At 41.4% G+C, this 71,643-nt stretch overlaps 4 protein-coding genes and 1 long non-coding RNA gene across 9 annotated transcripts in view; 2 read left to right on the top strand and 3 right to left on the bottom strand.

Moving 5' to 3' along the window:
* LOC118396151 (uncharacterized) overlaps nt 1-3,724 on the bottom strand; it is a 20,375-nt gene extending 16,651 nt beyond the window's left edge. Inside the window, exons 1-4 of one of the 2 annotated variants that reach the window (XR_004828143.2) lie at nt 3,381-3,724; nt 3,004-3,086; nt 2,370-2,408; nt 2,183-2,269 (exon numbers count right to left, since the gene is read on the bottom strand). This is a non-coding gene — a long non-coding RNA (uncharacterized LOC118396151). Of the gene's footprint in view, nt 1-2,094; nt 2,270-2,369; nt 2,409-3,003; nt 3,087-3,380 lie in introns of those variants that run through there. The other variant, XR_004828142.1, reaches the window with a different exon arrangement.
* Nucleotides 3,725-25,658: 21,934 nt separating this feature from the next.
* Nucleotides 25,659-31,756, top strand: LOC118396741 (zinc finger protein 710-like). 4 transcript variants are annotated; one of them, XM_035791137.2, is made up of 5 exons: nt 25,659-25,781; nt 27,718-29,121; nt 30,063-30,254; nt 30,343-30,517; nt 30,939-31,756. In XM_035791137.2, the coding sequence occupies exons 1-5, from the start codon at nt 25,737-25,739 to the stop codon at nt 31,103-31,105; spliced, it is 1,983 nt and encodes a 660-aa protein (XP_035647030.1). In that variant the 5' UTR covers nt 25,659-25,736; the 3' UTR covers nt 31,106-31,756. The 4 variants fall into 4 exon arrangements, with proteins under 4 accessions (XP_035647030.1, XP_035647029.1, XP_035647028.1 ...); XM_035791136.2 differs by having other exon boundaries at nt 27,718-29,202; XM_035791135.2 differs by having other exon boundaries at nt 27,718-29,232; nt 30,942-31,756.
* Nucleotides 31,757-32,339: 583 nt separating this feature from the next.
* LOC118396743 (isocitrate dehydrogenase [NADP], mitochondrial) lies at nt 32,340-42,180 on the bottom strand. Its single transcript, XM_035791138.1, has 11 exons — nt 41,997-42,180; nt 37,792-37,883; nt 36,479-36,644; nt 36,138-36,298; nt 35,913-36,056; nt 35,415-35,551; nt 34,181-34,332; nt 33,955-34,067; nt 33,538-33,635; nt 33,179-33,271; nt 32,340-32,986 (listed from the first exon to the last, which is right to left on the bottom strand). The coding sequence occupies exons 1-11, from the start codon at nt 42,109-42,111 to the stop codon at nt 32,902-32,904; spliced, it is 1,356 nt and encodes a 451-aa protein (XP_035647031.1). The 5' UTR covers nt 42,112-42,180; the 3' UTR covers nt 32,340-32,901.
* A 5,444-nt stretch (nt 42,181-47,624) lies between these two features.
* si:ch211-107o10.3 (uncharacterized protein LOC407663 homolog) lies at nt 47,625-60,636 on the top strand. Its single transcript, XM_035791133.2, has 7 exons — nt 47,625-47,867; nt 49,553-49,693; nt 49,791-49,982; nt 56,048-56,209; nt 57,671-57,787; nt 57,991-58,195; nt 58,353-60,636. Exons 1-7 carry the CDS (start codon nt 47,792-47,794, stop codon nt 58,447-58,449), a joined length of 990 nt encoding a protein of 329 aa, XP_035647026.1. The 5' UTR covers nt 47,625-47,791; the 3' UTR covers nt 58,450-60,636.
* Nucleotides 60,637-61,296: 660 nt separating this feature from the next.
* On the bottom strand, nt 61,297-64,478 carry ankrd34c (ankyrin repeat domain 34C). Its single transcript, XM_035791132.2, has 2 exons — nt 64,251-64,478; nt 61,297-62,924 (listed from the first exon to the last, which is right to left on the bottom strand). Exon 2 carries the CDS (start codon nt 62,860-62,862, stop codon nt 61,297-61,299), a length of 1,566 nt encoding a protein of 521 aa, XP_035647025.1. The 5' UTR covers nt 62,863-62,924; nt 64,251-64,478.
* Nucleotides 64,479-71,643: the final 7,165 nt, after the last annotated feature.

Genomic DNA, 71,643 nt, shown 5'->3' with positions numbered 1-71,643 from the left:
ATGCACCTGAGCTCAATTTCGAGTCTCATAGCAAAGTGTCTGAATACTTATGTAAATAAGTTATTTCAACAAAAAAATGTTTCTGCGAAAATGTCTAAAAACCTGTTTTCACTTTGTCATCATGAGATATTGTGTGTAGATTGAGGAGGAAAACATTTTAATTTAATCAATTTTAGAATAAGGCTGTAGACAAAATTAGAACTGATTTAGCATGTATTCATTTTGTCTGCTTTCCAACACTTTCCAATTCACTTTTCAGCAGGACAATACACAAGGCCAGATCTACACTAGAGTTGCTTACCAAGACAATATTGAATGTTCCTGAGTGGCCTACTTACAGTTTTGATTTAAATCTGCTTGAAAATATATGTCAAGACTTGGCTGTCTAGCAATGATCAACAACCAACTTGACAGAGCTTGAACAATGTTTTAAAGAATAATGGGCAAATATTGCACAATCCAGGTATGCAAAGCTCTTAGAGACTTACCCCAAAAAACTCACAGCTGTAATAGTTGCCAGGTGTTTATAACATGTTTTGACTGGGGAACTATCCATTTAATTTAATCTATGCGTCAAAGAATAAAAGGTGAGAGTCATACGAAGTGCTGTACAAAAAAAAGGAGCATACGTTTCAGCTTCTATACCTTCATCTGTGCTTTCGAATGATTTACAAGCATTTCGCTACACCCACAATAACATCTGCTAAACATGTGTATGTGACCAATAAAACGTGATTTGATGTCTAGATGCCCATTTTTAATGAGGACTCTGGATTGACTTACAAAACCCACAACTTCAAATGAGACCCAGGTTTTCCTATTGCTATGTCATTTTCCCCTTGTGGCAAATGTTTTCCACCTGATCAGTTCATTTTATACTCAACAACCTTCCTGTTTACTACCAGTCTATCTAGTCATAAAAACACCTGCAGCAGTGTCAGTGATCATAAATATTCCACTGGGTTTGGAACTTCAGCCTGAAGGAAGTGTAGTGTACAGCTGGCTCTCATCATGGCCAGGACACGTCTGCACCTGCACAGCTGGGAGCTACAGGTTATGACATCACAAAGAGCAGCAGTACAGCTCGGCAACTTTAACACAGCCAATCTCAGCCCAGATTTGGGGTTAATGATCAATTTAATATTTTGCGGCACATTGGGCCTAACATAAAATGGTAAGTATTTTGCATGTGTCCTGGTCCTGCACATTGCTATTGAGGTTAGTAGGGCTCACTTTATCAAGCAGTGCTGTATAATGTGAGCAGAGGGGGAGACCAATTCATTTTCAACCCTTGAACTTCCTCATCTGTTCCATTTCAGTCTCAGCTGTGTGTCATGTATACTAAAGCCTTCTCACACACATTCATCATTGAGCACAAAGATCTCTTTCTAACTGGGAAGCTTTGTAGATGAAGCCAAAGCAATTGTCCTTGCATAATGTTCCTCCCCATGGGTTCTGGATGAATTGATTAGGATGTTTCAGGTGTGAAGCTGCAACTTGACTTAACCATGCTTTTATCGGTTTATCCTCTAGTCTAAAACGATTTACTTCTTACTACGCTTTTGACCCAGGAAGTATTTTTTTTACAGTAAGCCTATTCCAACAAGTCTTCAAATGTGACTATGTGGTGTGTGTGCTTCCATACTACTGTTCAAAACAAGTTAACCACCTGTGGATAAGACCAACAGTTGTTGTTACTGTATATTGTCTTCTGATTTACAGTAGTAAGAATATGGTGGATAGAGATCCCCCTACTGGTCAACCACAACCACATCAGGGCACAACCTCAAAGTGGAATTAGCTCAACCCTCCAAAACTCTGCTATTTTGGCAAAATGGCCCAGTAGGAATGTATGCCTGCTTGAGGTAAAATGTAGAAACAGGTGGCTCTTATTTTCTTGTCGATTTCCATTCCCTTGTGGAAGTTAATTTGTATATCATTAAAACAATAATTGCTTCACAGTCATAAAGTTACACCACAAACAAATCATTTGTGGTGGTGATTACAATTTACAAGAAAAACATGTTCACTCCACTTTATGACCTCTGTGGGAACATTTAAAGGGATAACTAATTAGAGAGTCAGAGGGTAAGATAAGTGAAGGAGATGTTTATTTGGATATAGTCTTGTCATATCGTACAGTTCCGGAATACAATGAAATTAGGAAGAAATCAGATCTCACCTAAATGAGCTGGACTATAGAATATCAGCATCATCTCAATGCAATAACTGTCTACTATGTATCAAGTCCCCCCTCTCCGGAGCCCACCTACGGGGAGAGAATTTAGGAATCTTGTAAGAAGACTTGACCATTTTGGCAAATACACACACACTTCATCAGCCACTAAAATCCTTTCACTAAGATTCACCTTGGTGACGAGCTGTACTTGTGCTGGTTATGTTGAAATCTACAAAAAATGTACAAAGGTTACACTGTCACATATAAAAAAAAGGTTTTAGCAGCCTGAATGTGCCATCAATAAATATGTTATTTTGGTTATTCAGTCGATTCATAAGCGTGCACATGGCACTCGTTCTAAAATGTTAGGACTAAATTCAATGCACGGTTGCCTGGGCATGACTTTCTGGATCATTGACAGGCTCATTGAATGGTCTGAGCACATAGCCTACTCCTGTCAGCACAGCCTCCCGGTCCCGGCAGCATTCAAGGGAAACAACTTCATTTTCCCATAATACAAAAAACTAATTGATGAAAACCATAAAAACATTGCATGATTATTCTATTTCTACACATAGACTGATTTCAAGGTGCAATCTGCAATATGTAGGCTACTGCTGATATTGATTATTGAATAATTAATTGTATAAATGAATCATAAGCTTGAAATTAAGCTTACTTCATAATTTGTAAACAAATACTGTATTGCTTAAAAATATGCTTAAATATTAAATGTTGACAATCATTTGACATGTATATAATCTACTGACTTTACTGCACAAAATTCATATTCATATCATATCAAATCAATGCAAGCACCCAACCTGCATATCTTGAACGGAGTTCCTGCGCCATCTGCTGGATTTTCAATTTCACTTCAGATAATGACGTCCGGGAATATGTAATTCTACATCGAGAGAGGTTGAAGTCACAGAGGTCGTTATTAATGTTGGTGAATTCGATCAAAGTAACGTTGACTATCTGTCTAGAAACATTGTTACTTTATGCTGTAGTAGACCTACTCTTTAGAGTAGTGTAACTTCACTTTAATTATTAAAACGCTGTTCTCAGTCAGTGGCTTGGCACCGAATCAGCTGATGAGAACCTACTAGCTGAAGAGAGTGCTAGCATTTGACGTATCATTATCAATCACACGTGTTGTTCGAATCGCATTTAGGACTCTTTTTTTGCAATGATTTACCATATAAGTTGTTGCATTGTGCACCGACCCATACGCTCCTTCAAACCAAAAAGTGAGCCCAGTTCAGGCCCAGTAACGTTACCCCTCCAGAGTGGCGCAGCGGTCTAAGCCACTGCATCTCAGTGCCGAACCGGCCGTGTTTGGGAATCCCATAGGGGCGCGCACAATTGGCCCAGTGTCGCCCGGGGTAGGCAGTCATTGTAAAATAAGAATTTCTTTTTAACTGACTTGCCAAGTAAAATAAATTTAAAAAACGTTACGTCAAAGACAGTACAATTTGATGATTGGCTAAAACTGCTTCTCCAATCGAAATCCCAGATCAGACTTGTGGGCGATGTCATGGTGACGTTGGCAAGCTAAACTCATGCTTAGAAGCAATTCACCCCGTCTAACACGGAACCCAAACCGGCTGCACATGTGCGCCATCGTGCATAAATGTATTTTGTCCCCCTACACCAAACGCATCACGACACGCAGGTTAAAATATCAAAACAAGCTCTGAACCAATTACATTAATGTGGAGACAGGTCGAAAAGCATTAAACATGTATGGCAATTTAGCTAGTTAGCTTGCACTTGCAAGCTAATATGTCCTATTTAGCTAGCTTGCTGTTGCTAGCTAATTTGTCCTGGGATATAAACATTGAGTTGTTATTTTACCTGAAATGCACAAGGTTCTCTTCTCCGACAATTAATCCACACATAAAATGGCCAATCGAATCGTTTCTAGTCATCTCTCCTCCTTCCAGGCTTTTTCATCTTTGAATTCATATGGTGATTGGCATCTACACGTTCATGGTATTACCACCACAACCGGCAAAAGTTTCATCTTTCAAAGATGGCACATGGGTACCTGCTTCTATAAACCAATGAGGAGATGGGAGAGGCAGGACTTGCAGCAAGATCTGTGTCACAAATAGAAGCGACTTCAATTTTAGCCTTGGAATCGCAGACACTAGTTGGCACGCGCGAGCAGGGTGGGTGAAATAATTGCTAACATGGATTTCTACATTTATTTTGCAACGAGACGTGTCTGGTCTGGTCAGCATGTGCTCAACGGCACTACTTCCATATAAAGTTGTTTTTGACAAAAATTAAAACGTGTTAGTTTGTCACTTTCACGAAGTTGGAATAATAAGTTCAACTACTTAAGACATCGTCTCGAATCTAGGTTGTGCCGTTAGATTTTGAGAAAATTAACCACTAAGGAATCATTTTTCCCTTCTCTCATTGACTTCTCAAACATCCACTTGTCTGTTTCGCAAGCGTTCCCGGAAGGCTTGCGATGTTGCTCCTCTGGGTATAGAAACACTGCTAATACATTTTTCGAACACGTAAACTTGACAGCTTTTCTTTGTACGCATTCTGAACAAGGCGGCCGAATTAAGCAAACTTTTAGCACAGGCAAGGATACAACAAGTAATTTGTTGTCTTTGATAGTGTCTCCCTAGCTAACATCCTTAACAAAATTGACAATCACTTAATAGGCCAAACATTTCAACTCCCCTCAGAACCAAATCCACTAGCTGGTTTTGGGGTTTATATGTCATTTGGTTCTGGGTTTCCCAGATTATTATCGTTATGCGACTGCTAGCTAGCAAATGTTGCTACCAATTCATGTGAAAATACATACTTTAAACTCATATTTTTATTCCCAAGACTAAGTGTCAGATGTGTGAACTCTGAGAATAGCCGGTTGTAGGAAATCGTTTGGTGTCCTAACTTGTTGACCTAGCTATGCAGCCATCACATCATCATCAGTTGGCGGGAGACAGTTGTTTGTCAACACAAACTTTGGTAGGTGATAGATTAGACTAGGCTACCTCGGTTCAGCATCAGTAAACAACATCTTTAGTATAGGTGCTAAGATGGCAAGCTATCAGGTGCCTCTAAACACCAACAATCCTGATATTACTTGGGATTCAAAATCTGTTTTGTTTGTTTTGTTTTGTACCACACAGGTGAGACCCATTGAGCCTGCCAGTCTGGACCAGACTCTGCCCTTCTTGGACAAACCAATCCAAAGATGGGTGATATGTTGTTTAAAGGTAGGCCTATAAAACTAGCTATGTTAACTTGAAAGCCTAACATTTTGAATGTATTGCTTATAAAGCTAATGCATAACCTATCCATATCAATACATTTCATACCAGTCAGTAAACATGGTAATTGTATCAATGATTGTCAATAACAGTTTTCCACTCTGGTTATGGATGTCACTGCAACCTTAAAGGTTCCAAATGATTTTACCACAGCCCTTGACTCTAAGCAATGTTGTACTGCTATCTTTATTGATTTGGCCAAAGCTTTTGATACGGTAGTCCATTCCATGCATGTGCGTCGGCTAAGGAGTATTGGTGTCTCTGAGGGGTCTTTGGCCTGGTTTGCTAACTGCCTCTCTCAAAGAGTGCAATCTGTAAAATCAGAACATATGCCTGTCACCAAGGGACTACCCCAAGGCTCGATCCTAGGCCCCACCATCTTCTCAGTTTACATCAACAACATTGCTCAGGCAGTAGGAAGCTCTCTTGTCCACTTATATGCAGATGATACAGTCTTATACTCAGCTTGCCCCTCCCCAGATTTAGTGTTGAACACTACAACAAAGCTTTCTTAGTGTCCAGCAAGCTTTCTCTGCCCTTAACCATGTTCTGAACATCTCCAAAACAAAGGTCATGTGGTTCGAGAGGAAGAATGCCCCCCTCGGTCCCAGCTTTGATGCACCTGTCCTGACCTCGCCTTCTGGATGGTAGAGGGGTGAACAGGCAGTGGCTCAGGTGGCTGTTGTCCATGATCCTTTTTGGCCTTCCTGTGACATTGGGTGCTGTAGGTGTCCTGGAGGGCAGGTAGTTTGTCCCTGGTGATGCGTTGTGCAGAACGCACCACCCTCTGGAGAGCCCTGCGGTTATAGGCGGTGCAGTTGCCGTACCAGGCGATGATGCAGCCCGACAGGATGTTCTCTATTGTGCATCTGTAAGAGTTTGTGAGGGTTTTAAGTGATCAGTCATATTTCTTCAGCCTCCTGAGGTTGAAGAGATGCTGTTGCGCCTTCTTCTGTCCGTGATGTGTACGCCGAGGAACTCAAAACTTTTCACCTTCTCCACCTACTGTCCTGTCGATGTGGATAGGGATGTGCTCCATCTCTTGTTTCCTGAAGTCTATGATCATCTCCTTTGTTTTGTTGACGTTGAATGAGAGGTTGTTTTCCTGACACCACACCAAGTGCCCTCACCTCCTCTCTATAGACTGTCTTGTCGTTGTTGGTAATCAAGCCTACAACTGTTGTGTTGTCTGCAAACTTGATGATTGAGTTGGAGGCGTGCATGGCCACACAGGGAGGAGTACAGGAAGGAGCTGAGCACGCACCCTTGTGGGGCCCCAGTGTTGAGGATCAGTGAACTGGAGATGTTGTTTCCTTCCTTTACAAAACGGTGGGTGGCCTGTCAGGAAGTACAGGACCTAATTGCACAGGGCGGTGTTGAGACCCGGGGCCTCTAGCTTAATGATGAACTTGGATGGTACTATTCTGTTGAATGCTGAGCTGTAGTCAATGAGCAGCAATCTTGCATAGGTATTCCTCTTGTCCAGGTGGGATAGGGCAGTGTGATGGCGATTGCATGGTCTGTGGACCTATTGGGGCGGTACACAAATTGAAGTGGGTCTAGGGTGACAGGTAAGGTGGTGCTGATATGATCCTTGACTAGTCTCTCAAAGCAGTCAACTTTCTATGGTTAAATGCGGTGGTCCGCACTTCCAGCTTTGCACGAATGCTGCCATCTATCTACGTCTTCTGGTTAGGGTAGGTTTTAATAGTCACAGTGGGTACAACATCTCCTTTGCACTTCCTTATTAACTCTTTCACCGAATCAGCATATAAATCAATATTATTTTCTGAGGCTATGTCCCCTTCCGCATGATCGAAACAGTCTTGATGCATGGATTCCGATTGGTCAGACCAGCGTTGAATAATCCATCACGGGTACATCCTGTTTGAGTTTCTGCCTATAGGAAGGGATGAGCAAAAGTGAGTCGTATTCAGATTTGCCAAAGGGAGGGCGGGTGAGAGCATTGTATGCATCTCGGAAGTTAGAGTAGCAGTGATCCAGAGTTTTGCCACCGCAGGTACCACAATCGATATAATGATAGACTTTAGGTATCCTTGTTCTCAAATGTGCTTTGTTGAAATCCCCAGCTACAATAAATGCAGCCTTATATATGGTTTCCAATTTGCATAAAGTCCAGTGAAGTTCCTTGAGGGCCGTCATGGTTTCGGCTTGAGGGGGGATATACACGGCTGTGACTATAACCAACGAGGATTCTCTTGGGAGATAATACGGTTGCCATTTGTTTGTGGGGAATTCTAGATCAGGTGAACAAAAGGACTTTAGTTCCTGTATGTTGTTACAATTACACCATGAATCGTTAATCATGAAACATACACCCCCACCCTCCTTCTTCCCGAAGAGATGTTTATTTCTGTCGGGCATGACGCACAAAGAATCCCGGTGGCTGTACCGACTCTGGTAGCATATCCCAAGAGAGCCATGTTTCCGTGAAACAGAGTATGTTGCAATCCCTGATGTCTCTGGAAAGCAACTTTTGCTCAAATGTTTTCTATCTTGTTATCTAGAGACTGGACATTAGCGAGTAATATACTCAGAAGTGGTGGGTGGTGTGCGCACCTCTGACGTCTGACCAGAAAGCCGCTCCGTCTACCTGTTCTGCGGCGACGTTGTTTTGGGTCAGCCACTGGAATCAGTTCAGATGTGCTGGGTGGTTCGGACAAAGGATCCGCTTTGGGAAAGTCATATTCCTGGTGGTAGTGCTGGTAAGTTGATGTCGCTCTGATATCAATAGTTCTTCCCGGCTGTATGTAATAACACTGAAGATGTTCTGGGCTAACAATGTAAGAAATAATACATAACTAAATACTGTGAAGTTTCCTAAGGACAGAAAACAAGTTGGCCCTCTCTGTCGACTCCATTTGCATGGTGGTTGAAAAATTGTGTTTTGTAAAGGAAGTATGCATATTTTCCTCTTTTATTTCCTGCATTCTAGCCATTAAAACGAATTAAGGAGGAAATTGATGCCTTTGCAGCCTGGATGGAGAATGTTTTATGTACGAACCGGTCCATGTGGGATACGAGTGTATAGCCGGCAGCATTCTATGCCTTTGGACAGTAAGATGAAACAACTCAAAATCGCCATCTGATGACCTTTGGGCTGTTAAAAGCCTATGGAGTCAATTTCCCTTAAGTGTGATTACCTTGGAACTAGAATGACCTTGTTTTGAGTCCGACAGTCAAGCTACATGCTAACCCTTCAATTTGCAGCATTGGCGTCTGAAGTGGGATAGTTATGCCATTAATTTATTTATTTAGCCAGCAATAGTCCACTCAGTAACACGTGCTACTGTTTTCTAGGGAGTCCTGGAATCCATCAAATGAATAAATAAAACATACAACATTACATACAGTACCAGTCAAAAGTTTGGACACCTACTCATTCCAGTGTACTTCTTTATTTTTACTATTTTCTACATTGTAGAATAATAGTGAAGGCATCAAATTTATGAAATTAAACAAATATACACTTTTTCTATTTGAGATTTGAGATTCAACATATTTTTAATATTTGAGATTCTTCAAATTAGATGACTGCTTTGCACACTCTTGGCATTCTCTCAACCAGCCTCATGACGTAGACACCAGGAATGCATTTCAATTAGCATGTGTGCTTTGTCAAGTTAAATTGTGGAATTTCTTTTGTTCTTAATGCATTTGAGCCAATCAGTTGTGTTGTGACAAGGGTGGGGTGGTATACAGAAGATAGCCATATTTGGTAGAAGACCAAGTCCATATTGTGGCAAGAACAGCTCAAATAAGCAAAGAGAAATGTCAGTCTATCTGGAAAGTTTCAAGAACTTTGGAAGTGTCTTCAAGTTCAGTCGCAAAAACCATCAAGCGATATGATGAAACTGGCTCTCATGAGGACCGCCACAGGTAAGGAAGACCCAGAGTTACCTCTGCTGCAGAGGATAAGTTCATTGGAGTTACCAGCCTCAGAAAGTGCAGCTCAAATAAATACTTCACACAGTTCAAGTAACAGACATCTCAACATCAACTGTTCAGAGGAGACTGGGTGAATGGTCGAATTGCTGCAAAGAAATCACTAATAAAGGACCCCAATAATAAGAAGAGACTTGCTTGGGCCAAGAAACACAAGTAATGGACATTAGACCAGTGGAAATCTGTCCTTTATGTGTCCAAATTTTTGGTTCCACCGCCATGTCTTGTGAGACGCAGAGTAGGTGAACGGATGATCTCGGCATGTGTGGTTCCCACCGTGAAGCATGAACGAGGAGGTGTGATGGTGTGGGGGTGCTTTGCTGGTGACACTGTCAGTAATTTATTTAGAATTCAATGCACACGTAAACAGCATGGCTATCACAGCATTCTGCAGCGATACGCCATCCCAGCTGGTTTGCGCTGAGAGGGACTATCATTTATTTTTCCACAGGACAATGACCAAACTCACCTCCAGTATGTGTAAGGGCTATTTCACCAAGAAGGAGAGTGATGGATTGCTGCATCATATGACCTGGCCTGCACAGCCACCCAACCTCAACCCAATTTACATGGTTTGGGATTAATTGGACCACAGATTGAAATAAAAGCAGCCAACAAGTGCTCAGCATATGTGGGAGCTCCTTCAAGACTGTTGGAAAAGCTGGTTGAGATAATGCCAAGAGTGTGCAAAGCTGTCATCATGGTGAAGGGTGGCTACTTTGAATTATCTCAAATAAAAAAATATATTTAGATATTTTAACACTTCTTGTGTAGTAAAAATATAGAAAAACCCTCTTATTTATGTATTTAACCTTTATTTAACTAGCCAAGTCAGTTAAGAACAAATTCTTATTTACAATGACGGCCTAGTATCGGGGGTAATATATATATATACAGTGCCTTGCGAAAGTATTCGGCCCCCTTGAACTTTGTGACCGTTTGCCACATTTCAGGCTTCAAACATAAAGATATAAAACTGTCTTTTTTTGTGAAGAATCAACAACAAGTGGGACACAATCATGAAGTGGAACAACATTTATTGGATATTTCAAACTTTTTTAACAAAATAAAAAACTGAAAAATTGGGCGTGCAAAATTATTCAGCCCCTTTACTTTCAGTGCAGCAAACTCTCTCCAGAAGTTCAATGAGGATCTCTGAATGATCCAATGTTGACCTAAATGACTAATGATGATAAATACAATCCATCTGTGTGTAATCAAGTCTCCGTATAAATGCACCTGCACTGTGATAGTCTCAGAGGTCCGTTAAAAGCGCAGAGAGCATCATGAAGAACAAGGAACACACCAGGCAGGTCCGAGATACTGTTGTGAAGAAGTTTAAAGCCAGATTTGTATACAAAAAGATTTCCCAAGCTTTAAACATCCCAAGGAGCACTGCAAGCGATAATATTGAAATGGAAGGAGTATCAGACCGCTGCAAATCTACCAAGACCTGGCCGTCCCTCTAAACTTTCAGCTCATACAAGGAGAAGACTGATCAGAGATGCAGCCAAGAGGCCCATGATCACTCTGGATGAACTGCAGAGATCTACAGCTGAGGTGGGAGACTCTGTCCATAGGACAACAATCAGTCGTATATTGCACAAATCTGGCCTTTATGGAAGAGTGGCAAGAAGAAAGCCATATCTTAATAAAGATATCCATAAAAAGTGTCGTTTAAAGTTTGCCACAAGCCACCTGGGAGACACACCAAACATGTGGAAGAAGGTGCTCTGGTCAGATGAAACCAAAATTGAACTTTTTGGCAACAATGCAAAACGTTATGTTTGGCGTAAAAGCAACACAGCTCATCACCCTGAACACACCATCCCCACTGTCAAACATGGTGGTGGCAGCATCATGGTTTGGGCCTGCTTTTCTTCAGCAGGGACAGGGAAGATGGTTCAAATTGATGGGAAGATGGATGGAGCCAAATACAGGACCATTCTGGAAGAAAACCTGATGGAGTCTGCAAAAGACCTGAGACTGGGACGGAGATTTGTCTTCCAACAAGACAATGATCCAAAACATAAAGCAAAATCTACAATGGAATGGTTCAAAAATAAACATATCCAGGTGTTAGAATGGCCAAGTCAAAGTCCAGACCTGAATCCAATCGAGAATCTGTGGAAAGAACTGAAAACTGCTGTTCACAAATGCTCTCCATCCAACCACACTGAGCTCGAGCTGTTTTGCAAGGAGGAATGGGAAAAGATTTCAGACTCTCGATGTGCAAAACTGATAGAGACATACCCCAAGCGACTTACAGCAAGCAAAAGGTGGCGCTACAAAGTATTAACTTAAGGGGGCTGAAAAATTGTTTACGCCCAATTTTTCAGTTTTTGATTTGTTAAAAAAGTTTGAAATATCCAATAAATGTCGTTCCATTTCATGATTGTGTCCCACTTGTTGTTGATTCTTCACAAACAAATACAGTTTTATATCTTTATGTTTGAAGCCTGAAATGTGGCAAAAGGTCGCAAAGTTCAAGGGGGCCGAATACTTTCGCAAGGCACTGTGTATATATATATATATATATATAAAAAGTTGAAGTCGGAAGTTTACATACACTTAGGTTGGAGTCATTAAAACTCGTTTTTCACCCACAAATTTCGTGTTAACAAATTATAGTTTGGCAAGTCGGTTAGGACATCTACTTTGTGCATGACGCAAGTCATTTTCAGAGGTATGTATATCCACAGTACAACGAGTCCTATATAGACATCTCCTGAAAGGCCTTTCAGCAAGGAAGAAGCCATTGCTCCAAAACCGCCATTAAAAAAGCCAGACTACGGTTTGCAACTGCACAAAGATCATACTTTTTGGAGAAATGTCCTCTGGTCTAATGAAACAAAAATAGAACTGTTTGGCCATAATGACCATCGTTATGTTTGGAGGAAAAAAGGGAGAGGCTTGCAAGCCGAAAACACCATCCCAAATGTGAAGCATGGGGGTGGCAGCATTATGTTGTGAGCATGCTTTGCTGCAGGAGGGACTGGTGCACTTCACAAAACATATGACATCATGAGGAGGGACAATTATGTGGATATATAGAAGCCACATCTCAAGACATCAGTCAGGAAGTTAAAGCTTGGTCGCAAATGGGTCTTCCAAAGCATACTTCCAAAGTTGTGGCAAAATGGCTAAAGGACAACAAAGTCAAGGTATTGGAGTGGCCGTCACAAAGCCATGACCCCAATCCCATTGGAAATTTGTGGGCAGAAGTGAAAAGCGTGTTTCGAGCAAGGAGGCCTACAAACCTGACTCCGTAACACCAACTCTGTCAGGAGAAATGGGTCAAAATTCACCCAACTTATTGTGGGAAGCTTGTGGAAGGCTACCTGAAACATTTGGCCCAAGTTAAGCAATTTAAAGGCAATGCTACCAAATACTAATTGAGTGTATGTAAACTTCTGAACCACTGGGATTAAAAAAAAAAAAAAATGTACCTTTATTTTACTAGGCAAGTCAGTTAAGAACAAATTCTTATTTTCAATGACGGCCTAGGAACAGTGGGTTAACTGCCTGTTCAGGGGCAGAACGACAGATTTGTACCTAACCTTTCGGTTACTAGTCCAAAGCTCTAACCACTAGGCTACCCTGCCGCCCCAATGTGATGAAAGAAATAAAAGCTGAAATAAATAATTCTCCCTACTATTGTTCTGATGTTTCACATTCTCAAAATAAAGTGGTGATCCTAATTGACCTAAGACAGGGAATGTTTACTAGGGTTAAATGTCAGGAATTGTGAAAAACTGAGTTAAAATGTATTTGGCTAAGCTGTATGTTAACTTCCGAATTCAACTGTAGCTGTATTGGTTTGTGTTCTCCGAAAAGTAGTTATTCTACAGCAAATATTAAAAATCCTTTCTTTGAATCCAGGTTCATCTGGAGACATAATAGTAATTTATACATATCCTCAGAGGGTGGATGGGGACCTGTATCAGTGATTTTGACCAGATAGACAGATTACCTGCAGACATGGAGCACCTTATGTACCCACCTATGGTTAGAACTGTACAAAATCTTAATTACATTACGTACTGTATACGCTTAGTTGCAGTCAAAAATGCTCATACAAGTCTGTCAGGTGTATGAATACTTGGTAGAACTGTAATGCAGAAACCAGCGACCCTCTGCTACGTACTTCTCTATTGGTGTATATTCTCCCTAAAATACTTATTCTACAGGAAATGTTATATTAATACCAGAATTCATATAGTAAATCATGAATAAATAAATCATTCTCTCTACTATTATTCAGACATTTCACTTTCTTAAAATAAAGTGGTGATCCTAACTGACCTAAGAGAGGGAATATTTACTAGGATTAAACATCAGGAATATTGAAAAACTGAGTTTAAATGTACTTAGCTAAGGTGTATGTAAACTTCCGACTTCAACTGTGTGTGTATGTATATACGGTTGAAGGCGAAGGTTTACATACACTTAGTTTGGAGTCATTAAAACTCATTTTTCAACCACTCCACAAATTTCTAGTTAACAAACTATAGTTTTGGCAAATTGGTTAGGATATCTACTCCGTGCATGATACTAGTAATTTTCCCAACAATTGTTTACAGACAGATTATTTAAAAGATAATTCACTGTATCACAATTCCAGTGGGTCAGAGGTTTACATACACTAAGTTGACTGTGCCTTTAAACAGCTTGGATTTTTTTAAAATTATGTCATGGCTTTAGAAGCTTCTGATAGGCTAATTTACATAATTTGAGTAAATTGTGGATGTATTTCAAGGCCTACCTTCAAACTCAGTGCCTCTTTGCTTGACATCATGGGAAAATCAAAAGAAATCAGCCAAGACCTCAGAAAATAAATTGTAGGCCTCCACAAGTCTGGTTCATCCTTGGGAGCTATTTCCAAACACCTGAAGGTACCACATTCATCTGTGCAAACAATAGTACGCAAGTATATACACCATGGGGCCACGCAGCCGTCATATCGCTCAGGAAGGAGACTCGTTCTGTCTCCTAGAGATGAACGTACTTTGGTGCAAAAAGTACAAATGAATCCCAGAACAACAGCAAAGGACCTTGTGAAAATGATGGAGGAAGCAGGTACAAAAGTATCTATATCCACAGTAAAACGAGTCCGATAATCGACATAACCTGAAAGGCCGCTCAGCAAGGAATAAGCCACTGCTCCAAAACATGCCATAAAAAAGCTAGACTACGGTCTGCAACTGCACATGGGGACAAAGATCATACTTTTTGGAGAAGTATCCTCTGGTATGATTAAACAAAAATATAACTTTTAGACCATAATGACCATCATTATGTTTTGAGAAAAAAGGAGGAGGCTTGAAAGCCGAAGAACACCATCCCAACCATGAAGCACGGGGGTGTCAGCATCATGTTGTGAGAATGCTTTGCTGCAGGAGGGACTGGTGCACTTCACAAAATAGATGGCATCATGAGGGAGAAGAATTATGTGGATATATTGACGCAACATCTCAAGACATTAGTCAGGAAGTTAATACTTGGTCACAAATGGGTCTTCCAAATGGTCAATGACCCCAAGCATACTTCCAAAGTTGTGCCAAAATGGCTTAAGGACAACAAAGTCAAGGCATTGGAGTGGCCATCACAAAGCCCTGACCTCAATCGTATAGAACATTTGTGGGCAGAACTAAAAAAGCGTGTGCGAGCAAGGAGGCCTACAAACCTGACTCAGTTACACCAGCTCTGTCAGGAGGAATGGGCCAAAATTCACCCAACTTATTGTGGGAAGCTTTTGGAAGGCTACCTGAAACGTTTGACCCAAGTTAAACAATTTAAAGGCAATGCTACCAAATTCTAATTGAGTGTATGTAAACTTCTGACCCACTGGGAATGTGATGAAAGAAATAAAAGCTGAAATAAATAATTCTCTCTACTATTATTCTGATTTCACATTCTTAAAATAAAGTGGTGATCCTAACTGACCTAAAACAGGGAATTTTTACTGGGATTAAATGTCAGGAATTGTGAAAAACTGAGTTTAAATGGAGTTGGCTAAGGTGTATGTCAACTTCCGACTTCAACTATATATATATAGTCTGAGCAACACATGACAACACACAAACCCTTGAAAGAGTAGGTGTGTCCAAACCTTTGACTGGTACTGTTATATAGTGACCAACTAAGAGAAAATGCATGTGGTGAACATACAAAGGGTTTTGAAAGTAAGTCTAAGTGCAGGGAGGCACTTTCTGAAAGATGGGGATAGTGTGGTTGTTGAAAGATGTTCCCTTTTCTGTCCAATGATGTACAATTGTGGGTACCCTTTTTTACTCATGAGTGCCCCTAGAGCAAAATTATGCAAAGTGCACTTTTAAAAAGCCTCGTTATCTCAATTAACATAATTCATAATAAACTAGACCCTAAGATGTCCTGGGTTGTACCCTAGTCCAGAAATGTGTATTCCTGAGCATAGTAAATCATCTATCCCACTCAGACCTAAGGTAGACGGGATATTTCAGGATCTGTTTCGAGAGTATGAAAGGCATTTTGTAATATTAACAATAGATGTCAACCAGCATCACTAAGGTCTCAAAGCAAATGAAGGAAGAGATTACTTGCAGCTGCTTTTATTTTGATTTGTTATATATTTTTAGACTGTGCCCTCCAGTTTGATCTGCGTGGGGCTTTAGAGTATCTAAATACCTAAGTCAGGAACTGTAGCCCTCATGTTATCGTTCCCTTACGCATTCTCAGTCTCATGAAGCCCACTGTATGCCTGTAATGAAGGATAAGACATTTCAGATAGCATGTATCAGGAGGAGGCATCACACTAGGGCTTAGTACTGAACTAGCCTGTTTGGCTTGTGGACAACATGACCAACATCAAGAGGTGTCTGTGTAGTAGACCGACAACTCCAGACTATGATCTCTCTATCTCTGATTCAGTCCTAAGTGTGATATTTTTGGGACCGAATTGGTGATATTACAGGAGGAGTGGATGTGGATCGGCGTTTGGTTTAAATCACAAGTGTAGCTCAGCCCTCTCGTCAACACCATCCTTCATATTGGTCAACACTGTTATTATTGTTCATCACGTCCAACTTTGCCAGGGTAGAGCTAGAAGGTCAGTCTTTTCAATTACAGATTGCGTTGCTGATATCCGGTATCAGATTTTTGATCATGACATCATTTGGGTCTGTGGGTAGAGTTAACCTCATGAAGGCCACACACAGACATAAAAAATGAATAGTGTTACTATCACTGTCAGATGGAAAGAGGATGGATCGATGTGGTCACTCACATGATTATCCATCAGACATAGCCTAGTGTTCCCCTTTCAGTGGGTGATTGTATTTCAGGCACCATCTTTTCTAGATAAGTCATTTTGTGAATGTAATCTTTGGATTTGATTTTGTCAGTCACAGATGGTTGTAATTCTTAAAAATAGCATAATCTTCTCATGGGAAATGCACATCCTTCTTTCCCAACAGTTGTTTTTCAATATATTATTATATTTATAACTATGTTATCGTGTTAGGAGACCTTTTTTCATGTGAACATAGGCCTAGTTTTGATTATTCAAAGCAAGCTACATCATTTTTCTCACAGAGAAGTTGAGAGAATGTATAAGCCTATTAGGCTGATGGTGTTACAGTAAAATGTAGAAATACAGTATATTAGTTGAGTTTCCTTGTATTTAAAAAAAATATATATAAATGTGACTGCTGAAGTTATTTAGCCTAAACTAAAATGGTGATGTTCAAGTTTTCTAGAATTTGAACAAGTCAATGAAGACCCATCTTTACTAGCAACCTGCTACCCATAAACCTGTATTGCTCTCTGTTCAATATGATCTGCAGCATATCAGAAACGTTGATGTTGCACCTTACTTGTGTTCTTAGAATAGGCTAATACATACAATATGTTCTATCCAATGTAAAATGCCATTGGTGACTAGTGGTCTTATACCATAATGCTAAAAACACTCTATTGGCAGATGTAATGCTGAAAGCATTTCTATTGTGAATAAGCAGACTATTTTAGCATTGTATATAGTCTGTAAGAAAGCCTTTAATGTGTTCCTCCCTTGTTTTTCTCCTTCAAAATGCATTTCCACTGAAACGTCTTTCTACTCCAACATTCAATACTTTTTATTTTTCGCTATGCTTTTCTCTCTCTCTTTCTGTCTCCCCTCCTTCTCTCTGTCCTTCTTTTCTTTCTTTCTCTTTGGCTTCCTTTCATTCCTATTTTCTTTCATTGTTTTTCTTTTTTCCCTCGCCTTGGGACCCCATTTTTTTCTCTTCCTCTATTCAGGTTTTCTTTATTCTATTTTCTGAATAGTTGTGGTACTTTGAGGGGAAGGAGAGGGAGAGGGAGGGAGGTTAGTTTCAGTCAAAGCTGCAGCACAAAACTTCCTCCCACACCACATGCAGTGTCTCTTGGAATGAGTTTGTCACTGACTAGCAGGCAGCACACTCCCCCTCTTATGTATACCACCATGACTGACAGACCTCCAGTATGGTTCCATGGCACTTATCCCTACACAGTTTAAACTATTTTTATATACGAAAAAGTATTGGTGAGTGTTCTCTCCAGCATCAACATAGCATGTTGCAAAGAGCCATAGTGTTCCATTCCCTGGCCCTGGCTGAATGGTGTGTTGGGTTCAGTGTCACCTGGTGACCTTGATGGGGTGATGTGTTAAACTGACACAGTGTGAATGTTTTTATCTCACAACAGAGCAATGGACAGGGAGGGAGGCATTTGTGCTACACAAGAACATCTTCATCACTGCAGAGAGATGACAGGCTATATACAGGAGAGGCTGCCATGTAGAGTAGCATGACTTACTCTCAGGCCTCAGTCTCAATGGGGATATACTCAGATAAGCACATTGGGCTGCACTACTACATAAATGTGTTCCTTAAAGGAGGTCAGGTGGATCAAGCAACCTCAGTCAATGATTATTACTCAGAATAAATCATTTCAAAACAACCAGTTAATCACAGGATATCTGGATAGAAATCATTGTTTTTTTAATTATAATATAGTAGCCTACGCACCTGTGGTCACTATCTTAGTCACGCATTCTTTCTTGGACAATAATTGAAAGCATTAAAAAATCCTAATGGCAATGGAAAGTGGGTTGGATAAATTGGAAATGATTACAAATGCAGAATTGACAGGGAAACCGATAAAACTTTCTCTCCATAAGTAAGAACCAAAAGCATGGATGATGGAATGGCAGGCTTGAAGGGGAGAAAAAGGTGAAAGACAGATGAAAGTGAAAAGAGATAAAAGTCGGAGAGAGGAGGGTGTGGGATAAAGCAGGAGGAAGGGAGGCAGAGATGAAAGCAAAATGAGAAAGATAAGAACAGAGTGAGAGAGACAGAGAGGGAAACGGAGGAAGAGATAGATAGTGTACAGAGCAGAGAGAGGGGTAACCATGGAAACAGGAGGAAGGTACAAAGAAGAGATAGACAAAGGGTTTTGAATTAAAAGAATGAAACTTGGATGAAGGAAAAGTAATTCGGACTGAAATTTGTTTCCAGGAGGTGAAGGAATAATACAAAACAGTAAGTAAACAATAGAGGGACAACAACAGCTCTGTCCTGCTGTCTGTTTTTGAGTCCATGTGAATGAGGTGGGCTCTGCCCAAAACTAGGCACTCCAGAGACCTCTAGTGTTAATAGGTTTCACTGGCTCATTGTGGGCCTCACCTTGAGTAAATCTGGAAACATGGGAGTAGTGTAGGACACTGGCATCATGCTACCTCTCTGAACGGTGTGCAAAGTGTCAGGGCCTGTCCACACATAATGACTGGACGGAACTTGATGAGCCTTTACCTCGGCTGAGCGATACCTTTACATGTGCTGCATGGCGTAAAGCATCTTGGGGCTCAAAGTCCTTGGGATGAGATATCTGGGTAGATCTATCACAAAACTCATCTTAAAATGAAGAGGTAGGCTATATTTGATAGGAAAATATATGTCTCTTTCCTCCATGGTGCCACTTTGTGTTTAGTGACTGATTCAAATAATTTGAGGTCCATGCTGTAGTGTGTTCTTCTACTCTGTCATAGATACATACAGAGAATATCTATATATTCATATTTGTATATCTATATAGAGTTACAGGCAAACAAAGGCTTTTTATTCTGTGGTTTTTGAGTCTCTTGTGGCTCTCTTTCTTTCTCCCTTCCCCCTCTCTGTTTTTCTCTTCTCTCTGTCTTTCTCTCTCGTCCTCTGTCTCTGCTTCTCTCTCACTCACTCCCCCTCCCTCCCCCCTCTCTCTCTTGATCTCTCTCTCTCCTCACTCACTCTCCACTCCTGCTCTCTCTCGCTCTCCCATGCCCCCCTCTTTTCTCTCACTCTCTTATGCTCTCTTTCACTCTCCTTTTTCTCTCTTCCCTTCCATAGCTCTCTGTCTCACTCCCTCGCCCCCCTCTCTGCTCCTTTTATATCCTCCTTGCTGAATGCTCTTCTCCTCTCCTCCCTCAACTCTGTCTTTTCTCTTTTATATTCTGTCTTTTTTCCAGCTCTCCCACACTCCTTTCTCCAATGTTGTCTCCTAGCAGAGCTATTTCATTCCTAATATTCTGTCTTTCCATTCACTAGCCCTGTGCAGAATGAGGGGAGTAATCTTTTATCTAGGATTTTGTCTGCCCATCTCTGCATCCTGTCTCTGTGTCTGTGAAAATGATTTGTTAGAAGAATCTAACAGTAGCAACGGTTATCAAAATTAAGGCTTTAAAAACAATTCTAATAGATGCAACAGTTGGGCAACTCCAAACTTTTAGAATTTAAAAAATCAATCAGGAATTGACACATGAAACATTTTACTGGCACAGACAAATATGAATGGAATTCAGGGAAATTCAGGTATTCAATTTATTGTCATAGTTATTTTTTTATGCGCTCATCTATGCATTTTCTAATGGTATCAGGTATTTTTTATATTTTGTGTTCAACTAAAGGAAATGATACGTTCCTAATTTGTATAAAGACACTGGTGTATTTGTATATATGAACACAAATGGGTGGAACAGGGCTACAACCACCACACCGTCCTATCTACTCTACCTGCACTCACCTGAGTTGTCTAGACTGCCTCATTAATTACCTTCTCTTTCTTGTGATGTAAGTGTCGAGATGATATGTTAAATCCCAGACAAAGCTTTAGCGTTGAAGTGTCGAGATGATATGTTAAATCCTAGACAAAGCTTTAGCGTTGAAGTGTCGAGATGATATGTTAAATCCTAGACAAAGCTTTAGCGTTGAAGTGTCGAGATGATATGTTAAATCCTAGACAAAGCTTTAGCGTTGAAGTGTCGAGATGATATGTTAAATCCTAGACAAAGCTTTAGCGTTGAAGTGTCGAGATGATATGTTAAATCCCAGACAAAGCTTTAGCGTTGAAGTGTCGAGATGATATGTTAAATCCCAGACAAAGCTTTAGCGTTGAAGTGTCGAGATGATATGTTAAATCCTAGACAAAGCTTTAGCGTTGAAGTGTCGAGATGATATGTTAAATCCCAGACAAAGCTTTAGCTTTCTTATAGATGCAACGGAAAGACAATGTATTCCATTGAGCCCATTTCAGACATTACTGTGGTGTGTTTGACAGGTCATTACAAACATTTCCGCAGTCGTAAAGTTAACTGGAAAAAATGACCGGCACAAGCAAGAGTATGAAAGGGTCGCAGGAGTAAAATGAAAGCAATCAATCCAGCAAGAATTTGAGTGACAAGTGGATTTTGTGGCCCTCAAACACAGGAAATATATGACTGAAAAAGCCAGATCCTCAGGTGGGCGGGGCATGCTAGTTACTTAAAGTGGGTAAAAAAATACTTCAGAAACCTGTATTGTTCAATCAGTAATGCTGCAGATGTGTGTTTGTTTGCTTCAGTAAGTGGTGTCTGTAAAAGTCATTTACAAGCCAACTTAGCAGAGAGCTGGACAGATGCAGGCAGGGTGGGGAAGCTTTTATACCCATTGCAATATTCCATCTGCGATACTCACATTCAAATTGTGCAATTGTCTGTGCTTATGAAAAAGCCTGCTGTTTTTGGGGGGAGAAGCTTAATTACACTTGCTAATCATGCTTGAGGCACATCATTATATCAATGTGCCATGCAGAGGTGAAGTGAGGCTGGTGTGGCTTTGACTCTGGGCCTGGCTGCTTCCTGATACATGTCTGAGATGGGATGTCAGATAGGCTACTAGGCCACAAACAGCATTAACCCACAGGACTGATCACAAGCCCAGGTTCAAAACTAGAGAGGGAAGTGATTTCTTTGTAAGTTTCTTTTCACGTCGTTGTTTCCCAGGGTGTAGAGAATGTGAGGGGGTTAACTGGAAAGACACTGGTCAGAGACACTCTTTCTCTACCCCACTTGAAATGTGTATATACATTAAGTGTACAAAACATGCTGCTCGTTCCATGACAGACTGACCAGGTGAATCCAGAGGAAAGTTATGATCCCTTATTGGTGTCACTTAAATCCACTTCAATCAGTGTAGATGAAGGGGAGGAGACAGATTAAATAAGGATGTTTAAGCCTTGAGACAATTGAGACATGAATTGTGTATGTGTGCCGTTCCGAGGGTGAATGGGCAAGACAAGCGATTTAAGTGCCTTTGAACGGGGTATGGTACTAGATGCCAGGCGCACCGGTTTGAGTGTGTCAAGAACTGCAACACTGCTGGGTTTTTCACGCTCAACAGTTTCCCGTGTGCATCAATAATGGTTCACCACCCAAAGGACATCTGTGGGAAGCTAACCTTGTGGAGTCCATGCCCCGACAAATTGAGGCTGTTATGAGGGCAAAAGGGGGTGCAACTCAATATTAGGACGTTCCTAATATTGTGTATATCTTGAAGTCTTTAGCTGTTTTTTGCAGATAGTTACTTGTAGGTCTAATGGAGGTGCAGACTCAATGTCCAAAGCTTAGCGTTACCCTGAGCTACCATTAGATCTGATGCCATTCTCCCCACTCTGTCACTATGATGAATGAAGATGTCTCTGAAGCACTGGCTATGTGAGCTCAATACACAAGGGTGTCAGGGGAACATATGGAGAAGGAGGGTGGGGGTGTGTGTGTGTTTGTTTGTGTGTTTTAAAAAAGACACAGAGTAAGATATTTTGTATGTACAATCAATATGTGTCCCACAGCATAATTCCATGTCACTATTAGTAGAAGTCCCTCTTCACAGGATAAGGCTGACCTCTGTCAGCTGAGTCTCTCTCTCTCTCTCTCTCTGAGGAAATGTTATCAAATCTGACTCACTGATATATGATGCTGTTGGATATATTATGGTTCCTCTCTTCCAGATCATAGCATGTAAAGAACCAGTCTGTGAGGAAATGTAAAGAGAAACTTATTACAGTAACTCACACAGACACCCATTTCATAAGTGTGTTGTTTTAGAGCTCCAGGGCGGTGGAGGGAACTGAAAGTGTGTGTTGGTGTCAGTGTGTGCCTGTTCCACTTCCCAGGCGCACACACACACACACACAGTGGAAACACTATTAGTAGCTACACTAGTGATAGCTGGGCCATGGCTCACTTCCCTCTGTTTCTCTCAGTACGGATGCATGTGGAAACCTGTGGAAACACACAGAGCGGTGACATGAGTAGGCTCTCATTATTCATTGTATGTTTCTCTCTCTCTCTATCATATTAGTGCTGGTTTCCAGCAGCAGCCCCAGATGTATAGGCAGATGGGCAACTGGACAGGTTCTGTGTTGTGAAGATGTGGGCCTGGAACGGAGCCAGTGTGTTCCTTCCCCAAACTTTTGTTGTCTCAGTATTTTTCATTTTCCCCATAGGCTAGTTCTGTGTTGTTTAATGTACGTGGCCCTTGTTGTTTCCTCCATGTGGTTTCTTAGTCTTTCAGCCTCTTATCTCTTTGTTTCTTCCCTTGCTCTCCTTCTATTTTCTTTCCCATTCTCTCGACTTCCTGCTATCTCTCCCCCTCACGCACACCCTCACTCAATCTCTCTCTCCCTCGCTCTCACTCCCTATCTTCTTCTCCCCTCGTCTCTCTATCTCTCTCTCATTCTCACAGCATTCCCAACTGCTGATGATTGTTCAAGGTTTTCAAGGTTTGCCCTTTCCTGTTATTTAGGGGAGAATATTATGCTCTATACTATTAGGATTGGCATGTGTTCATATAGTGTGTGTGTGTGTGTGTGTGTGTGTGTGTGTGTGTGTGTGTGTGTGTGTGTGTGTGTGTGTGTGTGTGTGTGTGTGTGTGTGTGTGTGTGTGTGTGTGTGTGTGTGTGTGTGTGTGTGTGTGTGTGTGTGTGTGTGTGTGTGTGTGTGTGTGTGTGTGTGTGTAACAAAGACAAACAGTAAGATACAGTATGTTGTATGTACAGTCAGTACATGTCCCACAGCATAATTCCATGTCACTGCTAGTAGATGTCCCTCCTCACGAGGTAAAGTTGACCCCTGGTAGCTGAGTCTCTCACTGAGGGAATGTTATCAAATCAGACTATCACTGATATATCACTAGTGTGTGTTGTGACAGTAGTACTCTGTCAGGGATATTGATCTGTTGTTTCTGACTTAAAGAGAAGCATGGTCATATAAGCGTACCTGGCTCATTACTAAGATCATCCGGAGTCGGACCACTGACTACCTAAGCACTCAACTATGCACACACTGACTACCTAAGCTCAGCCCGCAGGTACTTTGCCGCACTGTTTCTGAATACAGCCTGAAATAAATCTGGAAGTTCAATAGTTAATGTCTTCCCTTGCTGTTTTTCCTTTTCCTCTCTCTCTCGCTCCCTCCCTCTCTCTCCCTATCTTCTTTCCTTTCTCTTCATTCCCCTCGCTCTCACCCCCCTCGCTCTCCTTCATTCTGCACTCCCCCTCTCTCTCTCTCTCTTGCTGATGGACTCTTCTTTTTATTTTCACACTCCACCATCCCCCTTTTTTCTTATTTTTCTCTTCTTCTTTCCTCTAGCCCTCCCTCCCCCTTCTCTTTCTTTCACTGCATTTTCTTTCAGCCCTCCCTCTCTCTATCTCTCTTCTCCATCCCCACCCCCTCTCGAACACTCCCCCTCCCTCCTCTATTTTCTTTTCTCTTTCATTCTTTCTTTCTCTTTCTTTTACCACATCCTTTCTTATGCTTTGCTCTCCCTCCCCCAGTCTCTCCTATCCCTTCTTCCTCCTTTTTTGCTGCATTCTGTTCTTCCCTCCCCCTCCCCCATCTCTCTTTCCTCTCTCTCTTTTTCTTTCTGTCTCTCTAACCCCCTTCCTCCCTCCTCTCTGTCTCACTCATTCTCCCTCTTTCTACCTTATTCTCTCTCCCCCATGTCTGTCTCACTCCCTCCCTCTCTTTCCTGACTGCTTTTCTCTCCTTTCTCCTCTTTCGTTTGTCACTCATTTTTCTACTGACTGTCAGACATGGTCCACTTAAAACTGTCTCACTTTTAATACATTTAATTTAAGAAATAAAGCCGACAAACTACATGTTCTCTAGAAAGTAAATATTTGTGCATATCTCAGTCACTATTTTTGTGACAGTTAGCCACTGACAGACACACCTACACCCATACTGTGTCTGTGTGTGTGTCTGTGCGCACGCACACACAGAGGAGCAACTGATTAGATGTTATAATTGTTTGTGTGTTGGAGTATGCTTGCAAAAGGAAATGCAAAGTATGAGTGTGATAAGAGAAGCTAGGGTTTCTGTGTGCCTTAAAGACAAATGTGTGTTGAAGGGTCATGCTGAATTGTGTGTGTTGAGAAAGAGAGAGAAAATGTGTGTGCTGTATGTGTGTGTGTGTGTGTGTGTGTGTGTGTGTGTGTGTGTGTGTGTGTGTGTGTGTGTGTGTGTGTGTGTGTGTGTGTGTGTGTGTGTGTGTGTGTGTGTGTGTGTGTGTGTGTGTGTGTGTGTGTGTGTGTGTGTGTGAGTGAGTGAGGGGGGAAAGAGAGAGAGAATGAAAAAGGAGAGGGGGAGAGAGAAAGAGAAGTGAGATGTAGGAAGGAAGGGGTAGGGAGGGAGAGCGAGAAAGAAAGAAATGGGGTGATTGTGTGTGTGTGTGTGTGTGTGTGTGTGTGTGTGTGTGTGTGTGTGTGTGTGTGTGTGTGTGTGTGTGTGTGTGTGTGTGTGTGTGTGTGTGTGTGTGTGTGTGTGTGTGTGTGTGTGTGTGTGTGTGTGTGGAGAGGGGAGGGGGCAGGGGAGGAGGGGCCGGCACAGTCAGTTCTGATAACAGCAACAGTAGGAGGAGGATGAGTCGTGGGACCGCCCCACTCTCCCACAGATATAAATAGGAGCTGGATTTTTTTACTCCACTCAGTTCTCCTGAAGGATGAGATCCCTGAAACACCTCAAACATCACACCAGGAACAATGTGGTGAGTTGTTAGCCTATCCTCTGAGACCGTGATTACAATACTAGTTCAGATAGTGGGGTTGTTTTAAAGGTGGTTACACTGTGTATGTCTAAGTCAAAGGAGATTACTTTTCTACATAGAGTACTGCAGCAATAACATATTTTACAGATAAGACTAGACTACTAACTATTCTCTGTCTCTCACACATTTGCTAGGCTATTGTTAATAATTTGGTTCTCATTGTTTGACATTTTGTCTTAAACCTTACATACAACTTAAAATGAATAACTATGGATTCTTGCAATGACTATTTTGCCTTTCTGTTTCTCTGTTATTTGTCTTTCATTTCTCCTGCCTTTCATTTTGTCGTGTTTTTCTCCTTCCTTCCCCCTCTCTACCTCCCCTCCTTTCTCTCTTTCTCTCACTCACTCACTCTGTCTCTATCTGTCTCTTTCACTCCCCCCATACCCCTCCCTCTCCTTTTCCTTTCTCTCCCTCTTCCCTTCTCTCTCACATGCTCACTCAATCTCTCCCTTCACCTCCCTCCTCTTCCCTCCCTCCCTTCTCTTTCTTTATCTTTCAGCCCCTCCATCTCATTTCTCTCCCTCCCTCCCTCCCGCCACTCCTCCCCCGCCCACATCTCCCTCTCTCTTCCTCCCTCTCCTTCTTTCTCTCTCACACACAGAGACACACACACAAACAGAGAGAGAGAGAGAGATAGATACACACCTCACTCACTCTGTTCCTCTCTCACAAACACACAGTTTGTCCTTGTCTGACTACTTTAAAAGCAGTAATTATAAATGACGTGGTTATCAGGGCATCCAGGTCTACTCAACTCTTTCCTTCTCTCTCTCTCTCTCTCTCTCTCTCTCTCTCTCTCTCTCTCTCTTTTCCCATCTCTCCATCCTCTGTCTCTTTCTTCAGTATTGTATTATGAAAGGTAGCAGCTCATGATGTGTGGTATTGTATGACCTAGACTAAGGTGTAGGCCTATAAAGACACAGGTTTTTCTCATTCATTTTCCCTTCACTTCACCAGGTTTGTAGGAAACAACTGAAAGTATCCGGGTGTCTAGTGACTTGTCATGTATCATAGAGCTGAGGCTTGGTCATGCCAGCATTCAGCTTTCTTCTAGTTCCACTCTGTTTTACCTTTTCAAACATCTAGAGGGCAAACACAATCATTTGTAGCGTGTCATGCTGCATTTCAGTTTAAACCACAACATTACTCTTATGTATAAGTCTTGAATATCGAAAGATTTGAGAGTTCTCCTCTCAATCATATTTCTGTCATGGTTATAACTGAGTTTGTCAGGTGTGCAAGGCAGACAGCTAGGCTTGCTCCTCATGAATGGGACTGGTAGATAGCCCCAACCTTCAACCCAGTGATGATGAATCCAGCATGTTCAGCCTGGCCAGGGCCACTCTGGACTCCACAGGAAGCTCTGTGGACAGGCCACGGAAGTCCACTTCCTGGTTGGACCTGCATCCCATTTCTGTTCCTTATTATTTTAAAGGATGTCAAGGAAGGAAGCGGGGCTCAGGCACAGATCGGCCTTATCTCCTCCATCTAATGTGCTCTACTGGATTCAGAGCCAAGAAGCCCGGTGTTGTCAGAATGACTGTCTCTAGCAGGCTAACACTGTCTGGAAAACATTCTTGTAACAGTGGAGTTGTAGGGAAGGAGGGTTGCATAACAAACAAATGTCAGACCACTTCAGGGATCTTAAGGGCTATCCTTAATCATTATTCCCACCACACACACCTACCATTGATTTCTTAGGAATCCATATTACTTAGAGAGATCTGTTGGTCAGTCCTTGTAGTTAAGCAATATGTGTAAGCAATGTGTCTTATGTTATAAAGCAATCTCACAATGCTGAATACATGTCCTTGTGTGATGTGGGCTGCTGCTGTGTGCTGACCTGATCAGTGCTGTGTGTGTGTTCTGTCAGGAGGAGGAGAGTGGCCGTCTGGTGCGGTGCTACCCCAAGGTGATGGAAGGCCAGGTGGATGCAGGAACACAGACAGAACCCGTGGTGGTGCTGTCTCTAGCCCAGGCTGCTGTCCTGGGCCTCATCTCCCAGAATGAGATCTTTGGAGCCACCATCGCCCCCAATGGCTTCTACATGGGCGAGCCCAGGGAGTATGGCAGGACCCCTCCTCCTCCAGAGGGCATGGAGTATGAGTACGCTGACCAGCTGATTGGGGCCAACGGGGACTACCTGGCTGAGCCTGTAGGTGATTCGGAGCCCCACAGGAATGAGAGGAGGCGCCCCGGGCCCAGAGGGAGAACCAGGGGGCCCAGGAATGAAGGAGGAGCGCCAGGGGAGCATCACAAAGTCCCCAGCGTACAGACTCAGGTCAAAGGGGAGAGGGGAGAGTCTGAAACCCCTCCGTCCTGCATCCATATGGCAAAGAGCCCTAGCAGCCCAGGCAAGATGGAGGAGCCAGCCACTCACAGAGGGCCTCTGAAGGAGGAGCAGAGCTGTGGTAACTGTGCTGTGTGTGTGAAAGAGACGTCCAGTCAGACCAAGACAGACACTCGGCCAGAGGAGAGGAGAGGGAGAGGAGGAGAGGGGCAAGAAGAGGAGTTAGCTGAGGAGGACGGAGTGTTGAACCTCAAGACTGGAGGAGATAGGGGAGACAGTCCCAATCCCATCATGAACCACTACTTTGAGTCCAGCGAGGTGGCCTATGAGTCTGCTGACGTGGCCGGGGGGGACTATGACGAGAGCAGCCAGGGCATGCTGTGGGCTGCAGACGCCGAGGGGATAGCCAGGCGCATGCAGATCGACCGGCTGGACATCAACGTCCAGATAGATGAGTCCTACTGCGTGGATGTGGGAGAGGGCCTGAAGAGATGGAAGTGCCGCATGTGTGAGAAGTCTTATACCTCCAAGTACAACCTGGTCACCCACATCCTGGGCCACAACGGCATCAAGCCCCACGAGTGCCTGCACTGTGGCAAGCTGTTCAAGCAGCCCAGCCACCTCCAGACCCACCTGCTCACCCACCAGGGCACCCGGCCACACAAGTGCACCGTGTGTAAGAAGGCCTTCACCCAGACCAGCCACCTGAAGAGGCACATGCTGCAGCACTCCGACATCAAGCCTTACAGTTGCCGCTTCTGTGGGCGAGGCTTCGCCTATCCCAGTGAGCTCCGGTCCCACGAGAACAAGCATGAGAATGGCCACTGCCACTTGTGTTCCCAGTGTGGTATGGAGTTCCCCACCCACGCCCACCTGAAGCGCCACCAGACCAGCCACCAGGGCCCCACCACTTACCAGTGTACCGAGTGCAACAAGTCCTTTGCCTACCGCAGCCAGCTGCAGAACCACCTCATGAAGCACCAGAACGTAAGGCCCTACGTATGCCCCGAGTGTGGCATGGAGTTTGTCCAGATCCATCACCTCAAGCAGCATGCCCTCACTCATAAGGTACTAATACCGCAAGCCTTCGCTGACCAGGTACTGAAACTCCACTGACTTTTGATGGTCCATATATTCCACTATGCTCTAAGTCATCAAGTAGTCTGCTTCTAATGAATCACATACCCTTTGATTAATGTGATAAACACTAAGATAAGAGCAGTAGTGTGTTGCTTAATATTCCCATAAATTCAGAGGTAAATGGGGTTAGGTGAACTCAGAGGTATATATCAAAATATCTAAAGGCTGTTATTCCTATTGCCCCAACCAGTTGCAGTGTAAACATAACCTTCAAAGTGCTTGGTTCATTGTATTTGGCCTGACCTCTTCCTGTATGTGCTTTGTGCTGTGAGGTGTGTCATACCAACTCATACCTTTTTTATGCTCTGATCTCTACCATGATTCATCCTAGACCTAGAGCCTCGCACTTAGTAATTATGGTGTCACATTAACAAAGTATTTACTCAAATATTGGCTTACAAGTACTGTTATGAATAATTACACTTATTTTTAGTGTTCATCAAAATCTAGGCGTATCCAAACATTCATGTTAATGTTGTAATGCGCTTTCCAATACTAAACATGCACCTTTCCATATTGTGAGAGCATCACAGGCTCAGAGCCAACACTTGGTGGAGCTAATGTGTATGCATCAAGTTGCGGCCATTAAGCAAGGAATTCACGTCTACCGTACAGCAATTACACATTGCTCTGACCTATGATTTCTCTGTGTTTGTGTGTGTATGCTTCTCTATAATAACAACCAATATTTATGTTAATTTCAATGTCTCTGTGAAACCATAGCATGCTGTTCATCAACAAGAAAATGATCTAATTAATTAAATTGCCAACCCTCGTTATTTTCCCAGGGTATGAAAGAATTCAAATGTGAGGTGTGTGCCCGGGAGTTCACCCTCTCTGCTAACCTCAAGAGACACATGCTGATCCACGCCAGCATCAGGCCCTTCCAGTGTCACGTCTGCTTCAAGACCTTCATCCAGAAACAGACCCTCAAAACACACATGATCGTCCACCTGCCTGTCAAACCTTTCAAGTGCAAGGTAAGAGGAGTAGGTCTCAATAGACAGCATGGGTTGAGTTCCACAGTTCCAAGAGTGTTGAGAGTATTGTTATTCTATTGTGTTCCAGGTGTGTGGCAAATCTTTCAACAGAATGTACAACCTCCTGGGCCACATGCACCTCCACGCTGGCAGCAAGCCCTTCAAGTGTCCTTACTGCTCCAGCAAGTTCAACCTGAAGGGCAATCTGAGCCGACACATGAAGGTCAAACACGGCGTCCTGGATGCTTCACCAGACGGACGAGGTGACTACCATCCATCAGTTTGTACCTTATGTCAGTTATGCACCTGATGGCAGTTATGATTTGGTCATGAATTAATGCAATACCATGTAAAAAAAAAAAAAAAATATGTTTACATAATGTTAATTTCTCAGATACACTTGAAATTTCAATGGGCGTCATGTTGCGTTGTCAGTCAGTCTGCCCTTAATGCCTAATGCACTTTGACTCAGCATGTACTGTAATCTACTGGCCAAGTCTTATGGTGCTTTTCTGCCGCTCTTCTCCCTCTGTGTTTTGTAAATATAGAAGTTCTTGTATTAGACATTCCTGTCTCTATCAGTGGAGAGTGATAGGGAGGCTGTCTTCTGAGGCTGGGAGTTGCTGTGTGTGTGAGAGAGAGAGGACAAGATGGGCTCATGAGTGTGTCTGTGCATTTTCTCAGAAGCCCCCCCTGACATAGAGAACCAGGAGGACTACAATGAAGAGAACCTTGAATTCAGCGAACGAGAGAACCTGGCCAGTATCAACACACCAGACATCGCTAAACTGTCTGAATTGGAGTATTATAGCAGCTACACCAAGGGTGCAGGGCGCTACAACACAGCATGAATGATGACAAAAGACCCCATATTGAGTAGAAGTGTAAACTAAAAGGGAGGTAGTGCCGCTAGCAGTTTAAAGTGGTGGAATCTGCCCATTCATATGCACTGGAATCTCTGTTTTCTTGCTCTGATATTCATTGGGAGTGAGAGAGGTCATTTGGGATTGTACATTTCTCATCGGCATCTTGTTTTGTATTGAAACGTGACTTCACCTCTAGGTGCCACAATATTGTGATTGATGTGTTCACGTGAAAAAGGTCATATCTGAAAATAAATAATCTAACCTCCTGGGAGAGTCCTACTCAACATACATCCCCAGGGGTAGCCTAACTCTGTAAGCACTTTTTAGGGAAACAAATATGTGATAGTGAAATGCACTTACTCAGACAATCCCCAGCAAGTGTGCGGATAAGTCAGAATACAGCTGAGTATTATTGCTTTTACTAACATGTCTAGAAATGCATACAGGCCTGTCAAATGTGTTCTGTTCATGTCCCTTACCAAAGCTGATACCATTCAACAGTTCATGTGAACCAACCATTTATTTTTTTCTACTTCCCAGGTTAACATTTTATACTGTGAGTAGTTTCAACTACAGTTCTAGGATTTTAATTTCATTGTTATATTTGCAATGTGCAGAAATAAATCGTTCGCCCAGTGTCAGACTCCGCTAATATTGCTCATGCCATCAATTTATAGCCCCATGTGACCAGCTTGATTTGAAGTTCTTGCATTGTCACTTTTGTCCCCAGTCAAATAATTGTATTGATGGAGACCACATCTTAGTGCGCTAAAAGCAAAATAAATTATATTGCCCCTCCAATGTAGTCACCATTTTACCAAAGAATCGGACCAATTCTGGGGTATATTGCTAAACACAATAGCAGTCTAGTGACACCCCTTTTCTGCGTTGTAGAGCTTGATTTCATGTTGCCCAATAGACTTTGGGCTTTATCCTCACCATATATATTTTAAAAGATTACCATGAAGACACTAGTGCAGTTTCATTTTTCATGATACGTCACAATTTATGCCCCATGCAAGCCTTTATGGGACAGATCTCAAAAGCAAATGCAGCCCCTGCATACGCATGGTGGTTTTGGTTCAGGGCGGAGTCTCAACAGGAACGGTCCTAAAACTTGACAGAAATGAAGTGCCCTGGAGTGTGCTATCCATCATGCTGCACACTGGTCTAAAGTGATGAATGACAACTCCCAACATGACAGGGCCACAGACCCAGCTGAAAATTTGGGAAATTCACCATTTTATTCCCTGCTTAATTTTACAGACATCACCTGCATCACCTTAATAAACAAAATGCAAATTTGCAAGAACTATTTAGAGGGGGGAAAAAATATCTGGAACTTGAATGGCTTTCTGTGTTACACATTGGTGTGGAAATATCCTGTTGCTAGAACTATGTAAAATGTGTGCCAGACAATACTGTAAAATAATAAATTTATTTACCTTTAAACTCAGTGTGCTCCTTTTATCATAGAATATTAAAATGAGGCAGAACACAAGCATAGGATCAAACAAGATGTATTAGCAAATATTCTTGACATGGCCTTCATGTTGCTTCGAAGGCATAATACAGTATCGGAATATAGTACTTCATTACAAAAATAGAACCCTGGAAATAGGGACAGGAGTGCTATATGGAACAGATCAACAGTACAATCTGACACACTACATATTACTTCTTTCTTCAGACAATATGCATGTGGCCATCTGACCGAAGTTAACAATTAGGTACAAAAACAGGACAATGTCACTTTCAGGCTAGCTGCACTCTTCAGTCCTTCACTTGCCCAGGGCTCTGTCCAGGTTATTCTTGATGGCGTCCAGGAAGTCCTCAGTGTTGACGTAGTGTTCATTCAGCTTGCATCTGCAACGAAAGAACACAAGTTACTCAGTCAAGGCCCTGTCCCTGAGAGAGTCATGCACACTTCAATAACAGGTCAAAATCTAATAATTTTCTCCCCCCTGATTATAATACAAAAACATGAAAATGATCCATGCATTAATTAACATGTTAGTCAGATCAATAATTTAGTAAATGCAATAGTAAGGAGCTAACTTGGAAAGGCCGTGAATGCAGCCAGCGAGGTCCTTAGTCATAACGCCACTCTCAACGGTCTCCACACACACCCGCTCCAGAGTCAGAGCGAACCTGCAGGTCAAACAGACAAGATTTCAGTAATAGTCACAACAGCTGACCTGTGAATCTAAAACACTGCCATTTGGCCTGGCAAACACTAATGGAATAGGACAGTGGGACTTTTACAGCACAACTGCTTGTTGTATGATAATTAATTCCCTTCATGGTACAGTATATGAAGACTTAAGTTAAAGCCAAATGTGATCATTAAATGATCATATCTAGTGACAATCTGTTAAAAATAATAATTTAAAAGACTAGCTCAATTAATTTCTTACTTGATCAGGTCAGGGTTGCCATCAAGTTTACCCCGGTGCTCAAGCCCTCTGGTCCAAGCAAAGATGCTGGCAATGGGGTTGGTGCTTGTTGGGTTTCCCTAAAGGTGGACAAAGGTCACAGTTTAACCATGGAAATCCCGATACTTTACTGATAATGTAAAAGCAGGTGCAAAATAGGGCTACAACAATCCCATGGTGATGGATCATTTCTTTCAGCCTATGAAGTCATTTTGGCAGCATATTTCCCACCACAAGACGGCACTGTTCATACACAAATCAACCAGGCAGACATTAAAACAGAGACACTAATTTGACTCCTCCCATACCACTGTTGGTATGGGAGGCCATGATTTATGATTTATGCTTCAATATGGACCTAGGGTTGTAATGGAGGCGGTTAGTACTAGACTGACTAACCTTTTGGTGCTCGCGGTAGTGCCTGGTAACTGTGCCATGGGCTGCCTCTGCCTCAATGGTCTTGCCATCGGGACACACCAGCACTGACGTCATCAGACCCAGAGAGCCGAAACCTGTGGAGAACCCATACAGTATGTCAGTCACCCATAGTCAAACCTGTTACAAGGATTATTTTCATCCAAACTCATTTAATTTGAAGTGAGGTGTACATTTCCTAATCCCTCACCCTGAGCCAGGATGTCAGACTGTACGTCTCCATCGTAGTTCTTGCAGGCCCACACGAAGGCACCATCAGACTTCAGCACCTGGGCAACCATGTCATCAATGAGCCTGTGCTCGTACCAGATCTTCAGCTTGTCAAACTCTGGTTTGTAATTCCTATGGACACAAACAATATGGTAGTGAGTGCAGCAGGGGTGTGAAAGTTTATACGACATTGGGATCAATAACATTTAGAACAATCCCTAACTGAAACATTATATATATTTTTTTTATTATAGTCACAGTGCAGTTATCACAAAACTACCACTAACAGACACCAATATATATTTTACAAATACCTTAGGCAACAATGCTATAACATTAGGAGATATGAATCTTTCGAATTATTTGACACAGATATAAAGTGAAGTGACAGGAGCAAAGTCCTGTATGGCAATATTTTGAGACGTTAAGAGGTGATGAAATGCAAACTTTGTGATGCGGAACTGAGCTACAGTTGCAGTACAGGTGCAGTGCTGAAAGGGACAACCCAACCAGTTCCTGGTAGCAGTACGATAAGAGACAGCGAGAAAATCACAGCGCGGATTACAGAAATTATTGCAGTTAATATGCAGCCATTGTCAATGGTAGAGGATGTCGACTTCAATACTCTTAACGGCATATCCAAAACAAGACTACAAATGCCATGTCTAAAAACCGTGATGGCCCTGATGGAGAAATTGTACAATGATTGCTCTGCAAATACAAGTAGGGTTTTCATTCGTTACCACTGCCACAAAGTCAAAACTCTCAATTGTAAAAATTTATGAAAAATGTCTCCCTTTTTAGTCTTAATTTAAAGGTTAGGCATAAGGTTAGCAGTGTAGTTGAGGTTAGGATTAAAATCACGTTAAGAAGAGAAATAGATCGGCTTTATGACTTTGGTACCAAGTGACGACCAGTATGTAGGTAGCCAGGACTGCGGTAGAGTGAAGTGCATTGCCTCCCCCCTAGCGGTCATACACAGAACCATATCTGAATTGTGAATTCGCTTCATTTTATGAAATAACAAGGTTTAAAACTATTTTTTTAAAGTGCAGTATAAACGTTTAGAGAAATTGTACATTTCTCACAAACCTAGAGTGCAGTGCATTACACAATATAAACTATGCGAGGAACCCCATGAAACAGGAAGAAACAACCAATATTTTACTCCATAACCGGTTAAGGCTAAAGAAGTCATAAAAATAAATACTAACGCCTGGTAGATTTCCTCAAAGATGTCCTTGAATCTACCATCGTAGGCTTTGAGAATGGTGTTCTTGGTACTCAGGTAGAGGGGCCACTTCTTGCCAATGGCGTACTGAAAGCAGCTGTGCGCAAAGCCTGAAATAGACTGTGGTAGAATAGAAAGAGAACATGGGTCACCCCAAGTGTAGGTCATAAGCAGTAGTACAGAGGTTAACATCCTTCTGGCTATTAACCCCCCCGATTAGTCCGCACTTCACACTTCTATTTCCACTAGACAAGTTTGAAAGTCTACCACATGACCTCTGATATTGTCAAATCAAACACTCCTCCTCTTGATGGTAAACAAACATGGTAAGGCATGTTTACAGGAGGTGAACTCACTCCATGCACTACCACTTGAATCTCATAGGAAGAAAAACCTAGGACAAAATAATGTCAGCATTTATTTATTTTGTAAAGAAATAAAGTAAAGTAATCTTAAGAAGTGAATGACGTGCTGAACTCGCCTCATCTGTGTTGTACATGCCCATTCCACAGCCACCTCCAGGAAACTTGTAGACCTCCCACTCCTGGCCTTTGCTCCCATCAGTAGGGGAGAAGACCATCTTGAACGTGCCTGGCTGGCTGATAACAAAGTCTGTAGCTCTGTACTGTAAAAACAATGGATAGGTTACAATCACATATACTGAAGACAAAAATAATACAATTTCTTTCATTTAGAAGGAACTTACCTGGTCACCAAAGGCATGTCTGCCAATGGTGATGGGCTGTGTCCAACCTGGAACAAGCCTGGGAATGTTCTTGCAGATGATTGGCTCACGGAAGACTGTGCCACCTAGGATGTTCCTGATGGTTCCGTTGGGGCTCTTCCACATCTTCTTCAGTTTGAACTCTGATGGAAAACCAGTTCTCATATAACAGCAATATGGCAACATTGAAACCATCAACCGTAGGTTTCCATGAGTGAAAAATAAATAAATATGTAACGCATTGTGTGAAGTTGAGTGACCCTTGGGGGAAGGGTGGGTGGGGGGGGCATTTGAAGAAGGGATGCTAAATGCTATTCAAATACCTTCTACTCTTTGTTCATCGGGAGTGATTGTGGCACATTTAACAGCGACATGGTACTTCTGGGTGGCGATGGCAGAGTCGATGGTGACCTGGTCATCAGTCTGATCACGGTATGGCAGACCCAGGTCGTAGTACTTCAGCTCCACATCCACGTTGGAGAGGATAAGCTGGAGGAGTAGAACATTGACAGAGGAATCAGAACTCAAACTATGTCCAGCTGCAGGCTGTCACAGACAAAGAAAGTTGACCTTACGTATAAACAGAAAGGAAGAAGCAAAGCGAAAGGATTTACAGCACCCATAATCTGTCCAGGTGAGAGTCCGAGGTTTGTGAAAAAGTGCTGAATCATGTGAGGCATATCTGATAAAATAGAAGTTGTAATGTTTAGGCTGTTACAAATGTACGGATCCAAGTGGATGCACGTGGCATTCCGGCAACTGAGAAAAACAACTTAGTTGTGCCAGTCACGCATATCTGGCCTCATTGCTAGAATGGTCCCATCGGACATGGAGGAAATTTATTTCCATTGTTGGAGCAGTCACTTGACCATCTTGTCAATATAATAGATCTTTGGTATAATCTATTCAGAGGACAAGAGGATTCCAGACATTGTTTCAACAGTGAGCTATGATTGATGGTATGGATGTGCTTTAATCAATGTCCACAACACAGTCCAAGCACATAAGGATCAAAATAACAGTAAGATTGTCAATTCAATACTGACATGAAATCTTTAAAAAACACAATGAATGCCATTTAGATACCACTCATTGTTTTTTTTAAATTTAACTAGGCAAGTCAGTTAAGAACAAATTCTTACTTACAATGAGTGCCTACCAAAAGGCCTCCTGCGGGGGCTTGGATAAAAATAAATAAAAACATCACGACAAGAGACACCGCAATACTACATAAAGAGAGACCTAAGACAACATAGCATGGAAGCAACACATGGTAGATATAATAATTGTATCCTCATTTGTGTGGTGTGATCCCATATTGTTTTACGTGGAACAATATGCATTAAACATGTTTAGTCAGAAAACGGGTCATGTTTTTCTTCCATTAATATTTATGTTCAGACTAATCCAACACACCATCTGCTATCTCCAGGAGGCGAGCAGCCAATGCAAGAGAAACCTTACAACGAAAAACACAGCATACAGGCAATCTCCCAGCACTCAGACACAAACACTCTCAATCTGTGGGTCAGTCAGTTGTGTAAAAATAGACTAGTCAGAGAGCAATCCTCCCCTGGGTCTGACAGACACCACCTTGTCATCCCTCTACCCTCCTCCAATGGTCCCAGTTCAGCACCTTCTCTTTGATGAACTCCCAGATGATCCTGGTCATCTCATCTCCGTCCATTTCCACCACAGGCTGGGACACCTTGATACGTTTGTCCCCATCTGTCCAAAATAGAAGAGTGCATTAATGGAAACTGGCAGCCTTTGTCCCAATCTTGACCTACACCTAGTAGTGAGGAGCACCAATGTTGGCCTAGTTTAAATACAAAAACTGCACAGCAACCAGTCGGTCATTCTAGGTCATTACCATACACACAAAATGTATTATTATAATTTTTTTTTTATGATAACGTCATTTGACTGCAACATGCCCACCCAAAAACCAATGACAACCAATATTACAATATGCACTGGAATATTTTCTTTGAAAGTCGGAATATTCTAAAAGTCTCAGAAAAGATTTCATGAACAGACTCATGCTGCTTGGGAGGGTTCTAGAAACAGTTGGTTCTCAATTAGGAGAGTTGTGAGATCAAAGTCACCTCATCCTACAAGACACTGCACTGTAATTTGCACTTCATGGTTTCATATCTCCATGAACAGTTAGATATTCAGCTCTCTTAATGCCCATAACTAAAGAATGTTGACAGCGAGACATTTCTATTTTCCTTCATCTGTAGCTGCAATGCATCATGCCCTCGGATTCACCCAGACAAGTAGTCCAATTATCTAATAGAAAACAAGGCTCTGCTCCCACACGACTCTGCCTTTTAAAAAGGCCCTGGCAGAAGGCAGGCCCTCCTCGCCCACTCTTCCAGATAGACCATGCAGTGGATAGGGAGTGGAAAGGGGGAGGTGCAGGGAATCAAGTGACTTTCTGATGTTCCTGCCAAGTCTATGTTTCTACTGCTCCCCAGGACATCCAAGAAGTGTAAAGAAACAAAATGGCGGTATTCAGTAGAATGATCAAATAAGACCGCCACATGGACCTATGCTGTATGACAACCTTTATATTAAGTATACACAACATGTGACCTTTAGTGCAACTATGCATCTCTCAAAACAGCCTACCGGTACTCCAGGAGCTTTGTTGGACATTCACAAACCCTCTCAACAAGGAGTAAAATAAGGCCCATAACTTCGCTTACTCATCTCTGCCGCAAGTCTTCATTTAGGTCTCCATTCCTTGGCCATGACCCAATAAAGATGTTCGACAGTAGTCGGACACAGTAAAAGGGAGATTGGGTTATCTAGTTTACTGCATGCAATCAAAGGAAGACTCATTCAGTCATACAGGACTTAATCCTTTGAGAGTCAATAGTTGACGTGCCATCACAACTGGCAATAATTAGACCATCCTTCACTTTTGAATACTGTAGAGAACATTTAGCAGAAATCAGATGTGTTTTGAGCAAAAATGTTGCCAGGTGTAAAAAGCTTACGGACACTGGGGTGAACTCTGAATGAAAGATTCATCACCCCCCCTCCAAACATTTGTAAAAAAAAAAAAGCTAAATCTGCAATACTCTCGTAATGTAAGATGTGAAAGGAAAAGTTCAGAACGTGATCCGCAATGACAACTTGCCAGAGAAGAAGCAGGTGAGATGAAATTGTTTACCCAGAATGTGTACTCGTGCAGGAGCGATGACTACTATACTGAACATAAATATAAAAAATAAATTGTAAAGTGTTGGTCATGTTTCATGAGCTGAATAAAAGATCCAATATTTTCCATAGGCAAAAAAAGCTTCTCATTTTGCACACAAATTTCTTTACATACATGTTAGTGACCATTTCTCCTTCGCCAAGATAATCCATCCACATGACAGGTGTGGCATATCAAGAAGCGGATTAAACAGATTGATCATTACACAGGTCCTGGGTCAATAAAAGGCCACTAAAATGTGCAGTTGTCGCGTCTCAAGTTGAGGGAGTGTGCAATTGGAATGCTGACTGCAGGAATGGCCACCAGAGCTGTTGAAAGATGTTAATTTCTCTACCATATGCCACCTCCGTTTTAGAGAATTTGACAGTATGTCCACCAGCCTCACAACCGTAGACAACGTGTAGCCACACCAGCCTAGGACCGCCACATCCAGCTTTTAAGCTTTCACAAAACATGTTTATACATTAGTCATTAACGTATGCAACATATCAGTAGGCCAACAGGGACACATGAGCAAACAGTCACTTGCAACTGGAGGGCTTATCTGAAAGATAGGCCTGTATCACACAAGACAAGCTTTCATATCCATATGACATACACCTATTAGAGTAGTCAAGGACAATGCAAACCAAAATATCTACATGCGCTTAACTCTTGAAGGTCAGATCATGCTATGCTATGCTATGCAGGCTATGCTTATTCTGCTAACTAAAATCTCAGTCAAGTGTGTTTAAGGTTATTTTTTTAAACATACATAAGGTCTAGGCTACATTTCAGGTCAGCCATTTAAAACAGAACTCGGCTACTCTTCAAGAAGCATGAGATGAGCAAATTAAAGTAGTAATTTGTTTCTGCATACGCATTGAACGAAGTGTGTTTGTGTATGGTACAAACAGACGACCAAAACATTTGTTGGTTATAATGTGGATTTATATAACTCCATTTTCTGTATATCACTACCTTTTAATTATGTTATACCAAATAAAATGACAAAAGTAGACTAAATGTACCATACCCATTCATGCCTGTATTTAAAAATGATTCCACTCAGCAAAATTTAAAGCTCCAGCTACACACAATAAAATGCTCCTGGCAGACAAAGTCCATCTTGTGACTGTAATAATAAAAACTGAACAGATTGCCAATACCTTTATGAACATGTCAATTGACTCAAAGCAATACAAACTCAGACTAATGATGTTTTTGGTTGAGAAAAGGTCAAATGTCACACCAAAACCATCCACCATAGTTTGAAAGTTTCCATCCATGATCATTGTAATACTTTAACAGAAGTGTTGCCTGTGATTGCTTTAAATCAGACCGATCTTTTTACATCTGTCCTTACAACCACAGCAAGGGTATGACTGGATGGATAGTGGGTTGTTTTAACAGGACCAAGGCCTTTAATCTATCCAGAGCCCCTTCGTTGGAGTCAATCCTCACAAAACCCCATTCTAGACAAACATCACTGGCAGCAAGCTAGGTCACTTCTTCCAACACATAAATATCAGGATTAGGATTCAGAGACAACGGAGTGTAAAGCCTACATGTGTGCAGATAGAAGGGGGAACAAGCTACCCTTCAACTGACCTGCTACTTTATACCGTGCTTCAAAGTCAAAGAATAGAAGTGGCAGGGCATTACAGCTAGCTACTAACAAAATAATACTATCTTAAATACCATTCATATTTTGGACTTTCTAATTTGAAAGTAAATCTGGAAGGTTATAGGGCATCTGTAAAGTTATTAGGGAGGTCAAGATTGGAAAAAAAAATGTATCAGTGCCCGTCAAACACATTTCTTGATAGACTCCAAAGTTGCGACATGGTTCAGTTATGCTGCTGGTTGGACGTAACACTTGGCAACCATTTCTCTGTTGCAGAGCCCTGTCCCACAATAGGTTAACCTTGGTAAAGGTTTCTTAGCAAAAAAAAAAAGTGGCTAGAGCCAAACAATGGAGGTGTAAACATAGACAGTTATTAAAATGTATTGTATTAATGTATATTCCTTATTTCATACTGACACTATACATTTTTCCCACACCTAAAACAAATGAATTCACAAACGTTGCCCGCATGATAAATGGTAATGGTCAGATTTGATATTTCAATATTTAGAATATGCTAATATCGATAACTTTCTTTAGCCTAATTCATTGTGATGCACTCTACTTTAGGCCAAAGGTGAAATGCATTTTTTATTTTATAGACAACAAAGTGACAGACAAATCTCCCTCGACCCTCTTCCCCTCGCTACCGGTTTCTAGGTCAGGCAGATGACTCGCCTTGTAAACAAGTCAATTTTATGCACTGACAGCTAACGTTAGCCATTAACCGAGCAAATGTTGTACTATGTGCATTCGTGGAATAAATTGGCTAATTGAAGAATGTTTCATATTAGTAGTAAGTGACTTACCCATCAACCAAAATAAACAAACATCTAAAACTGGCCAAATGGGGCGCAAGAGAGAGTTACCATAGCGAGCTAAAGTAACGGCGAGAAAGCTACACTGGACAGGCTAATGTGTGCCTTATAAAAGTAATTTCTGTATGATTCTGTAAAATATCATGTAACTATGACAAATGGCCACTATTTGGCTCAAAACTCACAATTCCTCTGTTGCAAACTCCGGGAGGTTGCAGCTGGCGCGAGCACAGCGGGGTTTTTGGAGAGAGTGGTCGCCGACCTAGAGAGAGAGCGGAGGACCTTCAAGTATCCAGCCATTATTTGCCCAAACTACTTGCAGCTAAGTGAAACTCCGAGCAAAGAAGGGCCGAAATTAACCCCCGCTCACTGCAATATAATCAGCGCCTCCCCACCCACGCTTGACGTTTACGTAACACAGTCAAAGACAATAGAGGAGGGAGGGACTTCTAAGTAACCGTCCCAATCCGCATTGGGTATTTATGATTTTCATTCTGCGCCAACCCAATCTGAGAGGAGAGGTATAGTCTGGGAGACTGGGTTGTCTGCACAGCCATCCGTTCTGCTGTCTAGTCACAAATTGTGCACTGGGCCTTTACCAGTCCTGTATTAGCCTTTGATATAAAAAGTACACTGAAAGCATTTACAATCCCGATTAAAATGCTAGAGCTCCATTTGTCAATTTTTGGCTCTAGGACCATGCAAAGCATTGCTCGGAGAGCAGATGCTAGCCTTTTCCGTCTCTTTTAGAAAGCAGATGGCAGACTGCCAGTTGCTTCACCAGTCAGCTGTTAAGGCAGTGCCCTATTTGCTTTGAATTTGAATTTGTAAACAATGTGTCCTCACATTTTTGGGGTGCACTGAATACATTTTAGGTCTTGTGAAAGGAAACTTGTACACTGAGGCTGTACTCTTACAGTTTTTGACAGTAGCCAATAGGGTTGAGTGGCTATTTGAGCCTAATGCAGGCCTACCAACGAAACCAATAGAGCGTATCCCATGACATTTTCACATGTAGATAACTTTTGATTTCTATGATATAGCCTACAGTAGCCTATATGTGTTCAATGCATGCCTACATTGCATTAGAGTTTTAAAAATGTTTTTACATTATGAAAGGCTGACGACATTAGTTCATTATTTTTTACTTGGTCTGTAACACCATGGGCTAAATAGCTGACTGTAAAGTGCATTGTATTATGTTGTATGATGCAAGAAACCACTTTATAAATAAAATGTATTATTATTACCACACAGAGAATTAGACAATGTAGGCTACCCCTCTGGCTGTTGGCTAATTTGCATATTCAAGCCTGTCTCAAAATACAACACTGCCCCTTTAATGAAGACATAAGCCTTTTTTACTTGACTCCTTTCAAAGACAGCTTGAAAGCAGCCTACATGTTTTGCGCTCTTGTAGGAAGCAGTAACTCCCCATTGCTGACCTATACTTATCTATAACTGGGCGAATAATGTTCTAACTAGCAAAGGATATCAACAAATGTTCACACTTGTGGCTCTGATCTGAAAAGAGCATCATTCACTCTTGGGTGATTGAAAGACCCCTCCTGGGCTACCTACCAATAGAAATCTACACTGTTGCGCTCTGGCTCTGTCTACAACAAAATTACAGATTCAATCATGCAAAACTAGATTTGTTTTGGTTTGTTGCATTGAAAAGGGGCTGATACACTGTAATGTTGATTCGATCACAGAAAAACGTTGATCTATATAGTGAAAACTAATGGGGTGAACTCAGTGAAGTTCAGTCTCTTGCATCTCTATGTGGCCTGGTGTGGCAATGCTGGAAGAGCTGTGCAGCCTACATCTTGAACACACCAATAGGGTTATTATGCAAAATGATACACAACATCATCTGGATAAGTGTGCAACAAAAGTTCAACATTTACCTTCTGCTACCATTTCTGTCAAGCCGTCTACACATACCCTACAGTTTGATGCATTCATTCGCTCCTGTGTGATGCAGCGGTCTAAGGCACTACATCTCAGTGCTAGAGGTGTCACTACAGACCCTGGTTCAATCCTGGGCTGTATCACAACTGGTCGTGATCGGGAGTCCCATAGTGCGGCGCACATTGGGCTCAGCGTTGTCCGGGTTAGGGGAGAGTTTGGCCGGGGTAGGCCTTCATTGTAAATAAGAATTTGTTCTTAACTGACTTGCTTAAATAAAGGTAAAAAAGAAGAAGAAATTCCAATGTACGCACCACACAGAAGGCACTGCAACTGCCTCAACAATGCAATGCTGCAAGGCAAACGCAGCGTTCCATTGGAAAATAATGTACTTCTGGTGTATAATAACACTGTTGGTGTAATTGAGGCGTTAGAGAGAACATTGCTTGTTAACTTTGTTGTAGTCTGATAGCCAAGGGTGCATTTCATTGGGAGGTGGGGATCCCTCCTTTTCGGTGACCATTCAAAACCAAAAGCTATTTTTTTCGCTTTTAAAATATAGGTTGTGATAGCTGTAAGCCTAATTGTTACTTTCATTTATTCGCCCAGTAGACAGACTGGTGCAAGTTTGGTTTCATGTCGGCATATTGGTATGAATATAAACAACTTAACAACTTGCTATTTTGAGCATTTCCCCAAAAGACATGTCTTGTTTTTTACTTCAAAGATAAAAAGCAATTGTAGACTATAACAAATGTGCATTGTCATGCAATGACATAATGATAATTGAGATAATGCAAATAATTAATGATTACCTAGTTGGGCTAATTTTTGTAACTTCTTGCTTTAGGCCTACATCATTATCCTCTGCCTGCATCCCTACCTGTTATTTTGTATATAATGAGCAAACAGATGCTACATAGGCAACACAATGATTCAGATAGAGACAAACTGTTTTTCGGGGCAGCCTCCTCATCGGCTACTATTTTGCAATATGAATATTCTCTGAGTAGTCTTGCTGATGATAGAAAATGTTTCACACAAGGATGGCTTCATATAGCCTATAGCAGGGGGTCTGCAACCTTTTTTATACGAGTGACAATTTACAATTGATCCTGCAGTTTAAAAAAATCTGCGTGCCAGTTATGACTTTCATGTAAGCATTGTAGGCTACTCAACTGTCCCCAGAAAATGTCTAACTGCCAACAAACTGAACAGCTTAATTCTAGCTGGCTACTAGACAGAGACACGGTCCATTCAGCAACACCACACAGAGCTCAACTAGGCCTACCTGTACCAGGTGGGCAGCGGTGCTAAATCACGGGTGCGGACTTAATGTGTAGATTGTTTTTCATTCCTTGGTCGAGTTTGTTTGTCTTTATGCATCCTTGTTGATTGTGGCCTTAAGCGATTCCTTTGAAGTATTCCTTTTATTTCAATGCACGTGTAGGATTTATCTGGCATAGTTCGCATTCGCAGTCAGCTGTTTTATGTTCCGGATACTTTCACTTTGATGTGGGTATTTGAAGTTGGCCTTGATATTGTGCATTATGCATCTATTTCATGTTGCACTGTATGCACTGTTCCACAAGTAGCCTAAATAAGTCAATGTAGCCTATGTATGAGGTTGAGTAGTACATTGTACACACCATTCTATAGACCTGTAAACCTAATAAACCTAATATTGGGGTGATAATGTCTGGGCGACATTTTTATCCTCCCTCCCCAGTCAGCGAAAAAAAACCTCAGCATGCCCACCCCCAAACGACTTCCCGCAGCTATGATGATATACACAGAATGAGACGCAGCCATGATTCATTTGAATATAACGTTTTAGGTAGGCATAATTGACTCTCAGCAGCAGTTAGAGTAAAGACATTCTATGCTGGTTGTCCAAATTCACAGCGTAGTTAATATATTCTATGGTTTGATAGGCCCAGATGGGTTGTGTATGGACTGGGACATGGAGCCAACACAATCCTCTCACACTCCGTCTCCTCTGTGAAGGGCTCTAATATTAGCTGTGGAGGGTTACCATACTGGGAGAAAGAATGGGAAGTGCAGTCATGTAAGAGTCAAAGCTTGGAGGTGAGCCAGTCCCTCAGTTAAGACCAGGAAGGTCACCTCCCAAGTTCATAAAGTCAGAGGAGGGAAGGCATTAAAGGACAAAGACACTCAGAGGACATTTTAATCAAATGTGTTTGAACACGTTTTACACACATGCCACAAATTAACTACTTATGTTCCTCCACAATTTTTTTTTATTCTTCAGTTTATATGACATTAGTAATTATTTGGAACTCAGAACACAAATATATGCATTTGTTATCTTTTTTTCCCTAGATAACCAACCACAAGCCTGTCTATCCTCTAGATCCCTGGACAATATGTTATCAAATTTATTTTCACTCCTACAGTGATCTATGACATATGACTTGAGTGAAAACCTACTCTTTTGACCCTAGAAGTGATTTTTTCTTCCAGGCAGTCTGGAATACAGTTCAACCCATTAGTAACATATTAAATATTACCCAACAAACTGAAAAGGCCCTAAGGTACAAATGTTATGTACATATCTTTAGGGCACCTTCCATTCTGGATGTCACACACAGTAGTCTATCGTCTTGTGACAGATTGCCAGTCCATGCAAGATTAGGTTCTGGTTTCAGAGAACACAATGTCCAGTTTACTCACATCTCTTTAGTACACCTTACCCTAGTGATGATCTAAATCTGGCATAACATACTGTATCTATCATGAGACAAGGTGAGACCCAGAAGCAGACACAGGAGGCAGATGGTTGGAGTCTTACAATATTTATTCATCCAATAGGGTAAGGCAAGAGAATGGTTATAGACAGGCAAAAGGCTCAAAACCAGTTCAGAATCCAAAAGGTTCCTGAAGGGTAGGCATGATAGTAGTCCAGTGTCAGACGGGTCAAATCCAGGAAGACTATCAAAAAGAGGATATCCACAAAAAAAAACAAAAAAATAGGCATATTGGTTGACTTGACTCACATACAAGACAAACTGGCACAGAGATACAGGAAACACAGGGATAAATACACAGGGTAAAATAAGCAACACCTGGAGGGGGAGGAGACAATCACAGGAACAGGTGAAACAGATCAGGGTGTGACAGTATCACTTAGAAACCAGTGACAGAGAACAAATCTGGGCATTTTACACATATAGGATCCGTTTCGTCATATCAAAGAGGTATAAATCACACAATAGGCATTATATAATTAATTGCATTTATTTTTAAATTAGATTTATTTTACCAGGTAAGTTGACTGAGAACACGTTCTCATTCACAGCAACGACCTGTGGAATAGTTACAGGGGAGGGGAGGGGGTTGAATCAACAAATTGTAAACTGGGGATGATTAGGTGGCCATGATGGTACAGTATGAAGACCAGATTGGGAATTTAGCCAGGACACCGGGGTTAACACCCCGACTCTTACGATAAGTGCCATGGGATCTTTAGTGACCACAGAGAGTCAGGACACCCGTTTAACGTCCCATCTGAAAGACAGCACCCTACACAGGGCAATGTCCCCAATCACTGACATTGGCATTGCCTAAATGTGGCCCAAGAAAGATGTCATCTTCTCAGTGGTGTTTTGTATACAGTCTATGTTTTGATCAATCACGTTTATGGGTTTGATTGACTTCCTGCACTGATTGTCGGCCTATGAACAATAATTTGACACGCTTGTTCTATCAGCTTCACCTGATGGAATAATATTAATGATTTTGTTTATTGTAAGTGGACGTGGAGCGACCTCTGCTGGAGGAATATTGTAGATGAAACCATGGGAAACCCAGCATATGATTGGTCCACTGGATGGACCAATAGGATTCCCCGTTCTGTAACACGTTACTTCTTTGACCTTCCAGTACTTCCTGATTGCACATTACGTCACATTGATAAACAGTTTTATTTCGACAAAGTTGATATATATATGAGTTGAATTAACTATAGGTTCTCCTGGTTCTTTTCGCTGAATAGCAATATTGAAGAGAGGTTACTTCTACAGTCAGTAGCAGTTAAAGAACTGATAACATGCAGAACTACGGTAAAGCAATAAAGACTTTTTTTGGACAATATCCGACGGGGATCGCTCTTATCACAGTCACAGGTAAAGAAAAAACAAAAACATTATTGTTTTAATTATCACAGGTCCTTTATGAAATGTAACAAAAACGTAAGTAGTGTAGCAAAGTCGTTCCACCTAATTTTAACATTCTGTCAAACATAATACATAATAAAAAACTATTTTACCTGTCTCAAGAGGTTTATATATATATGACGATTTAATCTTTAAATAAGCCATAAATCAGCTTGTGACAGGGGGAAATGAAGCTTGTTGTGTGTAACAGAGAGTGGCAATTGAATGCAAGTTTCACAAAACATTTGTTATTGTTAAAACATTTGTAGCCTGTCTATCTATAGGTAACAACAGGGTTATGCTCGAACTGCTCAGTTTTCCACAACAAAACACCAGAAAATGGCCAAAAAGAGTTAAAACAATTAACCTGATTTTACACTATGATTGACTATTAGTTTTCTTTTGGTGATAAAAATATATATCAATTAATAGTTTTACCATTTTAAAACAATGAATATAACATACTTTGAAAATGCAATATTGGTCCAAAATTTATAAATGTAAAGGGATGCAAAGGCACTCTTTTCATGGAACTGTAAGGACTGACGCTGGAGAAGAGAAGCAGGTACGGGGAGTCAACATTTAATTGGAACGGACATGAAAACAGGACAGAAACAGCATCAGAATCGTGTAATACACAATTAACACACAATTAACAATTACTGCAGAAGTGGGGAACGGAGCTGGAGAACAGACACATATAGGGGAGGTAATAAACAGGTGATCAAATGTATTTATATAGCCCTTCTTAGATCAGCTGATATCTCAAAGTGCTGTACAGAAACCCCGATTGAGTCCAGGTGAGTCCAATGAATCGCTGATGCGCATGACGAAGGAAGGCAGGTTTGCGTAATCATGGTGGCAGTAGTGCATAATGCAGGGCAGTCTGGCACCCTCTTTCCCTATTGCGATGTCATCATATCGGATTCTGTTTTGCCCTATTCTGATGTTATCACATCAGATTCCATAGAAATAAGAATGTCAGAATCTGTCTGGCACTATTGTAATGTAATCAAATCAGATTCTGACTGGCCCTATTCTGATGTCATCAAATCAGATTTCTGTCTCACATTATTCTGATGTCATCCCATCAGAATCCATCTGGCCTTGTTGTGATGTCATCAAATCAGAATCTCTCTGACCTTGTTGTGATGTCATCACATCAGAGGATTTAACTTAGAGGTCCTATGAAACTGGGTTTAAAATTCTACCCCTAGTAATGATGTCTAGCGTTATTGTGTTATGATGTCATCACATCATATTCCCTCTGGCCCTGTGATGTCAACGTTTCGTCTGACTAGATGCTGGATGTATTTTGTTCACCTGGTGTGCTAAGAGGGCGGATGTTACATCTTTAGAATGGGACTTCTGAAACCTAACATCAAGATCACTAATTATGTCAGATTGAGCTTTTAAAACTTAATTTCATATGAAAAATTAATTTAAAATCTTGGATTAAAATTTCATATGCTACCTATTTCTTTGAATAATTGTTTGACCAAATTAATCGGATTTACTTGTAAAGTTACTAAATGATGATTAATCATAATAATGTCTTTAACTATCGAAAAGCTACTTTAAAATACTTATAAATAATTTACAAATAAATTATAAAGTGTACCTCAATGTAAGGTGTTACCATAATATTGTGACAGGAGTGGGGCTCTTTGCTCTGCGTAAATGGCTGGCTGGAGGGGTGTGTACGAGCAAAGCCCGGCTGGACGGGAAGACTGTCCTTATCACCGGAGCCAACACTGGGATTGGGAAAGAGACTGCAGTTGACATGGCTAGCAGGGGTGAGCAACAAGTATTCAACTTCTTCTCTGTTCATTGTAGTTGGGCAGTTGATTTGATGAGCTCACAGTGTAATGTCTGTTCTGTGTTTGGCCACAGGGGCAAGGGTTATTCTGGCCTGCAGGGACATGACAAGAGCCAATCAAGCTGCAGAGGGCATCAGGAGGAGGAGTGGCAATGGGAATGTGATTGTCAAAAAGTTGGACTTGGCATCCCTACAGTCGGTGCGACAACTAGCCAAAGAGATCCTGGAAAGTGAAGAGAGACTGGACATCCTTATTAATAATGCAGGTAGAGGGACACTTTTCAGCTAGCACATAACGTTATGAGCACCTTATGTTTATTATATCTTGGTGAGAGCATGGTTGTCCTATAGTTATTTTGCATACAACCTTCCCACAACTTTCTGGGAATGGTGCAGAATAGTTGCTTAAACCTCTATAGGATCGGTGGGTCCCCTGCGGGATGGTCGAGCTAACGATTATTTCTGTTGGAAGGATTTAATCATTTCCAATTATGTCTACTTATGATAAGGTAAAAGGTTCATGTTTCTCTCTCCATATGATATGGTAAATACAGTGGGGCAAAAAAGTATTTAGTCAGCCACCAATTGTGCAAGTTCTCCCACTTAAAAAGATGAGAGGCCTGTAATTTTCATCATAGGTACACTTCAACTATGACAGACAAAATTTGAAGAAAAAAAATCCAGAAAATCACATTGTAGGATTTTTTATGAATTTATTTGCAAATTATGGTGGAAAATAAGTATTTGGTCAATAACAAAAGTTTATCTCAATACTTTGTTATATAGCCTTTGTTGGCAATGACAGAGGTCAAACGTTTTCTGTAAGTCTTCACAAGGTTTTCACACACTGTTGCTGGCATTTTGGCCCATTCCTCCATGCAGATCTCCTCTAGAGCAGTGATGTTTTGGGGCTGTTGCTGGGCAACACGGACATTCAACTCCCTCCAAAGATTTTCTATGGGGTTGAGATCTGGAGACTGGCTAGGCCACTCCAGGACCTTGAAATGCTTCTTACGAATCCACTCCTTCGTTGCCCAGGCGGTGTGTTTGTGATCATTGTCATGCTGAAAGACCCAGCCACGTTTCATCTTCAATGCCCTTGCTGATGGAAGGTTTTCACTCAAAATCTCACGATACATGGCCCCATTCATTCTTTCCTTTACACGGATCAGTCGTCCCGGTCCCTTTGCAGAAAAACAGCCCCAAAGCAAGATGTTTCCACCCCCATGCTTCACAGTAGGTATGGTGTTCTTTGTATGCAACTCAGCATTCTTTGTCCTCCAAACACGACGAGTTGAGTTTTTACCAAAAAGTTATATTTTGGTTTCATCTGACATTCTCCCAATCTTCTTCTGGATCATCCAAATGCTCTCTAGCAAACTTCAGACAGGCCTGGACATGTACTGGCTTAAGCAGGGGGACACGTCTGGCACTGCAGGATTTGAGTCCCTAGCGGCGTAATGTGTTACTGATAGTAGGCTTTGTTACTTTGGTCCCAGCTCTCTGCAGGTCATTCACTAGGTCCCCCCTTGTGGTTCTGGGTTTTTTGCTCACCGTTCTTGTGATCATTTTGACCCCATTAGGTGAGATCTTGCGTGGAGCCCCAGATCGAGGGAGATTATCAGTGATCTTGTATGTCTTCCATTTCCTAATAATTGCTCCCACAGTTGATTTCTTCAAACCAAGCTGCTTACCTATTGCAGATTCAGTCTTCCCAGCCTGGTGCAGGTCTTTTTGTTTTGTTTTGTTTCTAGTGTCCTTTGACGGCTCTTTGGCCTTGGCCATAGTGGAGTTTGGAGTGTGACTGTTTGAGGTTGTGGACAGGTGTCTTTTATACTGATAACAAGTTCAAACAGGTGCCATTAATACAGTTAACGAGTGGAGGACAGAGGAGCCTCTTAAAGAAGAAGTTACAGGTCTGTGAGAGCCAGAAATCTTGCTTGTTTGTAGGTGACCAAATACTTATTTTCCACCATAATTTGCAAATAAATTCATTAAAAATCCTACAATGTGATTTTCTTGATTTTCTTTTCTCATTTTGTCTGTCATAGTTGAAGTGTACATATGATGAAAATTACAGACCTCTCTCATCTTTTTAATTGGGGGAACTTGCACAATTGGTGGCTGACTAAATACTCTACATTTAAATGGTATTGATATTAATTTGGATATATTTTCATTAATTCCCATATATTCCTGTTAATTCCCACTGAAAGTTTCCACCTCTGAATATTCCCCAGAATGTGCAACCCTAGTCCCCAGCAAAGCACCATCACACCTCCTCCTCCATGCTTCACGGTGGGACCCACACATGCGCATACAATCTGTTCACCTACTCTGCGTCTCACAAAGTCACGCTGGTTGGATCCAAAAATCTCAAATTTGGTCTCATCAGACCAAAGGACAGATTTCCACCGGTCTAATGTTCATTGCTTGTGTTTCTTGGCCCAAGCAAGTCTCTTCTTATTATTGGTGTCCATTAGTAGTGGTTTCTTTGCAGTAATTCGACCATGAAGGCCTGATTTACGCAGTCTCCTCTGAACAGATGATGTTGAGATGTGTGCGATACTTGAACTCTGAAGCATTTATTTGGGCTGCAATTTGAGGTGCATTTAACTCTAATGAACTTATCCTCTGCAGCAGAAGTACCTCTGGGTCTTCCTTTCCTGTGGTGGTCCTCATGAGAGCCAGTTTCTTCATAGCGCTCGATTGATATGCGACTGCACTTGAAGAAACTTTCCCAAAGTTCTTTACATTTTTCAGATTGACTGACCTTCATGTCTTAAAGTAATCTTTAGTTATTTGAGTTGTTCTTTCCATAATATGGACTTGGTCTTTTAACAAATAGGGCTATCTACCTTGTCACAACACAACTGATTGGCTCAAACGCATTTAGAAGGAAAAATTATCCACAAATGAACTTTTAACAATGCACACCTGTTAATTGAAATGCTTTCCAGGCAACTACCTAATGAAGCTGGTTGAGAGAATGCCAGAGTGTGCAAAGCTGTCATCAAGGCAAAGGGTGGCTACTTTGAAGAATCTCAAATATAAAATATATTTTGATTTGTTTAAAACTTGTTATGGCTTTAATTCCGATATCGGGATAAGTGTCATCAACAACCACTGAATAGCATAGTGCTACATTCAATAAATATTACTACAAATATTTATATTCATGAAATCACAAGTGCAATATCAGAAAACACAGTTTAGCCTTTTGTTAATCCACCTGTCGTGTCAGATTTTGAAATTATGCTTTTCAGCGAAAGCAAATCCAAGCGTTTGTGTAAATTTAAGTACACTTAGCATCAGGAAGCTTGGTCACGAAAATCAGAAAAGCAATCAAATTAATCGTTTACCTTTGATGATGTTCAGATGTTTTCACTCACGAGATTCCCAGTTACACCACAAATGTTCTGTTTGTTCCATAAAGATGATTTTTATATCCAAAATACCTCTGTTTGTTTGTCGCATTATGTTCAGAAATCCACAGGAAAGAGCGGTCACGACGGCGCAGACAAAAATTCCAAATAGTTTCCATAATGTCCATAGAAACACGTCAAACGTTTTTTATAATCAATCCTCAGGTTGTTTTTAAAATATATAATCAATAATATATCAACCGCAAATGTCTTTCACAGTAGGAGAGGGAAAAGCAATACCTATCCAAATTCTGTTGTGCGAGCAAAACTCATGTGACCACTTGACGCGATGTTATCGTTCTGGCTCATTTTTCAAAATAAAATCCTGAAACTATGCCTGAAGACTGTTGACACCTTGAGGAAGCGATAGGAAAAGGAATCTGGTTCATATCCCTTTAAATCCAGCAAAGGGAGGCTATAGAACATGGAGTTTTCAAAATAGAAGCCACTTCCTGTTTTGTTTTTCCGCAGTGTTTTGCCTGCAATATCAGTTCTGTTATACTCACAGACAATATTTTGACAGTTTTGGAAACTTTAGCGTGTTTTCTATCCAATACTAATAATACTATGCATATATTAGTAACTGAGACTGAGGAGCTGGCCGTTTACAATGGGCACCTTTTCATCCAAGCTACTCAATACTGCCCCTGCAGCCATAAAAAGTTAACACTCTTCTGGTTGCTACATGATTCCAAATATTTAATTTAATCGTTTTGATGTCTTCACTATTATTCTACAATGTAGAAAATAGTAAAAATAAAGAAAAACGCCTGAATGAGTACGTGTGTCCAAACTTTTCATGGTACTGTATATGCAACAAATTTTCAACCAACAGGTTTCTGTGCCAAATCACCACACAACAATACACAAAACATACCGACATGTTTTGCGTTTTCAACACCACAATAAATAGACTGTCAATCTCGACAGAAAACACATCCATCCCTACCTTGTAGGCTTACCCAGTATAAAATGCACTTGTTGCAGATTAAATTCTTCATAAATACATAGCACACATAAAAATACCTTCTGAGGTTAAATTCCCATGTGCCGAATAAAACATTTAAGTTAAATGGGTTTCCATTTTCAACTATGGACATACTGATGGTTTTGTCACAAAAAATGTTGCGTAGGTACAGGTATAGCGAATGTGCCCACTATGGTATTGGCACGTGAGCTCTAGCCAACAGATACAGTGCAGGTATAGCTTACTACATGATGAGATTGTTTTGGACAATAGTATGCGATTATTATTATTATTTGTCAAATGGCAAGCATCGATCATCATGTCACCAGAATAAGACCCTCTGTATTTATTGGAAGGAGCATCGACCTCATCACTGTGCATTTTTACACCGCCCTGTGAAATTCATCATCATTTATTTAATCTGTAGCCTAATAAACTGCATGCTTTCCCAGGATGTGGAGAAATGTTATATCAAACATGTAGGCTACTTTACTCCCATATAAAGGTTGGATGGAAACCTGGTTAATGTCAAGGATGCTGGAATTATATTTTGGATGATGCCCATGTCTACAGGATAATGTTTTGAAGTACCCTAATCAGATTAAAACATTGTGCCACATATAAAAAGTAATACATTAAACGTGTTAGCTTCTAGGTGCGTGAGGAATAGCCACTCGGATTGGAGAGGAGGCGGAGCATGTGTTAAGCTTTCCTGAATAACTGGGCCTGCCGGTAGCGTATGTGTTCACATTATTATAGGATGACTTGGGAGCATGATGATTAAAAACAGACAGTGTGTTCAGTATCAAAAGTATAAATACAGCCAGACTGGCCTACTACTGTGCCTTTCTGTGTCTTTCTATTGACTGTTGAGAGTACTGATCCAAATCAAATGAAACATTAAAATCCCTGGGCTTTAGCGCCGTTATTTCATTTACAAATGACATTTTCACCTGCAGCCTAGAGTAGTCTAGAATGTTGTACTCACTTGATAATAATAATGCAATTATTCAGCTAGGCTAGTCTAGGTAGGATCATTGTATTGTCCATTAACAAGATCATGAGAGGAGATTTTGTTTTATCTGTGTGTGTCATGTCTTCACTGTTCATTCATGCGCAATGATGCGCCTGGCCTCTACACTGCCTATCAGCTCTTCCTATTTGTTCTGGTTGATTCATATAAAATGTTGATGCATCTTTGAATGTTTTTATATGCGGTATGATTGCTAGTTAGCCTATTGCAGATCTGGACAAACAATCCCCTTACCACTGTTGTCACTATGAATGGTGGATGGAGGGCAGGATAGAAGGTTAGACTGGTAGACTATACTGACCTGTGGAATAGTAAAGTTAGCACCCAGAACAGCGAAGAGCATACGGGAAATACCAAAACACCTTGATATAAGGGAGGAGCATGTGAGCAGATAAGGAAATTTGGCTAGGATGGAAGAAATTATATAGTAAAACCTGCAACTAGTGGATGTAAACCACAGGAAAAAAATCGCACAGCCCTCCCATGTGCACAATAAAAAAAAACACGCAACCCTCCCCAAAGCAACAAATACAAGTTTAACAACCCTCTCCTATTTTGGACCACCCCTCCCCAGTAAATTACGATCTGCCCCTTCGCAAGCGTGGTAAAGTTGCACTATTCAGCTGTGCTCATTGGCAATAGGGTAATACGGGACTGACATTCTGCACGTGGCTTATTTATAGTAAAGTAGGAGTGTCATGATGCTGTGCTGTTGATGAGAAGATTGTAAACATTAGATATAAATTCCTTCTTTGCCCAGAGAAGAGGAAGCAATGTGAATTATATTGTGCTTACTAAATTAAGTTAAGTGAGCAATCCATTCAGACCAGCCTTACTGATTGAACCTATGTTATCAACTACATTTCAAGGAGTAGACTAACTTTTCTTCTCTATGTCTGTTGATAGGTATCATGAGCTGTCCAAAATGGCAGACTGAAGATGGCTTTGAGATGCAGTTTGGTACCAACCACTTAGGCCACTTTTTATTGACAAATTGCCTTTTGAATCTCCTTAAGAAATCAGTCCCAAGCCGTATTGTCAACGTCTCCAGTTTAGCTCATGAAAAAGGTATCATTTTGTGTTGGTCATTTACCATATAAAACAATGATTCAGTGTTTATAGGATTTATGATTGATTGCCCAAACAAAATCCATGATTTAGCCTGTAATTATTTTCATGTACATGTGCCTTCAGAAATATTCAAACCCCTTGACTTATTCCACATTTTGTTGTGTTACAGCCTGAATTCAAAATGGATTAAATAGATTTTTTCTCACCCATTTACACACAATACCCCAAATTACAAATTGAAAACATGTTTTGAGGTTAGCAAATGTATTTAAAATGAAATAGAGAAATATCTAATTTACAAAAGTATTCACAACCCTGAGTCAATACCTTGTAGAAGCACCTTTGGCAGTGATTACAGCTGTGAGTATTTCTGGGTACGTCTCTAAGAGCTTTTCACTCCAGGATTGTGAAACATTTGCCCATTATTCTTTTCAAAATTCTTCAAGCTCTGTCAAATTTTTGATTATTTTTTATTTGTAATTTTACCCCCTTTTTCTCCCCAATTTCGTTGTATCCAATTGTTAGTAGCTACTATCTTGTCTCATCACTACAACTCCCGTACGGGCTCGGGAGAGACGAAAGTCATTTAGCAGACGCTCTTATCCAGAGCGACTTACAAATTGGTGCATTCACCTTATGACATCCGTGCACCTAGCAACCTTGGTTAGCGTGCACTGCGCCCGGCCCGCCACAGGAGTCGGTGGTGCGCGATGAGACAAGGATATCCCTACCAGCCAACCCCTTCGTAACCCGGACGACGCTATGCCAATTGTGCGTCTTACCATAGATTCTTAAGCAGATTTAAGTAAAAACTGTAACTTGGCCACTCAGAAACATTCACTGTCTTCTCGGGAAGCAACTCCAGTGTAGATTTGGCCTTGTGTGTTAGGTTATTGTCCTGCTGCAAGGTGAATTCATCTCCCAGTGTCTAGTGGAAAACAGACTGAACCAGGTGTTCCTCTAGCATTTTGCCTGTGCTTAGCTCCATTCCGTTACATTTTTATCCTGAAAACCTCCCCAGTCCTTAATGATTACAATCATGTCCATAACATGATGCAGCCACCACTATGCTTGAAAATATAGAGAGTGGTACTCAGTACTCAGTAATGGGTTGTATTGGATCTACTCCTGAACTTATTTAGGCTTGCCATAACAAAGTGGTTGAATACTTATTGACTCATTTCAGCCTTTTCTTTTTAATGAATTTGTAATAATTTTGAAAAACATATTTCCACTTTGACATTATGGGGTATTTTGTGTAGACCAGTGACACCAAATCTAAATGTAAACCATTTTAAATTCAGGCTGTAACACAACAACATTTGGAAAAAGTCAAGTGGTATGAATAGTTCCTGAAGGCACTGTACCTTTCATTGCTTAGTGTTAGACCATGTTTTGACATTATATCCATATGTGACTTGCTATGTTCCACTGAATAATTATACTTTTTTTCAACAGGCAAGATCTATTTTGATGACATAAACTTAGATAAAGATTACAGTCCATGGAAAAGCTACCGGCAAAGTAAACTAGCTAATGTGCTCTTTACTAGGGAGCTGGCAACACGACTACAAGGTGATTCAACTCCACTGCACAGAATCTTTTCATTTTACAGCATGCATTTGGAAGTATGTTCGTAACACTGTTTGGCATAACAAAGGCACGAAGTGCATGGTGTGTTGCATCTCTCTTCAATAGAGTCTCTGCAGACTCACTGCATTGAATTAGGCTGATAGATGACATTACCTGTGTTTGTGTGTGTTTCTCTGTGACTGTAGGAACTGGAGTAACTACATACAGCCTCCATCCTGGAGTCATCCGGACTGAGCTTGGTCGGCACTTCTGGCCCACCATGCCCCTGTGGAAAAGAGCCATCTTCAAGACTCTTAGTTTTTGGCTCAAGTCCCCTAGAGAGGGAGCCCAGACCACCATCCACTGTGCCGTAGAAGAAAGCCTGGCAGATGTCAGTGGACTCTACTACAGGTCAGATGCCATTAGAGCTTGTTTTTTTCACAGTGGGTGTTACATTGCATGCTTACAGAATATGGATCTAGATAAGATATTAATACTAGGATATGTTCGATGTGTGTCATTAACTTTGTGTGTGTGTTTGGAATCTTTTTTTCTGTCCTGGCTACAGTGACTGCGCCCCAAAGACTGTGGCCCCTCAGGGCCAGGATGATGCAGCTGCCAAGAAACTGTGGGACCTGAGTGCCTCCATGGTTGGTCTGGCATGATGGACCTGGTTACCACTAGGACTGGCCTAGCCTTTAGAATGTTGACATACAGTTGAAGTCAGAGGTTTACATACACATAGGTTGGAGTCATTAAAACCTGTTTCTCAACCACTCCACAAATTTCTTAACAAACTATAGTTTTGGCAAGTCGGTTAGGACATCTACTTTGTGCATGACACAAGTAATTTTTCCAACAATTGTTTACAGACTGATTATTTCACTTATAATTCACTGTATTACAACTTCAGTGGGTCAGAAGTTTACATACACTAAGTTGACTGCCTTTAAACAGCTTGGAAAATTCCAGAAAATAATGTCATGGCTTTAGATGCTTCTGACAGGCTAATTGACAAAATGTGAGTCAATTGGAGGTGTACCTGTGGATGTATTTCAAGGCCTACCTTCAAACTCAGTGCCACTTTGCTTGACATCATGGGAAAATCAAAAGAAATCAGCCAAGACCTCAGAAAATAAATTGTAGACCTCCAAAAGTCTGGTTCATCCTTGGGAGCAATTTCCAAACTCCTGAAGGTACCACGTTCATCTGTACAAACAATAGTATGCAAGTATAAACACCATGGCACCATGCAGCCGTCATACCGCTCAAGAAGGAGACACGTTCTGTCTTCTAGAGATGAATTTACTTTGGTGAGAAAAGTGCAAATCAATCCCAGAACAACAGCAAAGGACCTTGTGAAGATGCTGGAGGAAACAGGTACAAAAGTATCTATATCCACAGTAAAACGAGTCCTATATCGACATAACCTGAAAGGCCTCTCAGCAAGTAAGGAGCCACTGCTCCAAAACCGCCATAAAAAGACCAGACTACGGTTTGCAACTGCACATGGGGACAAAGATCATACTTTTTGGAGAAATGTCCTCTTTTCTGATGAAACAAAAATAGAACTGTTAGGCCATAATGACCATTGCTATGTTTGGAGGAAAAAAGAGGAGGCTTGCAAGCCGACGAACACCATCCCAACCACGAAGCATGGGTGTGGCATCATCATGTTGTGGGGGTTACGTGGATTTATTGAAGCAACATCTCAAGACATCAGTCAGGAAGTTAAAGCTTGGTCGCAAATGGGTCTTACAAATGGACAATGACCGCAGGAATACTTCCAAAGTTGTGTCAAAATGGCTTAAGGACAACAAAGTCAAGGTATTGGAGTGGCCACCACAAAGCCCTGACCTCAATCCTATAGAAAATGTGTGGGCAGAACTGAAAAGGCGTGTGCGAGCAAGGAGGCCTACAAACCTGACTCAGTTACTCCAGCACTGTCAGGAGGAATGGGCCAAAATTCACCCAACTTATTGTGGGAAGTTTGTGGAAGGCTACCCGAAACGTTTGACCCAAGTTAAACAATTTAAAGGCAATGCTACCAAATACTAATTGAGTGTATGTAATCTTCTGACCCACTGGGAATGTGATTAAAGCTGAAATTAAAGCTGAAATAAATCCTTCTCTCTACTATTATTCTGACATGTCACATTCTTAAAATAAAGTGGTGATCCTAACTGACAGGGAATTTTTACTAGGATTAAATGTCAGGAATTGTGAAAAACTGAGTTTAAATGTATTTAGCTAAGGTGTATGTAAACCGACTTCAGCTGTATTACCATCTGATGATGATGAACTGTGAAATGCATCCAAACCTCATTGAATTCAGTAAGAAACTGTTGAATAACATTTGCTTTAGAGACATTTATTTAGAATACACAGCAAACTACATACAAAAATACTATGCATCGAAATATGTTAACGTGAGCCTTTTACACAGAATGAATGTCTCATAGTTAAGTTACATGGAAGCTGTATGAACTTCTACTTTGCCGTAAGTGTCAATTCTATTCTAGGGGAACAAGGTTCACTAAGTCTGTATTTACGTACGTTTGTAGTATACATATATTATGTTGTCTTGTCATGGAACTGATGTATGAAAATACATGTGCTATATCTACAAAACATTTAGAGAAATAACATACATTTTTCTCTTGGGTAATTTAAAACCTACCATAATAAAGTGCTAATTTACGTAATCTCTTAAATTGTATTTAGCTAAGGCATATAAGTCATACATGGTTTGTTTATACTCTTGAGCCTTTCATATTGGGCATTAAACCAACGGCACTAAAACAATACATCTTGTGGTTGCATTATGAACGATAAATTACTTTTTGATCCACCCTCTTTTCCGATAATTTGTCTGGAAGGCACTGTGTACAAGTTTGCTACAAAACAATCAACCTCAATTTAATACTAAAGCTACAACATACCCCCCCATCTGCATGTTGCACTAATAACAACATTCTATACAACCAGATGACTTGTTGGCTACACATGTACCTCCTACTGTATGTGTTTTTCGGATTGCACATCTAAAGGATTTGAGGTGCCGACGAGGATTATTTTTCATATACTTATGGTCAAATAATTTGTATGATTTTCAAATACTTTTTTTTTTATATCTCTCAGCCAACCCTGTTCCTGGAGAGCTACCGTCCTTTTTGCTCTAACTCTAATTTAACGCACCTGATTCTAATAATTAGCTGGTTGATACACGGAATCAGTTTAGCGAAATCCTACAGGAGGGTAGCTCTTCAGGAACACGGTTAGAGGAGCCATGCTTTAGATGTTGCGAGTGTCTAACCTGTAACGTTTAATAGGTGGTGCTAATATTCTAAGAGCATCCATAACATTTACAACTTTATACTGGTAAGCAAGTTATATCCATGTTCCACTGGTTTTCTAAGAGGAAAAGTTCCAATTCCAATCAACAAAATTCCCTTTAGAAATGTTAGCCTTATTTTATGTTAACATTGCTACATCTACAAACAATGAGTCCACTACAGCTCCTCAAAAGCAGAGAGCTGCTTCATTTGCTCCACTTGCATAGAGTGCCTCCTTACAAGTTTTTTTTTTGACTTGAGCTGGCCTCTCTTTGGTGAGTTTGGTGCTATTGGAGCTATTGATATGAAACCTGAGGCAAGAGGGGATGAGGGCTTGCTGCTGGCTCCGATGTCTGGGATAGGAGGGTTGGGGTTGACGTTCAGTGGGGGTAGATGGCCAGGCCGGGTATGGGAAATGTAGTCCAGCAGCAGAGTCCCCGAGCCTCGCCTCTCCAAGAGGCCTGGTGCGCGGCGACGTGCTGTGCTAGGTGATGACGTGCTGGCATTGCTGTCTAGGGACTCCCTGGAGCTGGTCAGCATGGCTAATGGAGATGTGTTGAGTTTCCTCCTCTCTAGAGGAACCTTAGGAGAGTCCAGCATGCCAGAGTCTGAGTACAGCTGAGAGTCTGAGTCATAGTGGTCAGTGCCCAGCCGTCTCCTGTAGACCTGGTCTCTCAAGCTAGCTGGCACACTGTTGCTGCTACTGTCCTGGTCTGCAGGGACGGTGCTACGCCGGGCCAAGGGCTGGTGCTGACACAGAGACCTCTCATAGGCCGATTTGGAAGTTAGAGGGACAGACAATGAGGATGACATTTGTGGGAACAACACATCCTTGCCATCCACACTGTTTTGTCGAGACATAGTCGATCTCTTGGACAGAGCAAGTCCATTGACACCTGTGACAACCTCCTCAGAGGTGGCTCTCTTACTCTCCTCGTGGGCCGCAGCTGCAGCCAGGACGGAGGGAGCGATCAGCCCCCACGGCTCTGACTGCAGACGCTTCAGCTGGGGTAAACGAGCACGCTTGGGGTTGGCTGGTCGCCGTGTGGGAGAGGTTGGCCCATTGGGAAGCTTTGCTGCTGTGCTGGATGATGTTTTCAACTTTGTCTGGAAACTGAAGATAGTGTTGTGCTGCTCGGCTGAGTTAGGTGATGAGGAGGTGTTGAGCTCAATGTCAGAGGGAGTGGTGCAGAATGCAGGGGAGCACCTATCCTCTAGCTCTGGGGAAGGGGGGACATTAAGGTACTGCTTGGTGGTTTTGGTGCCAGAGGCTGACTTGTCTGTGGTGATAATGATTACTTCTTTGCCCTTGGCCTTACATGCATCTAGGAGAACCTTTAGGGTCTCCTTATCATCAACATTGACTGCATAGACCAAAGCAGAAGCCCCGCTCCTGTCTTCGAGACTTGGGTCAGCCCCATTGGTCAACAGGTGGGACACCACCTCATGTCCTGCCCTCTGGCTACAGGCGTGCATCAGGGCTGTCCGGCCTGCTTTGTCCTGGATGTTAGGGTCAGCCTTATTATCCAGCAGGTACTTGACCAGCTTTGCCTTGCTGACACTCTGCGGGTCGCTGTGTTTGGACATGCAGGCCACCATGAGCGGTGTCTCTCCTCGCTCGTTGCTCTCATTAATATAGGCACCCCCCTCAAGCAGGAGCCTGGTGAGCCGCAGGCGTCTGAGCCATACCGCTTTCAGAAGCGAATTCCCGTCTGTCCGCAGCTCCAGTATGTCTGCCATCATCTCCAAGACAACCACAGATAGCGCCCTCCCTCAGTGGTGAAAGGCAGTCACAACCTGCAGCCCTTCAAACAAAGTATTGATTTATTTCATTATATTTTGTTAAATCTATAGGTCTGCTCAATGATTCATCTAGTATTATCACACATGGAGTCATCACAATGGATCATTTCCAAGCCTCTCAAGACTACCACCAGGAGGCAGTCTGTGTTCAGTAAAAATCACTTTTGAAGACATGGACAGATATGTCAATTATGGACGAAACTTTATACCTATTTAGGTGGCGTTATTGTCAAAACATGAAACTGATTGTAGCAATGAAAAAAATATAACTTCGTGGATCGGAGCCTAACCTTTATATATACCCTGATGAAGACGGCTTGGCTGTCAGGAACGTTGGTTATACAATTATTGCATCTGAGCTCCTAGAGTGTGCGACTTTCCTTTTCTTTTTCTAGGGGCCTAATCTTCTGTAAGCTTCGATCTCCCTGTGTAAAACAAGTTAGATGGAAGAATGTGCGTTATAGGCTATATGTAGGCTAAACGTTCTGTATTTAAATCAAGCCATTTATTTTGAATGTATTGCTTGCTAGATGGAGATGGACAACCTTAGCCTAGTATTTTAACTTTTTTTGTTGTTGCTCTGTAATTGACCAATTAATCCCAGATCCAAGACTATAAATGAATTAGTTCGAGCTTTAGATAATAAAATACCAAAAATATAGAACATGACATATGGAGAATCATATGGTTGTAGAAGAAAACAGCCTCACCATGAGCGTTAACATCCTGTGCATAGCATAAAAGAGTGCCTACAGCAAAAACATCTACATTGCTATTTTTTCTTACAAGACTCGATGACAAGTAAGATCTGTCTTGGTGTAGGCTACCTAATGTGCATGATCGAGTGAATAAGTATTACCATCATCCTCGCGCGATCGCGTAGAATAGTCTATAGCGCGTCGCTGTCCATGGTCCTCATTGTGGATAACTTGTTAGACGCGCGTCTGGTAGAAAACGTTTTAACTACACAATTCATAATATGTTGCACAATGTAAGCTACATTTGTTTATACACTTGTAATATACTATGATCCCTGTGTCATTAAAATAAAGTATTAGTAACAGAAGTCGCCTAAAAAGGACTTCAATTTAAGGTGTTGGCTATATGCTCCTAACGTTTCATATTATCATTAGCTAAACTATCTTAAATGATCGAATCATAGTAGGCTTCTCAAAAAGTGTGAGGTCTATACAATGTTAGTATGAAATTACATGAGTGGTATATTAATGTTGATTATGTATTTTTAGCAAGAAAAAATCTGCATTCATCCACATGGTTTTATACAAAATATCAAGAAGGTTTAACTGTCATTCAACCATGTATCTTACCTGATCCAGGCTTGTCATATTCAAAGGTGCACCCAATGTTTTGTCATTTACCTATCCTGAAACATAATGAAAATAAAAGTTTTCAAATGGTTCTTCGTTATCGTCCCTGAATTTAATCGGAGGTTCTCAAATACTGTCCTAGTTTAGGTTAAGAGCTTTTGCACCATAGCGCGTCATGTTGGTCGCTTTTGTTATGGAAACGCAATAGATCAGTCCAATAGGCGGCATTCCTTTCACTGCGCAAGAATCACAACCTCAAGCTACTGGAGGTATAAATAACTTTGTTTTGCCTGGTGAATGAAACGTGCATTTTCTTGACGTCAGAGTCGACAAAAATAAAGATTGCTTCTGGTGAGAACCTGTCACATTTTTCATGTCTACAGCACACAAACACACCAGTTCTACCTTCCAATAAAATGGAATGTTCACAGTTTCATAACATATTTATAATTACATTTTTTTAAATGGCTTAGGCTATATTCCACTCCCACCAGATAGGAAGAATCAAGATTCAGTGTATATATAAAGGTCATCAGTATAATTTAATATTTTTGTACACTGGAAGTTTATAGCCTACAGTTTAAAATGATCATTCACATGAACATGACAGATGTTGCTCCAGAGAGGTGGCGGTCACCTGTCTCTGTCCTACTTTTCTTTATATTCTCAGGTGCCCCGAAAACGTCTTTGTACACTTACAACTACAGTGCATTTTAAACACTGTTTCAAGAACATGTCTTAGCTATACCTTTCCAAATGGACAGAAGTAGAAATCGTGTGCTGATGTTGGGTTCAGTACACACACAAATGAGGGTTCCACAAGGGTTCTTTGGGAAGGGTGCTGGTTCTATGTGGAACCATACTGATCCAAAGGTCCCTTTGATCACCTCAATGGTTCTTTGCAGTTCAATAAAGGGTTCTCTCCTCTTTTAGTGATAATTCAAATGTAGGGGCAGTGGCTCATTCAAATATTTGGGGGAGTGGTTTGTTCACAGCTCTTTTTTGTGTAACCATGCAGTGAGTGTTATTCCAGTTTTTCAAATGTTATGTTATATTATTATCTGTTATATGACTATGGTCAGTGATTGTGTCTTGTGTAAGTCTCACGAATGGCCTTGTCAATTGTGAACTATTGACTGAGTCTATAGTTCTCAATTCTCTCCTCAGGGACCCCCAGCCATTCCAGACGTAGAAAACCTGATTCAACTTGTTAATAAACATAATCATAAAACCTATGGAATTTTAACAAAATAATATGGCTATTAAAAACCCTGTATGATTCTTCAAAGAAGCTTCTGAGATAAAGGTTCTTTATAGATCCATTCACCATAAAGGGTTTTATATAGCCCCAAAAAGTTTGTAACCATAGCGTAACCCTTTTTTTGGTGCTATATACACTATATAACAAATGTATGTGGACACCTGCTTGTCAAACATCTCCTTCAAAAATCATGGGCATTCATATGGAGTTGGTCCCCCCCTTTGCTGCTATAACAGCCTCCACTTTTCCACGAGATGTTGGAATTTTGCTGTGGGGACTCGCTTTCATTCAGCCACGAGCATTTGTGAGGTCGGGGACTGATGTTGGGCAATTAGGCCCACAGTCATCGTTCCAATTCATCCCAAAGGTATGCAATGGGGTTGAGGTAAGGGCTCTGTGCAGGCCAGTCAAGTTCTTCCACATCGATCTTGACAAACCAATTCTGTATGGACCTTGCTTTGTGCACGGGGGCATTGTCATGCTGAAACAAAAAATATAGCACCACCTAAAAGAGTTCCTCTATGGTTATAAGCCAAAGAACCCTTATTTGGCACTATATAGAACCATTTGTTTTAGTGTGTAGCCTAATCATATGAGGGTGCCCGTATGCCCAAGACATCAAAATTGTCAATTGGTTGCCTTCCTGAACTCGAGAACAAATGCACTGGATATTTCTTGGATGTATTCTATTGCAAGATCTTGAAAACAGGACATGTTTACAGCACAATTAAAGAGGCCAAAACTTGTTACAGCCATACCACCAAATAGGGACATTTCTATTTTTAGGTTGCTATGAGACAGCAGATAGTGATGAAGATCTCAGCTTTGCAAGGAACAGGTAATCGGAACAATAACATTGCACCAAGAAACAGGAGGGCTCTTCAGTCATTTAACCAAATGTATTTGTTGATGATGTTTTCCATTTGCACAAAGAATCCCAAAGCCCATTGATCATTAGCCCGTATGACCCCAGCAGCTCTCCTCAAAGGAGATGGACTAATCACTTTAATACCCACCCAAACACTACTCTGCTGTTGCAGGACTTCAACAGTCAAGGACGCCAGTGACACCCCCCCAACTAGTGATTGTTTGGCAGACTCCTGTGAAATGTTGTTATTTACCAGGAAGGCACAAGGGAGAGGTGGTTTATGGAACAGCAGGGAGTCCCCTACTTCCATGTTTTGTGTTCATCCCAGGAACTAACAGAGAGTCATTATGAATGTCTGGCTTTTCTGCAAAGGAACATTTCACATAGTTTTTGGTACATACACCACTTAAACAGAGAGAGGTAATCCAAGAGAAGGGCATTGTCTTGATGTAGGTCTCTGAGAAGTAAACATTTGGTAAAATATAATGGATTGCACCCCTGTGTTGTCAAGCAACAAGAAATGATAAGGTGTTATCTCAGTTTACTTGAGCAAGTGGCCTGGGATATGATATTGTGCAACATACTGTATTTCAATTATAATTTGTTGTTATATTTACAATTATTGGATGGATTGCAGTTACACGGAATGCTTCAGTTTGATTAAGAATAGGCATATGACATGCCATGATGGTAGATGCTGAAATCACAGGAGGCTGCTGAGGGGAGAACGGATGGAAACCATGTGTTTGATGTACGTATTTGATTCCATTCAACTGATTCCGCTCTAGTCATTACTGCAAGTCCGCTCTACCGAATGAAGGTGCCACTAACCTCCTGTGGCTGAAATAAGACAGTCTGTATCATTGTGAGGCTAGTCCAGGGGTAGACAACCCTGGTCCGGGAGTGCCGAAGACCAGGTGCGTTGATTTTAAGCAATCACTGAACTGATCAATTAGCTAATTTGGTCAGGTGTGGTGCCTAGTTTGAACAAATCATGTAGTACCTGGTGCCACTCCAGGAACGGGGTCGCCAACCCCTGGGCTAGTCTATCCACACTGGTGCCACTCCAGGAACGGGGTTGCCAACCCCTGGGCTAGTCTATCCACACTGGTGCCACTCCAGGAAGGGAGATTATGGAGTGGGGATCAGAACACAGGGCAAAGCCATATTCCCGACGCTTACCGGTCGATGCACGTTCATTAACATGGGAACTACAGGGACATAAGCAGTCTCCATATGATCTTTGCCCCAACGCTGCTGTCGTCAGCAGAATATTAAAGGGGAAATAAATAATAAAAGCAGAGAGAATAAGCGCTGTGCCCCATGGGAGCAGTTTCCATTTTCAGATATCTTACACTGCACCTGCTGCTCTACCTCCTTCTAAATATAACCTTTTTTTCTCTCGTCTCTGACACTGTGTGATGCTTCACGGTGGGCTAAAATAATAGGGGGTCTATTAATGGATGATATCTTTGAAAAGTTCAAGCTGGATATAAATGGAACAGCATTTTTCAAAATGAAGACAGTTGAGAGTTTATTTTGTTTTAATTAGACAAGACAAAACATGCAGTATGAAATCCCGAGAGATATGGAGGGTCCCTCAAGATGCAGTCTTATGGAGTGGAATCTCATCTAATGCTAGGAGACAGTGAGGCTTATCCCAAAGTCAAAATGTACAGGTTAGATCATTACTAGTTTAGCTTGGTCTTTTTCATAATAAACCAAGATCAACATGAGTGAAACTGAGTGAGACCGTTGAAATTGTAATTCTGCTCAGATGCCATCTATTGACATAGATACAGATCTTTATATTTAAGTAAATGTGCTGATCTGCCTCTAAACAGAGGGGGGCTTGATACAGGAGATTGGTGGCTCCTTCATTGGGGAGAATGGGCTCATGGTAATGACTGGAGCGGATTCAGTGTAATTGTGTCAAATATATCAACCACATGGTTTCCAGGGGGTTTGATGCCATTTAATTAGCTATTTTCTGGACATTATTATGTGCCGTTCTCCCCTCAGCAGCCTCCTATGGGCTTGAAAGGTTTAAAGAAAGTCTTTTGAAGAAGGAGCTGTTTATATGCAACTCATTATAAACTCAGCAAAAAAAGAAACGTCCTCTCACTGTCAACTGCGTTTATTTTCAGCAAACGTAACGTGTAAATATTTGTCTCAATTTAACAACATTCAACAACTGAGACTTAAACTGAAGAAGTTCCACAGACATGTGACTAACAGTCTGTCCCTGAATAAAGGGGGGTCAGTAACAGTAACAAAAGTAACAGTCAGTGTCTGGTGTGGCCACCAGCTGCATTAACTATTGCAGTGCTTCTCCTCCTCATAGACTGCACCAGATTTGTCAGTTCTTGCTGTGAGATGTTACCCCACTCTTCGACCAAGGCACCTGCAAGTTCCCGGACATTTCTGGGGGGGAATGGACCTAACCCTCACCCTCCAATCCAACAGGTCCCAGACGTGCTCAATGGAATTGACGAGCAGTATGGCTGGTGGCATTGTCATGCTGGAGGGTCATGTCAGGATGAGCCTCCAGGAAGGGTACCACATGAGGGAGGAGGATGTCTTTCCTGTAACACACAGCGTTGAGATTGCCTTCAATGACAACAAGCTCAGTTCGATGATGCTGTGACACACCGCCCAAGACCATGATGGACCCTCCAACTCCAAATCGATCCCGCTCCAGAGTACAGGCCTCGGTGTAACGCTCATTCATTCGACGACAAACGCGAATCCGACCATCACCCCTGGTGAAACAAAACCATGACAGTGAAGAGCACTTTTTGTCAGTCCTGTCTGGTCCAGCGACGGTGGATTTGTGCCCATAGGCGACGTCGTTGCCGGTGATGTCTGGTGAGGAACTGCCTTACAACAGGCCTATAAGCCCTCAGTCCAGCCTCTCTCTTTACCCTATTGCGGAACAGTCTGAGCACTGATGGAGGGATTGTACATTCCTGATGTAACTCGGGAAGTTATTTTTGCCATCCTGTATCTGTCCCGCAGGTGTGATGTTCGGATGTACCGATCCTGTGCAGGTGTTGTTACACATGGTCTGCCACTGCGTAAACGATCAGCTGTCCGTCCTGTCTCCCTGTAGTGCTGTCTTAGGCGTCTCACAGTACGGATATTGCAATTTATTGCCCTGGCCACATCTTGCTTGTTTACAAACACTACAAGAACAAAATCATCAACATGCATTGATCACATTTTTACTAATACCGTAGACCTTTCTTCTAATAATGTATCTGTACCCATTGGATGCAGTGATCACAATATAGTGGCTATATCCAGGAAAGCCAAAGTTCCAAAAGCTGGGCCTTAAATAGTGTATAAGAGATCATACAACATATTTTGCTGTGACTCTTATTTGGATGATGTTACAAATATTTGTTGATCTGGTCTGATTTAATAAGGATCATTCAGACACTGCACTTCATGAAGTTATGAAATCGCTTATTCCAATTATTTATAAACATGCACCTGTTAAGAAACTCACTGTTAGAACTGTTATAAGGCTCCATGGATTGATGAGGAAATGAAAAACAGTATGGTTGAAAGAGATGGGCAAACGGATTGGCTAATATGTCTGGCTGCACATCTGACTGGCTGATTTACTGCAAATTGAGAAATGATGTGGCTAAACTCAACAAAAATAAGAAACTGTATTATGAAGCCAAGACCAATGATATCATTGGAGTACTTTAAGTAAAATTATGGGCAGAAAGACATTCAACTCCATCTTTCATCGAATCAGTTGGGTTATTCATCACAAAACCATTTTACGTTGCCAATTATTTTAATCATTACTTCATTGGCAAAGTGGGCAAACATAGGCAGGAAATGGCAACAATGAACAGTGAGCCATCGTATTCAAGCATTAAAAAAATATGAAAGAAAATAATTGTAAGTTTGAATTTTGGTAAGTAAGTGTGGTAGAAGAGAAAAAATATTGTTGAAGATCAATAATGACAAACCTCCTGGCATTGATAACTTATATGGAAAACTACTGAGGACGGTAGCTGACTCTATTGTATCTCCTATCTGTCATATCTTTAATCTGAGACTAGAGGAAAGTTTTTCTCCTCAGGCCTGGAGGGAAGCCAAAGTATTTCCGTTACCCAAGAGTGGTAAAGCGGCCTTTACAGGTTATAACAGCAGACCTATCAGCTTGCTGCCAGCTCTTAGCAAAATGTTGGAAAAAGCTGTGTTTGGCCAAATACAATGCTATTTCTCTGTAAACAAATTAACAACATACTTTCAGCATGCTTACAAAGATGGGCCCTCAACATGTACTGCATTGACACAAATGACTGATGATTGGTTGAAAAAAATTTAAAATAGGAAGATTATGGTAGCTGTACTGTTAGATTTCTGTTCAACCTTTGATCTTATTGACCATAACCTGTTGTTGAGAACTTCTGTGTTATGGCTTTTCAACCTCTGCCATATCATGGATTCAGGGCTGTCTATATGATATAACTCAGAGAGTTTTCTTTAATGGAAAGTTCTCTAATATCAAAACATGTAAATTGTGGCATACCACAGGGAAGCTCTCTGGGCCCTCTACTTTTTTTTTTTACCATTAACCTGCCACTGGCATTGAACAAAGCATGTGTATCCATGTATAGTGATTATTCAGCCATATATGCATCAGCAACCACAGCTAATGAAGTCACTGAAACCCTTAAAGAGTTGCAGTCAATTTTGGAATGGGTGGCCACTAATAAATTTGTCCTGAACATCTCTAAAACAAAGAGCATTGTATTCGGTACAAATCATTCCCTGAGTTCTACACCTCAGCAAAATCTTGTAATGAACATGTTGAGGAGACTAAATTACCTCGGGTTACCTTAGATTGTAAAAGTTCATGGGAAAAACATATACAGTACCAGTCAAAAGTTTGGATACACCTACTCATTCAAGGGTTTTTCTGTATTTTTACTATTTTTGACATTGTAGAATAATAGTGAGGACATCAAAACTATGACATACACATATGGAATCATGTAGTAACCAAAAAAAGGGTTATAAAAATCAAAATATATTTTATATTTGAGATTCTTCAAGGTGGAAGAATTCACCAAGCGTTGGATTGTTCACCCACTAATAGGGAGTGTGAGCTCCGATTAGACTGACGTGAGACAGGTTTGTTTTACCCCCTTTCACCTTGATGACAGCTTTTCACACTCTTGACATTCTCTCAACCAGCTTCACGAGGTAGTCATCTGGAATGCATTTCAATTAACAGG

Source organism: Oncorhynchus keta, chromosome 17, assembly GCF_023373465.1.
Source record: "Oncorhynchus keta strain PuntledgeMale-10-30-2019 chromosome 17, Oket_V2, whole genome shotgun sequence".
Classification (NCBI taxonomy): domain Eukaryota; kingdom Metazoa; phylum Chordata; class Actinopteri; order Salmoniformes; family Salmonidae; genus Oncorhynchus; species Oncorhynchus keta.
This window is presented reverse-complemented; position numbering and strand designations above follow the sequence as displayed.

Coding starts and splice junctions, on each gene's coding strand:
- LOC118396741 (XM_035791134.2), top strand. CDS start 25,737: ATGAGATCCCTGAAACACCTCAAACATCACACCAGGAACAATGTG. Junction 29,233..30,062: donor CGCAAGCCTTCGCTGACCAG/GTACTGAAACTC, acceptor TTATTTTCCCAG/GGTATGAAAGAATTCAAATG. Junction 30,518..30,938: donor TGCTTCACCAGACGGACGAG/GTGACTACCATC, acceptor GCATTTTCTCAG/AAGCCCCCCCTGACATAGAG.
- LOC118396743 (XM_035791138.1), bottom strand. CDS start 42,111: ATGGCTGGATACTTGAAGGTCCTCCGCTCTCTCTCTAGGTCGGCGACC. Junction 36,057..36,137: donor GACATGCCTTTGGTGACCAG/GTAAGTTCCTTC, acceptor TTGTTTTTACAG/TACAGAGCTACAGACTTTGT. Junction 33,636..33,954: donor ACTACCGCGAGCACCAAAAG/GTTAGTCAGTCT, acceptor GTCCACCTTTAG/GGAAACCCAACAAGCACCAA.
- si:ch211-107o10.3 (XM_035791133.2), top strand. CDS start 47,792: ATGCAGAACTACGGTAAAGCAATAAAGACTTTTTTTGGACAATATCCG. Junction 49,983..56,047: donor CATCCTTATTAATAATGCAG/GTAGAGGGACAC, acceptor GTCTGTTGATAG/GTATCATGAGCTGTCCAAAA. Junction 57,788..57,990: donor GCTGGCAACACGACTACAAG/GTGATTCAACTC, acceptor CTGTGACTGTAG/GAACTGGAGTAACTACATAC.
- ankrd34c (XM_035791132.2), bottom strand. CDS start 62,862: ATGATGGCAGACATACTGGAGCTGCGGACAGACGGGAATTCGCTTCTG.